This window comes from Somniosus microcephalus, unplaced genomic scaffold (genome assembly GCF_052327205.1).
Source record: "Somniosus microcephalus isolate GS21.2 unplaced genomic scaffold, FLI_Smic_1.0 unresolved_chr3, whole genome shotgun sequence".
NCBI classification, from domain to species: domain Eukaryota; kingdom Metazoa; phylum Chordata; class Chondrichthyes; order Squaliformes; family Somniosidae; genus Somniosus; species Somniosus microcephalus.
In genome coordinates, this window is record NW_028225181.1 from 18,712,527 (window position 1) to 18,775,527 (window position 63,001).

Below are 63,001 nucleotides of genomic sequence, written 5' to 3' on the forward strand. Positions count from 1 at the left end.
GCCGACATTAATCTTTGAGACGCCTTCACGCCAGGATGCGAAAGCCCACGTATGGCGTCGATAACTTTGCGGCGCCAGTGAACTGGAACGATCGGGCGGGGATCTCCCATGGAGACATCGCAGAGTAACGAGGTGCCTGCAGCGTGGAATTGCACATCGGCCGGTTGGAGGCTAGAGCTGTCGGTGCGATACGCCTGTGTTTCAGGGTTGGATGCCTGATCGGTAGCCATGAGGGTATAATCGATGCCCAGCTGGACCGCCCGTACGGTCGCGCGAGAAAGGCAATCAGCTACCAAGTTGTCCTTGCCAGCTACGTGTTGGACGTCTGTCGTGAATTCTGAAATGAAAGTTAGTTGTTGCTGCTGTCGAGCCGACCACGGTTCGGCGGTCTTGGCCATGGCGAAGGTCAGTGGTTTGTGATCTACAAACGCAATGAAGGGACGTCCTTCTAACAAAAAGCGGAAATGGCGGATAGCCAGGAACAGCGCCAGCAACTCCCGGTCGAAAGTGCTGTATTTGCGTTCATTGCGCCGGAGTTGGCGGCTGAAAAATGCCAGAGGTTGCCACGTCCCATTGACCCACTGTCCCTGCACAGCGCCTATGGCATACTCGGAAGCATCGGTGGTAAGGGCGATGGTGGCACCTGGCAGAGGGTGCACCAACATAGTTGCATTGGCTGGAGCGGTTTTTGTGTTGTCGAAAGCGTTGTCCATTTCGACCGTCCAGGCTATTGCATCCTTTCCGGCCTTGCCTTTGAGGGCCTCGTAGAGGGGCTGCATGAGTTGTGCTGCCTTGGTCACAAAGCGGTGGTAGAAATTCACCATGCCCAGGAATTCTTGAAGAGCCTTGGTGGACTGCAGCCTTGGGAATGCCGTAATTGCGTCGATCATTGACTGCTGCGGAATTGCGCCCTCCGAACTAATGCGGTGGCCCAAGAAGTCAATCTGTTGTAGGCCGAACTGACACTTGGCCGGGTTGATTATGAGGCCATGTTGGCTGAGGCGCCGAAAGAGGGTGCGGAGATGACAGACGTGTTCCTCTTTGGTAGAGCTGGCTATCAGGATGGCATCAAGGTAGACAAATAAAAACGGAAGATCCCGCAGGACCGAGTCCATTAGTCGCTGAAAAGCCTGTGCGGCGTTCTTGAGCCCAAATGGCATCCGTAGAAACTCGAACAGTCCAAAGGGAGTGATGACTACAGTTTTCTGGACGTCCTGCGGGTGTACGGGAACTTGGTGGTAGCCACGGACGAGGTCGACCTTGGAGAAGATTGCGTTTCCCACCAAATGGGCGGAGAAATCCTGTATATGTGGGATCGGGTACCGATCGGGAGTAGTGGCGTCATTAAGGCGTCGGTAGTCCCCACATGGCCACCATTCACCGCCGGGCTTCGGGACGATGTGGAGAGGCGAGGACCAGGGACTATTCGACCGGCGAATAATCCCCAGCCGTTCCATCATGTCAAACCCTGCCTTCGCAGCCGCGAGCTTGCCGGGTTTCAGGCGCCGGGCTCATGCGTAAACCGGAGAGCCAGTCATAGTAATGTAATGTTCGACACCATGCTTAGTGGCGGAGGAGGAGAAAGTGGGCTTGGTCAGCTCTGGGAATTCACCAATAGGCGAGTGAACTCGTCTGGCGAGGACAACGCGCAGGATACATTGTGCGATGTTGCAGAACTGTGGAAGCCAGGGATGGAGTGGAAGGTGGCCGCATTAACCAATTCACGATTTCGTACATCCACCAAGAGGCTTTTGGCGCATAAGAAATCCTCACCGAGGATGGCTTGCGAAACCTTGGCTGCAATAAATTCCCACTGAAACCGTTGCCCACCGAAGCACACCTGGACCCGCCGTTTGCCAAAGGTATGAATGGCCCCGCCATTAGCTGCCTCGAGGGAGAGGCCGCGCCTCCCAGACTGAATATCGAGTGCTGAGACAGGAAGGATGCTACACTGCGACCCGGTGTCACATAAAAAGCACTGGCCCGAGGGAATCTGTAATGTAGAGGAGTTTCCTGGAATTTCCAATCGCCATCGCGGCCGCGGAACGGCCCTCAGACTCGGTCCTCCTTTTCTGGAGTTGCTGCTGGTGTTGATGTCGGTTTTTTTTAGGCGCGAAACTGCAGGGTGGGCGGCAGCCTCTGGCTTTCGCGCCAAAACGGGCGTGGTAAAAGCCCAAGCCGGGGGCTGGAGGCGTCGGGGCGGCGTTCGCGGTGGCGCGGTGCCTCGTGGTGGCGCAGTGTTGCTGCATGACCGCATAAATCGTATCTGCTTCTGCAGCAAGTGCTGCGCAATCTGTGGCTTCCGATCTGGCGAGGGCAGCCTGAACCTGCTCGGGTATTGACTCAGGAATAACTCACGAAAGAGGAAACATTGTGGCTCTGAGCCAAGGAGCGTGAGCATCTGGCTCATTAACTCAGATGGCTTGGAATCACCAAGCCCGGGCAAAGCGAGTAGCCGGCGGGCACGCTCCGCCTTCGTGAGCCCGAAGACCTGTATTAACCGCGCTTTAAGAGTATTATACTTGCTGTCAACCGGGGGGTTTTCGAGCAGGCTGATGATCCGTGAGGCCGTGGAGCTGTCGAGTGTGGAGACCACGTAAAGGTAACGGGTCTGATCTGCGATGATGTTTCGGAGTTCGAATTGTACTTCTGCTTGTACGAACCAGGAGGCCGCCTGTTGTTCCCAAAACTGTGAAGCTTCAAAGCCGCGGAGTTCACTTCCATGTTTCGTTTCGCTTCACTTCTTCTGCGAAAATTGTTCATGAAAATTCGGGGTCACCACTGCAGGAATGGATAGATTCCTAACTAAAGGACTGAGGTCGAGTCAGTCTATCAAACAAACGATGTTTAATACTAATCAACAGAGTTTAACACGAAAACACAGGAGACCTGCATTACAGGTCTGTACTCTTTGCTGGCTCCACGAGGACTGGCTAGGGCGGCTCCCCAGCCTGACGTCATGACGTCATCACGTTTTCCCGCCGCTGGAGGATTACGTGATCAACGTGATGACGTCATCACGTTTGGTCTCATTCTTAAAGGGTCCGCGCTATGTACATGCAATGATATGAACAAAGATGCAGATTCATTCTGCAGCTAATAATTTGTTAAAGATAATTATGTACATTAGATCAGAGTCCCCTGGTTGCTCCCGCCACACCTTCTTGTTTTTGACACCAAAGTGGATAACCTCACATTTATCCACATTATATTGCATCTGCCATGCTTCTGCCCAATCACCCAACCTGTCCAAATCATCCAGGAGTTTCTCGGCAACCTCCTCACAGCACACACGCCCACTTTGTGTGGTCTGCAAACTTGGAGATATTACATCTAGTTCGCTCGTCCAGATCATTTATATATATATTGTGAATAGCTGGGGTCGAAGGACCGATCCCTGTGGTACCCCACTAGTCACTGCCTGCCACTCAGAAAACGACCCGTTTATTCCAACTCTTTGCTTTCTGTCTGCCAACCAGTTCTCTATCCAAGTCAATACCTTGCCCCCAATCCCATGTGCCTTAACTTTACACACTAATCTCTTATGCGGGACCTTATCGAAAGCTTTTTGAAAGTCCAAATACACCACATCCACTGGTTCTCCCTTATCTATTTTACCAGTTACATCCTCAAAAAATTCCAGTAGATTAGTCAAGCACGATTTACCTTTTGTAAATCCATGTTGACTTTGTCCGATCCCGTCACTGTTTTCCAAGTGCTCTGCTATTACATCTTTTATAATGGACTCTAGCATTTTCCCCACTACCGATGTCAGGCTTACCGGTCTGTAATTCCCTGTTTTCTCTCTACCACCTTTTTTGAACAGTGGGGTAACATTAGCTACCGTCCAATCCATGGGTACTGTTCCAGATTCCATCGAATGTTGGAAGATGACCAGCAATGCATCCACTATTTCTAGGGCCACTTCCTTAAGTACCCTAAGGATGTAGACCCTCTGACAGTGCAGCTCTCCCTCAGTGCTGCCCCACCGACAGTGCAGCACTCCCTCAGTGCTGCCCCACCGACAGTGCAGCGCTCCCCTCAGTACTGCCCCTCCGACAGTGTAGTGCTCCCTCAGTACTGCCCCTCCGACAGTGCAGTGCTCCCTCAGTAATGCCCCCGTGACAGTGCGGTGCTCCCACAGTACGGCCCCTCCAATAGTGCGGTGCTCCCTCAGTACCGCACCTCCGATAGTGGAGTGCTCCCTCAGTACTGCCCCTCCAATACTGCGGCGCTCCCTCAGTAAGTCCCCTCCGACAGTGTAGTGTTCCCTCAGCACTGCCCCTCTAACAGTGCGGTGCTCCCTTAGTACTGTCCCTCCGATAGTGCAGTGCTCCCTCAGTACGGCCCCTCCAATAGTGCAGCACTCGCTCAGTACAGCCCCTCCGACAGTGCAGCGCTCCCTCAGTACTGTCCCTCCGACAGTGCAGCACTCCCTCAGTACTGCCCCTCCGACAGTGCAGAACTCCCTCAGTACTGCCCCTCCGACAGTGCAGCGCTCCCTCAGTACTGCCCCTCCGACAGTGCAGCGCTCCCTCAGTACTGCCCCTCCGACAGTGCAGCGCTCCCTCAGTACTGCCCCTCCGACAGTGCAGCACTCCCTCAGTACTGGGCAACTTGGCAGTGTCGGCCTGGGATTATGGGGCTCAAGGTTTTGGAGTGGAGCTTGACCCCACGACCTTCTGACTCAGTGACAAGATGGCTACCAACTGAGCCACTCCCCTCCCCCACTTCCCCTCCCCTCCCCCACTCCCCCTCCCCCCCACTCCCCCTCACCTCCCCCACTCCTGCTCCCCTCCGCCACTCCCCCTCCCCTCCCCCAACTCCCTCTCCCCTCCCCCACTCCCCCTCCCCTCTGCCACTCCCCCTCCCCTCCCCCACTCCCTCTCCCCTCCCCCACTCCCCCTCCCCTCCGCCACTCCCCCTCCCCTCCCCCACTCCCCCTCACCTCCCCCACTCCCCCTCCCCTCCCCCACTCACTCTCCCCTCCCCCACTCCCCATCACCTCCCCCACTCCTGCACCCCTCCCACACTCCCCCTCTCCTCTCCCTCGCCCCCTCCCACTTCCCCTCCCCCTCTCCTCCTCCACTCCCCCTCCCCTCCCACACTCCCCCTCACCTCCCCCACTCCCCCTCCCCTACCCCACGCCCCCTCCCCTCCCCCCCTCCCCCTCCCCCCACTCCCCCTCCCCTCGGACAAGGTCTAGTTTGCCTCCACTGGGAGAGCTCCCCCTGCATTTCCTTCTGTAGGAACAGGAGGAACCATAGAAACATAGAAGATAGGAGCAGGAGTCGGCCATTCGGCCCCTCCAGCCTGCTCCGCCATTCAATGAGATCATGACTGATCTTCTACCTCATCCCCACTTTCCTGCACTATCCCCATATCCCTTGATTCCCTTAATATTCACAAATCTATCGATCTCTGTCTTGAATATACTCAACGACTGAGCCTCCACAGCCTCTGGGGTAGAGAATTCCAAAGATTCCCCACCCTCTGAGTGAACAAGTGGTTCCTCATCTCAGTCCTAAATGGCCGACCCCTTATTCTGAGACTGTGACCCCTGGTTCTAGACTCCCCAGCCAGGGGAAACATCCTCTCTGCATCTACCTTGTCAAGTCCTGTAAGAATTTTGTCTGTTTCAATGAGATCACCTCTCATTCTTCTAAACTCTGGAGAATATAGGCCGAGTCTACTCAATCTCTCCTCATAGGGCAATCCCCCCATCCCAGGAACCAGTCTGGTGAACCTTCGTTGCACTCGCTCTATGGCAAGTATATCCTTCCTTAGGTAAGGAGACCAAAGCTGTCCACAATACTCCAGGTGTGGTCTCACCAGGGCCCTGTATAATTGCAGTCATGGGATGTGGGCGTCGCTGGCAAGGCCAGCATTTATTGCCCATCCCTAATTGCCCTTGAGAAGGTGGTGGTGAGCCGCCTTCTTGAACCGCTGCAGTCCGTGTGGTGAAGGTACTCCCACAGTGCTGTTAGGGAGGGAGTTCCAGGATTTGGACCCAGCGACGATGAAGGAACGGACGATATATTTCCAAGTCAGGATGGTGTGTGACTCGGAGGGGAACTTGGAGGTGATGGTGTCCCCATGCACCTGCTGCCCTTGTCCTTCTAGGTGGTAGAGGTCGCGGGTCAGTTTGGCTCAGTCCGTAGAACTCGAGAGGCTGAAGGTTCACAGCGTTATTGGGGGAGGAGGGGAGAATTCCAAATTTCAACTACCCTTTGTGTAAAGAAGTGCCTCCTGATTTCACTCATTTTAAGTTGATGCTCTCTCATTCTGGACACCACGCGCCAGAGGAAATCGTTTCTTGGTAGCTACCCTAGCACATCCTTTCAACATCATAAACCAGATCAACCCTCGATCTAAACTCAAGGGAACCACAAGCCGAGTTGACATAGAAACATAGAAGATAGGAGCAGGAGTAGGCCATTCGGCCCCTCGAGCCTGCTCCGCCATTCAATGCGATCATGGCTGATCATCCAAATTCAGTACCCTGTCCCTGCCTTCTCCCCATACCCCTTGATCCCTTTAGCCTTAAGAAATATATCTAACTCCTTCTTGAATATATTTAATGAATTGGCCTCTACTGCCTTCTGTGGTAGAGAATTCCACAGGTTCACCACTCTCTGGGTGAAGAAATTCCTCCTCATCTCAGTCCTAAATGGCTTACCCCTTATCCTTAGACTGTGACCCCTGGTTCTGGACTCCCCGACCATCGGGAACATCCTTCCTGCATCTAGTCTGTCCAGTCCTGTCAGAATTTTATAAGTTTCAATGAGATCCCCTCTCAATCTTCTAAACTCCAGCGAGTATAAACCCAATCGACCCAATGTCTCCTCATACGTCATTCCTGCCATCCCAGGTATCAGCCTGGTGAATCTTCGCTGCACTCCCAGGGTGAACAAATTCCTCCCCATCAGTTGATACAGCTAAGGGGAGGAGAGAACATTGAGGGTGGGCGGGGGGTGAGAATGGAAAAGTCTAGACATGATATTTCTGTGCAGTTCTTTTATTGATTGACATGAGCTCGTACAGAGGAGTCTGATCTCCGGTGCGGAATTGCCGGCACCGTCTACCTTCCGATGGCTCGTTCCCGCGGCGAGACGGTCTCAGAACGACCCGATGGTGTCCCGGATCCAGGATACGTATTGGCAGACTCGGGTGTAGACCCCGGGGTGGCCCTTCTCGGCGCACCCGTAACCCCAGGAGACGACGCCCTGGAGCACCCCATTACACACCACCGGACCGCCGGAATCTCCCTGCCGGGGAAAAAACAACAACAACACCAAATCCATCACCAGTTCGGGAGTGTGGAGCCGGCCATCCAAGGGGCCCTCGACCGCCCCCCCCCCACCGTCCGACCGACCGATCTCGCCCGCCGTGTTCACTGCAAACATTCAAACTGGGTTAACACTGGCCGACCTCGCGTGGCATTGCTCGCCGCGTCTTCAACTTGCATTGATATAGCGCCCTAAAACGTCCCGAGACCCTCACAATGTTAATCAGGCCTAATTAGACACCGAGCCCACATCAGGAGATATTAGGACGGGCGACCAGAAGCTGGGTCAAAGGGGTCGGCTTTAAGGAGCCTCTTAAAGGAGAGGAGAGAGAGGCGGAGAGGTTTAGGGAGGGAATTCCAGAGCTCGGGGTCCAGGCGGCTGACGGCGCGGCCGCCAATGGTGGAGCGATGGAAATCGGGGGATGTTCAAGAGGCCAGAATTGGAGGAGCGCAGAGATCTGAGGATGAGTGACGGCTGACCTCCCGTGGCAGTGCTGATGGTTCAGAGGGTACTCGTTGTGTAACAGGAGTGTTACGCCCTGTGCGGCGCTGTATTGTCTGTTACTGAAAGGCGGCCCTGGGTCCATTGAGGGTCACCAAGTCTGGTCAGTACAGTTGCGCTCTGGCATGTGGTAACAGGACCCTCGGTCAGTCCTCCAGCTCTTGCCCCAACGTGTTGAGAAAGGATGGGTTTCCAGTTCAGTCGGTACGTCACTCTGGCCCACTCCACAGACATCGCCACCTACTTGTGGCACCAGGCGGCTGCACGAGAGTCATCAGTGGAGCCCCCTGGAGCAATCCGGGGCGCCTTGCAGCCTGCAGTGGTAGCACGGTGGCACGGTGGCATAGTGGTTAGCACTGTTGCCTCACAGCGCCAGGGACCCGGGTTCGAATCCGGCCTCGGGTGACTGTCTGTGTGGAGTTTGCACATTCTCCCCGTGTTTGCGTGGGTTTTCTCCGGGTGCTCCGGTTTCCTCCCACAGTCCAAAGATGTGCGGGTTAGGTTGATTGGCTATGATAAATTGACCCTTAGTGTTAGGGGGATTAAATACGTGGGGTTACGGGGAAAGGGTGGGATATGTGTTGGTGTAGGGGTTACAGGGATAGGGTGGGATATGTGTCAGTGCAGGCTCGATGGGCCGAAATGGCCTCTATCTGCGCTGTGGGGTTTCTGTGATTCTGTGATCAGGTGACACCGGAGGATTACACAGGATTACTTCAGATATACAGAACAGAAACAGGCCATTCGGCCCAACCAGTCCATGCCAGCATTTATGCTGCACTCGAGCCTCCTCCCATCTTTCCTCATCTCAATCTATCAGCGTAACCCTCCATTCCCTTCTCCCTCACATGCTTGTCTAGCCTCCCCTTAAATGCATCGATACTATTCGCTTCAACCACTCCCTGTGGTAGCGAGTTCCACATTCTCACCACTCTCTGGGTAAAGAAGTTTCTCCTGAATTCCCTATTGGATTTCTTGGTGACGATCTTACATACAAACATACGTACATACGAGTTAGGAGCAGGAGTCGGCCACTCGGCCCCTCGAGCCTGCTCCGCCATTCAATAAGATCATGGCTGCTCCGATTACTCCACATTCCCGCCTACCCCCCGATAACCTTTCACCCCCTTGCTTACCAAGAATCTATCTACCTCTGCCTTAAAAATATTCCAAGACTCCGCTTCCACTGCCCTCTGAGGAAGAGAGTTCCAAAGACTCACCACCATCTGTGAGAAAAAATGTCTCCTCATCTCTGTCTTAAATGGGCGACCCCTTATTTTTAAACAGTGACCCCTAGTTCTAGATTCTCCCACAAGAGGAAACATCCTCTCCACATCCACCCTGTCCAGACCCCTCAGGATCTTGTATGTTTCAATCAAGTCACCTCTTACTCTTCTAAACTCCAGCGGATACAAGCCTAGCCTGTCCAACCTTTCCTCATAAGACAACCCGCCCATTCCAGGTATTAGTCTAGTAAACCTTCTCTGAACTGCTTCCAACGCATTTACATCCATCCTTAAATAAGGAGACCAATACTGTACACAGTACTCCAGATGTGGTCTCACCAATGCCCTGTATAGCTGAAGCATAACCTCCCTACTTTTGTATTCAGTTCCCCTCGCAATAAACAATAACATTCGATTAGCTTTCCTAATTACTTGCTGTACCTGCATAGTAACCTTTTGCGATTCATGCACTAGGAAACATAGAAACATAGAAACATAGAAGATAGGAGCAGGAGTAGGCCATTTGGCCCCTCGAGCCTGCTCCGCCATTCAATGAGATCATGGCTGATCATCCAAATTCAGTACCCTGTCCCTGCCTTCTCCCCATATCCCTTGATCCCTTTAGCCTTAAGAAATACATCTAACTCTTTCTTGAATATATTTAATGAATTGACCTCTACTGCCCTCTGTGGTAGAGAATTCCACAGGTTCACCACTCTCTGGGTGAAGAAATTCCTCCTCATTTCAGTTCTAAATGGCCTACCCCTTATCCTTAGACTGTGACCCCTGGTTCTGGACTCCCCGACCATCGGGAACATCCTTCCTGCATCTAGTCTGTCCAGGCCTGACAGAATTTTATAAGTTTCGATGAGATCCCCTCTCAATCTTCTAAACTCCAGTGAGTATAAGCCCAATCGACACAATCTCTCCTCATATGTCATTCCTGCCATCCCAGGTATCAGCCTGGTGAATCTTCACTGCACTCCTTCCATGGCAAGAACGTCCTTCCTCAGGTAAGGCGACCAAAACTGCACACAATACTCAAGGTGCGGTCTCACCAAGGCCCTGTACAACTGTAGCAAGACATCCTTGTTCCTGTACTCGAACCCTCTTGCTACGAAGGCCAACATACCATTTGCCTTCTTAACCGCCTGCTGCACCTGCATGCTTACCTTCAGCGACTGGTGCACAAGAACACCCAGGTCTCTTTGCACTTCCCCTTCTCCCAATCTATTGCCATTCAAATAATAATCTGCCTTCCTGTTTTTGCCACCAAAGTGGATAACCTCACATTTATCCACATTATAGTGCATTTGCCATGTTTCTGCCCAATCACCCAATCTGTCCAAATCGTACTGGAGTTTCACGACATCCTCCTCACAGCATACCCTCCCACCCAGCTTTGTGTCGTCTGCAAATTTGGAGATATTACATCCAATTCCCTCGTCCAGATCATTAATATATATTGTGAACAGCTGGGGTCCTAGGACCGATCCCTGCGGTACCTCACTAGTCACTGCCTGCCACTCGGAAAACTACTCTTTGCTTTCTGTCCGCCAACCAGTTCTCTATCCAAGTCAATACCTTGCCCCCAATCCCATGTGTCTTAATTTTGCACGCTAATCTCTTATGTGGGACCTTATCGAAAACCTTCTGAAAGTCCAAATACACCACATCCACTGGTTCTCCCTTATCTATTTTAACAGTTACATCCTCAAAAAATTCCAGTAGATTAGTCAAGCATGATTTACCTTTTGTAAATCCATGTTGACTTTGTCCGATCCTGTCACTGCTTTCCAAGTGCTCTGCTATTGCATCTTTTATAATAGATTCTAGCATTTTCCCCACTACCGATGTCAGGCTTACCGGTCTATAATTCCCCGCTTCTTCTCTACCACCTTTTTTGAATAGTGGGGTAACATTAGCTACCCTCCAATCCATGGGTACTGTTCCAGAGTCTATCGAGTTCTGGAAGATGACCAGCAATGCATCTACTATTTCTAGGGCCACTTCCTTAAGTACCCTGGGATGTAGATTATCAGGCCCTGGGGATTTATTGGCCTTCAGTCCCATCAATTTTCCTAACACCATTTCCCTACAAATACTGATTTCTTTCAGTTCCACCCTTTCATCAGACCCTATGTTCCCCGGTATTTCTGGGAGGTTATTTGTGTCCTCCTTTGTGAAGACAGAACCAAAGTATGAATTTATTTGGTCTGCCATTTCTTTGTTTCCCATTATAAATTCCCTTGATTCTGACTGTAAGGGACCTACGCTTGACTTCACCAATCTTTTTCTTTTCACATATCTATAAAAGCTTTTACAGTCAGTTTTTATGTTCCCTACTAGCTTACTCTCATATTCTATTTTCCCATTCACAGAAATCACAGAAACCCCACAGTGCAGATAGAGGCCATTTCGGCCCATCGAGCCTGCACCGACACATATCCCACCCGATCCCCGTAACCCCTACACCAACACATATCCCACCCTATCCCCGTAACCCCACGTATTTAATCCCCCTAACACTAAGGGTCAATTTATCATGGCCAATCAACCTAACCCGCACATCTTTGGACTGTGGGAGGAAACCGGAGCACCCGGAGGAAACCCACGCAAACACGGGGAGAATGTGCAAACTCCACACAGACAGTCGCCCGAGGCCGGATTCGAACCCGTGTCCCTGGCGCTGTGAGACAACAGTGCTAACCACTATGCCACCGTGCTGCCTTTCTTAATTAATCCCTTTGTCCTCCTTTGTTGAATCCTAAACTGCTCCCAATCCTCAGGATTATTGCTTTTTCTGGCCAATTTATATGTCCTCTCCTTGGATCTTATGCTATCCCTAATTTCCCTTGTTAGCCACGGTTGAGTCACCTTTTTTGTTTTATTTTTATGCCAAACTGGGATGAACAAATTCTGTAGCTCATCCATTCGGTCTTTGAATGTTTGCCATTGCCTATCCACCGTCAACCCTTTGAGTGCCATTCCCCAATCAACCCTACCCAACTCGCTCCTCAGACCCAGATCCCTCTGCATCTCAGAGCTCTGCAATCTCTCACCATTTAGATAATATGCTTCTTTTTTATTCTTCTATTGACGGCCTCTAGTTTTGCTCTTCCCCACAAGTGGAAACATTCTCTCTGTATCCACTCTATCAAAACCTTTCATCATTTTATAGACCTCTATTCGGTCGCCCCTCAGCCTTCTTTTTTCAGGAGAAAAGAGACCCAGCCTGTCCATCCTTTCCTGATAGGTGTACCCTCGCATTTCTGGTATCATCTTCTCCGTACCCTCTCCAGTGCCTCTATGTCCTTTTTATAATATGGCGACCAGCACGGCACACAGTACTCCAAGTGCGGTCTAACCAAGATTCGATACGGGTTTAGCATAACTTCCCTACTTTTCAATTCTATCCCTCTAGAAATAAACCCTAGTTCTTGGTTTGCTTTTCTTGTGGCCTTGCTAAGCCGAGACGCAAGGGAGGCCATTCGGTCCATGGTCCCCATGCCGGCTCTTGAAACGGGCTATCCGATTGGCCCCGCTCTTGCTGCCCTTCCCCCGTGACGCGGGGCGACGGTTCAGCCTCTTGTCCCGCGCTGTTGAAGGATCGTACCTGACAAGAATCCTTCCCGCCTTCCAGGTAACCCACGCACATCATGTTGTCAGTGATCATCTCAGGGTAGGCGCCGTGGCAGTCGGCGTCACTGAGGATGGGGGCGTCCAGGCACTGCAGCTGATCCCCGCTCACCGCTAGATCAAAGGATAGGTCAGAGGTTAGAGGGCGGGGGGGAGCCAATTGACATCAAGGTAGGGTCAAAATATGAGCCATTCACGACCTCAGGACGTCTCAAAGCGCTTCACAGCCAATGAAGTACTTTTCAAAAAATGGTCACTGTTGTAATGTAGGAAATGCAGCAGCCAATTAGCACACAGCAAGACCCCGCTGACAGGAAAGTGATAAATTCCCAGATAATTTGTTATTTTGTGATGTTAGTTGAGGGCTATGAGTTGGCCCACGACACCGGGGAGAACCCCTCCAGCTGTTCCTTGAATTAGTGGCCATGCGATCTTTTATGTCCACCTGAGAGGGCATCATCCGAGAGAAGGTACCTCCGACAGTGCGGCACTCCCTCAGTACTGCCCCTCCGACAGTGCGGCACTCCCTCAGTACTGCCCCTCCGACAGTGCGGCACTCCCTCAGTACTGCCCCTCCGACAGTGCGGCACTCCCACAGTACTGCCACTCCGACAGTGCAGCGCTCCCTCAGTACTGCCCCTCCGACAGTGCAGCGCACCCTCAGTACTGCCCCTCCGACAGTGCGGCGCTCCCTCAGTACTGCCCCTCCGACAGTGCGGCACTCCCTCAGTACTGCCCCTCCGACAGTGCGGCACTCCCTCAGTACTGCCCCTCCGACAGTGCGGCACTCCCACAGTACTGCCACTCCGACAGTGCGGCGCACCCTCAGTACTGCCCCTCCGACAGTGCGGCACTCCCACAGTACTGCCCCTCCGACAGTGCGGTGCAGCCTCAGTACTGTCCCTCCGACACTGCAGCGCTCCCTCAGTACTGCCCCTCCGACAGTGCGGCACTCCCACAGTACTGCCCCTCCGACAGTGCGGCGCTCCCACAGTACTGCCACTCCGACAGTGCGGCGCACCCTCAGTACTGCCCCTCCGACAGTGCGGCACTCCCACAGTACTGCCCCTCCGACAGTGCGGTGCAGCCTCAGTACTGCCCCTCCGACAGTGCAGCGCTCCCTCAGTACTGCCCCTCCGACAGTGCGGCACTCCCACAGTACTGCCCCTCCGACAGTGCGGCGCTCCCACAGTACTGCCCCTCCGACAGTGCGGTACTCCCTCAGTACTGCCCCTCCGACAGTGCAGCGCACCCTCAGTACTGCCCCTCCGACAGTGCGGCGCTCCCTCAGTACTGCCCCTCCGACAGTGCGGCGCTCCCTCAGTACTGCCCCTCCGACAGTGCAGCGCTCCCTCAGTACTGCCCCTCCGACAGTGCGGCGCTCCCTCAGTACTGCCCCTCCGACAGTGCAGCACTCCCTCAGTACTGCCCCTCCGACAGTGCGGCGCTCCCACAGTACTGCCCCTCCGACAGTGCGGCGCTCCCTCAGTACTGCCCCTCCGACAGTGCGGCGCTCCCTCAGTACTGCCCCTCCGACAGTGCGGCACTCCCTCAGTACTGCCCCTCCGACAGTGCGGCGCTCCCACAGTACTGCCCCTCCGACAGTGCGGCGCGCCCTCAGTACTGCCCCTCCGACAGTGCGGCGCTCCCTCAGTACTGCCCCTCCAACAGTGCGGCGCTCCCTAAGTACTGCCCCTCCGACAGTGCAGCGCTCCCTCAGTACTGCCCCTCCGACAGTGCGGCGCTCCCTCAGTACTGCCCCTCTGACAGTGCGGCACTCCCACAGTACTGCCCCTCCGACAGTGCGGCGCACCCTCAGTACTGCCCCTCCGACAGTGCGGCGCACCCTCAGTACTGCCCCTCCGACAGTGCGGCACTCCCACAGTACTGCCCCTCCGACAGTGCGGTGCAGCCTCAGTACTGCCCCTCCGACAGTGCAGCGCTCCCTCAGTACTGCCCCTCCGACAGTGCGGCACTCCCACAGTACTGCCCCTCCGACAGTGCGGCGCTCCCACAGTACTGCCCCTCCGACAGTGCGGCACTCCCTCAGTACTGCCCCTCCGACAGTGCAGCGCACCCTCAGTACTGCCCCTCCGACAGTGCGGCGCTCCCTCAGTACTGCCCCTCCGACAGTGCGGCGCTCCCTCAGTACTGCCCCTCCAACAGTGCGGCGCTCCCTCAGTACTGCCCCTCCGACAGTGCAGCGCTCCCTCAGTACTGCCCCTCCGACAGTGCAGCACTCCCTCAGTACTGCCCCTCCGACAGTGCGGCGCTCCCACAGTACTGCCCCTCCGACAGTGCAGCACTCCCTCAGTACTGCCCCTCCGACAGTGCGGCGCTCCGACAGTACTGCCCCTCCGACAGTGCGGCGCACCCTCAGTACTGCCCCTCCGACAGTGCGGCGCTCCCTCAGTACTGCCCCTCCGACAGTGCGGCGCTCCCTCAGTACTGCCCCATCCGACAGTGCAGCGCTCCCTCAGTACTGCCCCTCCGACAGTGCGGCGCTCCCTCAGTACTGCCCCTCCGACAGTGCGGCGCTCCCTCAGTACTGCCCCTCTGACAGTGCGGCACTCCCACAGTACTGCCCCTCCGACAGTGCGGCGCTCCCTCAGTACTGCCCCTCCGACAGTGCGGCGCTCCCTCAGTACTGCCCCTCCGACAGTGCAGCACTCCCTCAGTACTGCCCCTCCGACAGTGCGGCGCTCCCACAGTACTGCCCCTCCGACAGTGCGGCGCACCCTCAGTACTGCCCCTCCGACAGTGCAGCGCACCCTCAGTACTGCCACTCCGACAGTGCAGCGCACCCTCCGTACTGCCCCTCCGACAGTGCAGCGCTCCCTCAGTACTGCCCCTCCGACAGTGCAGCACACCCTCAGTACTGCCCCTCCGACAGTGCGGCGCACCCTCAGTACTGCCCCTCCGACAGTGCAGCGCTCCCTCAGCACTGCCCCTCCGACAGTGCGGCGCTCCCACAGTACTGCCCCTCCGACAGTGCGGCGCTCCCTCAGTACTGCCCCTCCGACAGTGCGGCGCTCCCTCAGTACTGCCCCTCCGACAGTGCGGCGCTCCCACAGTACTGCCCCTCCGACAGTGCGGCGCTCCCTCAGTACTGCCCCTCCGACAGTGCGGCGCTCCCTCAGTACTGCCCCTCCGACAGTGCAGCGCTCCCTCAGTACTGCCCCTCTGACAGTGCAGCGCTCCCTCAGTACTGCCCCTCCGACAGTGCAGCGCTCCCTCAGTACTGCCCCTCCGACAGTGCGGCGCTCCCACAGTACTGCCCCTCCGACAGTGCAGCGCTCCCTCAGTACTGCCCCTCCGACAGTGCGGCGCTCCCACAGTACTGCCCCTCCGACAGTGCAGCGCTCCCTCAGTGCTGCCCCTCCGACAGTGTGGCGCTCCCTCAGTACTGCCCCTCCGACAGTGCAGCGCTCCCTCAGTACTGCCCCTCCGACAGTGCGGCACTCCCACAGTACTGCCCCTCCGACAGTGCGGTGCAGCCTCAGTACTGTCCCTCCGACACTGCAGCGCTCCCTCAGTACTGCCCCTCCGACAGTGCGGCACTCCCACAGTACTGCCCCTCCGACAGTGCGGTGCAGCCTCAGTACTGCCCCTCCGACAGTGCAGCGCTCCCTCAGTACTGCCCCTCCGACAGTGCGGCACTCCCACAGTACTGCCCCTCCGACAGTGCAGCGCTCCCTCAGTACTGCCCCTCCGACAGTGCGGCGCTCCCACAGTACTGCCCCTCCGACAGTGCAGCGCTCCCTCAGTACTGCCCCTCCGAAAGTGCAGCGCTCCCTCAGTACTGCCCCTCCGACAGTGCGACGCTCCCTCAGTACTGCCCCTCCAACAGTGCGGCGCTCCCACAGTACTGCCCCTCCGACAGTGCAGCGCTCCGTCAGTACTGCACTGGGATTGTCGGCCTGGAATTTTGTGCTCAATTCTCTGGAGTGGGACTCGAACCCCCAACCTTCTGACCCTGTGCCGAGAGAGTGCTACCCACTGAGCCCTGGCTGATATTCACCACTTCACTGAGCCAGCAACTGAAGGCTTTAGATTCTGGCCTCAGGGTCAGACGGTCGTGGGTTACTAAAGGCCCCGTGAAATTATAGTCAAGAGAGATTGACGACCCATCAAGCTCAGCTTGAGAGCCGTCGCATTTTTGAAGCTCGCCCTCCGCTCTCCGCCCTCCGCCCTCTGCTCTCCGCCCTCCGCCCTCCGCTCTCTGCCCTCCGCTCTCCGCCCTCCGCCCTCTGCTCTCCGCCCTCCACCCTCTGCTCTCTGCCCTCCGCCCTCCGCCCTCCGCTCTCTGCCCTCCGCCCTCTGCTCTCCGCCCTCCGCCCTCCACCCTCAGCTCTCTGCCCTCCGCCCTCTGCCCTCCGCCCTCCGCCCTCCGATCTCCACACTCTGCCCTCCGCCCTCCGCTCTCCGCCCTCCGCCCTCTGCTCTCCACCCTCCGCCCTCCGCCCTCTGCCCTCCGCTCTCCGCCCTCCGCTCTCTGCCCTCCGCCCTCTGCTCTCCGCCCTCCGCCCTCCACCCTCAGCTCTCTGCCCTCCGCCCTCTGCCCTCCGCCCTCCGCCCTCCGATCTCCACACTCTGCCCTCCGCCCTCTGCTCTCCGCCCTCCGCCCTCTGCTCTCCGCCCTCCGCTCTCTGCCCTCCACTCTCCGCCCTCCGCCCTCCGCTCTCTGCCCTCCGCCCTCCACCCTCAGCTCTCTGCCCTCCGCCCTCTGCCCTCCGCCCTCCGATCTCCACACTCTGCCCTCCGCCCTCTGCTCTCCGCCCTCAGCTCTCTGCCCTCCGCCCTCTGCCCTCCGCCCGCCGCCCTCCGATCTCCACACTCTGCCCTCCGCCCTCTGCTCTCCGCCCTCAGCTCTCTGCCCTCCGCCCTCTGCCCTCCGCCCTCCGCCCTCCGATCTCCACACTCTGCCCTCCGCCCTCTGCTCTCCGCCCTCCGCCCTCCGCTCTCTGCCATCCGCCCTCCGCTCTCCGTCCTCCGCCCTCTGCTCTCCGCCCTCCACCCTCAGCTCTCTGCCCTCCGCCCTCCGCCCTCCGCCCTCTGGCCTCCGCCCCCCGCTCTCTGCCCTCCGCCCTCCGCTCTCCGTCCTCCGCCCTCTGCTCTCCGCCCTCCACCCTCAGCTCTCTGCCCTCCGCTCTCCGCCCTCCGCCCTCCGCCCTCTGATCTCCACACTCCGCCCTCCGCCCTCTGCTCTCCGCCCTCTACCCTCCGCCCTCTGATCTCCACACTCTGCCCTCCGCTCTCCGTCCTCCACCCTCTGCTCTCCGCCCTGCACCCTCCGCCCTCCGCTCTCCGCCCTCTGTCCTCCGCCCTCCGCTCTCTGCCCTCCGCCCTCCGCTCTCCACACTCCGCCCTCCGCCCTCCAGCCCCGCTCGCCGCTCCCTATGTCCTTCTGACCAGCTCCTTTTCTGTCTCTTACCGCTATTCATGGTGTTTCCCCAGCCGGAGATCAGGCACATCTCCCCGGTGTAGGCACAGCCGGAGGGCAGGGCGATGGCTGCCACGTAGCGGTTCAGGGTGGCGGCTTTGGAGAGTTTGATCAGCATGATGTCGTTGTCCAGATTATAGCCGCTGTACCGGGGGTGTCTGATGACCTTCTCCGACTCGATGTACTGCTCAGTCCCGTCATCGGCTGAGATGTCATGCTCTCCGAGACGCACCTGGATACGTCTGGGAATAAGACACAGAATCTGATCAGAGGGCGAGTGCCGACCAGTGGCCCACCTTGCCTCCGACCAACGTCATCCGTCGATAGCTCGAGGCTGCACCTCGGCCCGCTGGGGGTTGGAGCGGCAGTGAAGGAGGTCCTCGCCTGTTGGCCACAAGGCGGTCAGAAAGGCCCATGACCACTCGGGAAGGTAGGAGGAGAATTAGGCCTGTCGGGCCTGCTCCTCCATTTAGTTGCCATGGCGACCATTGAGTCCCGGTTCCCAGCCCTTTCCTAATATCCCTTCCTACCTTAGCTCCCAAGTGGAGTCCATCTCACAACTCAGTACAGCAGGCAATTTGTGATCAGCGGTTTCTGGGGGGCAGTGCGTTTCGTTGCCCCTCCACTCCTTACGTGATAAGATTTTCCTGGATTCCCTGAACCTGCACAGGAGTCGACAAAATCGGGGGAGGCGCAAGAGGCCGGGATTGGAGGAGCGCAGGGATCTGGGAGGGTCGTAGGGGCTGGAGAAGGTTACAGTGATAGGGAGGGTTGTTGGGGCTGGAGGAGGTTACAGAGATAGGGAGGGTTGTAGGGGCTGGAGCAGGTTACAGAGATAGGGAGGCTCATAGGGGCTGGAGGAGGTTACAGAGATTGGGAGGGTTGTAGGGGCTGGAGCAGGTTACAGAGATTGGGAGGGTTGTAGGGGGCTGGAGGAGGTTACAGAGATAGGGAGGGTTGCAGGGGGCTGGAGCAGGTTACAGAGATAGGGAGGGTTGTAGGGGCTGGAGCAGGTTACAGAGATAGGGAGGGTTGAAGGGGCTGGAGGAGGTTACAGAGATAGGGAGGGTTGCAGGGGGCTGGAGCAGGTTACAGTGATAGGGAGGGTTGTAGGGGCTGGAGGAGGTTACAGTGATAGGGAGGGTTGTAGGGGCTGGAGGAGGTTACAGAGATAGGGAGGGATGTTGGGGCTGGAGAAGGTGACAGAGATAGGGAGGGTTGTAGTGGCTGGAGGATGTTACAGAGATAGGGAGGGTTGTCGGGGCTGGAGGAGGTTACAGAGATAGGGAGGCTCATAGGGGCTGGAGGAGGTAACAGAGATAGGGAGGGTTGTAGGGGGCTGGAGGAGGTTACAGAGATAGGGAGGGTTGTAGGGGCTGGAGGAGGTTACAGAGATAGGAAGGGTTGTCGGGGCTGGAGAAGGTTACAGTGACAGGGAGGGTTGTAGGGGCTGGAGGAGGTTACAGAGATAGGGAGGGTTGTTGGGGCTGGAGAAGGTTACAGAGATAGGGAGGGTTGTAGGGGCTGGAGGTGGTTACAGAGATAGGGAGGATTGTAGGGGCTGGAGCAGGTTACAGAGATAGGGAGGGTCGTAGGGGCTGGAGGGGGTTATAGAGATAGGGAGGGTTGTAGGGGCTGGAGGAGGTTACAGAGATAGGGAGGGTTTTTAGGGCTGGAGGGGGTTATACAGATAGTGAGGGTCGTAGGGGCTGGAGGATGTTACTGAGATAGGGAGGATTGTAGGGGCTGGAGGAGGTTACAGAGATAGGGAGGGTTGTAGGGGCTGGAGGAGGTTACAGAGATAGGGTGGGTTGTAGGGGCTGGAGGAGGTTACAGAGATAGGGAGGGTTGTAGGGGCAGGAGGAGGTTACAGAGATAGGGAGGGTTGTTGGGGCTGGAGGAGGTTATAGAGATAGGGAGGGTTGTAGGGGCTGGAGCAGGTTATAGAGATAGGGAGGGTTGTTGGGGCTGGAGGGGGTTATAGAGATAGGGAGGTTTGTAGGGGCTAGAGGAGGTTACAGAGATAGGGAGGGATGTAGGGGCTGGAGGAGGTTACAGTGATAGGGAGGTTCGTAGAGGCTGGAGGAGGTTACAGAGATAGGGAGGGTTGTAGGGGCTGGAGGAGGTTACAGAGATAGGGAGGATTGTAGGGGCTGGATGAGGTTACAGAGATAGGGAGGGTTGTAGGGGCTGGAGGAGGTTACAGAGATAGGGAGGGTTGTAGGGGCTGGAGGAGGTTACAGAGATAGGGAGGGTTGTAGGGGCTGGAGGAGGTTACAGAGATAGGGAGGGTTGTAGGGGCTGGAGGAGGTTACAGAGATAGGGAGGGTTGTAGGGGGCTGGAGGAGGTTACAGAGATAGGGAGGGGTGTAGGGCTGGAGGAGGTTACAGAGATAGGGAGGGTTGTAGGGGCTGGAGGAGGTTACAGAGATAGGGAGGGTTGTAGGGTCTGGAGGAGGTTACAGAGATAGGGAGGGTTGTAGGGGCTGGAGGAGGTTACAGAGATAGGGAGGGTCGTAGGGGCTGGAGGAGGTTACAGAGATAGGGAGGGTCGTAGGGGCTGGAGGAGGTTACAGAGATAGGGAGGGTTGTAGGGGCTGGAGGAGGTTACAGAGATAGGGAGGGTTGTAGGGGCTGGAGGAGGTTACAGAGATGGGGGGGCCGTCGGTGTAATGATATCAGCAAATAGTGATGTTATTTGCCTGTTTGATTATCATGTCTTACCAGCATGTTTGCCTGATTGATTGCTTGTGCCTGACCAGCAGAGGTCATCTGACAGACAAGCAGAGGAGTTTAGTTTCAGTTTCGTTCTAGATGCATCACGAGCATGATGTCTCTTGTAATGCTGTTATAACTGAGTTGAACATACTTTAGATAAAAACTCATTCTCTTTCATAAATGCCTCGTCATTGAACCCACAAAGAAATCAATACAGTAGGGGCTGGAGGAGGATACAGAGATAGGGAGGGTCGTGGGGCTGGAGGAGCTTACAGAGATAGGGAGGGTTGTAGGGGCTGGACGAGGTTACAGAGATAGGGAGGGTTGTAGGGGCTGGAGGAGGTTACAGAGATAGGGAGGATTGTAGGGGCTGGAGGAGGTTACAGAGATAGGGAGGGTTGTCGGGGCTGGAGGAGGTTACAGAGATAGGGAAGGTTGTAGGGGCTGGAGGAGGTTACAGAGATAGGGAGGGTTGAAGGGGCTGGAGGAGGTTACAGAGATAAGGAGGGTTGTAGGGACTGGAGGAGGTTACAGAGATAGGGAGGGTTGTTGGGGCTGGAGGATGTTACAGAGATAGGGAGGGTCATAGGGGCTGGAGGAGGTTACAGAGATAGGGAGGGTTGTTGGGGCTGGAGGAGGTTACAGAGATAGGGGGGGTTGTAGGGACTGGAGGAGGTTACAGAGATAGGGAGGGTTGTAGCGGCTGGAGGAGGTTACAGAGATAGGGAGGGTTGTAGGGGCTGGAGGAGGTTACAGAGATAGGGAGGGTTGTAGCGGCTGGAGGAGGTTACAGAGGTAGGGAGGGTTGTAGGGGCTGGAGGAGGTTACAGAGATAGGGAGGGTTGTCGGGGCTGGAGGAGTTTACCGAGATAGGGAGGGTTGTTGGGGCTGGAGGGGGTTAGAGATAGGGAGGGTTGTAGGGGCTGGAGGAGGTTACAGAGATAGGGAGGGTTGTAGGGGCTGGAGGAGGTTACAGAGATAGGGAGGGTTGTAGGGGCTGGAGGAGGTTACAGAGATAAGGAGGGTTGTAGGGACTGCAGGAGGTTACAGAGATAGGGAGGGTTGTAGGGGCTGGAGGAGTTTACAGAGATAGGGAGGGTTGTTGGGTCTGGAGGTGGTTATAGAGATAGGGAGTGTTGTAGGGGCTGGAGTAGGTTACAGAGATAGGGAGGGTTGTAGGGGCTGGAGGAGGTTACAGAGATAGGGAGGGTTGTAGGGGCTGGAGGAGGTTACAGAGATAGGGAGGGGTTGTAGGGGCTGGAGGAGGTTACAGAGATAGGGAGGGATGTTGGGGCTGGAGGAGGTTACAGAGATAAGGAGGGTTGTAGGGACTGGAGGAGGTTACAGAGATAGGGAGGGTTGTTGGGGCTGGAGAAGGTTACAGAGATAGGGAGGGTTGTAGGGGCTGGAGGTGGTTACAGAGATAGGGAGGATTGTAGGGGCTGGAGCAGGTTACAGAGATAGGGAGGGTCGTAGGGGCTGGAGGGGGTTATAGAGATAGGGAGGGTTGTAGGGGCTGGAGGAGGTTACAGAGATAGGGAGGGTTTTTAGGGCTGGAGGGGGTTATACAGATAGTGAGGGTCGTAGGGGCTGGAGGATGTTACTGAGATAGGGAGGATTGTAGGGGCTGGAGGAGGTTACAGAGATAGGGAGGGTTGTAGGGGCTGGAGGAGGTTACAGAGATAGGGTGGGTTGTAGGGGCTGGAGGAGGTTACAGAGATAGGGAGGGTTGTAGGGGCAGGAGGAGGTTACAGAGATAGGGAGGGTTGTTGGGGCTGGAGGAGGTTATAGAGATAGGGAGGGTTGTAGGGGCTGGAGCAGGTTATAGAGATAGGGAGGGTTGTTGGGGCTGGAGGGGGTTATAGAGATAGGGAGGTTTGTAGGGGCTGGAGGAGGTTACAGAGATAGGGAGGGATGTAGGGGCTGGAGGAGGTTACAGTGATAGGGAGGTTCGTAGAGGCTGGAGGAGGTTACAGAGATAGGGAGGGTTGTAGGGGCTGGAGGAGGTTACAGAGATAGGGAGGATTGTAGGGGCTGGATGAGGTTACAGAGATAGGGAGGGTTGTAGGGGCTGGAGGAGGTTACAGAGATAGGGAGGGTTGTAGGGGCTGGAGGAGGTTACAGAGATAGGGAGGGTTGTAGGGGCTGGAGGAGGTTACAGAGATAGGGAGGGTTGTAGGGGCTGGAGGAGGTTACAGAGATAGGGAGGGTTGTAGGGGGCTGGAGGAGGTTACAGAGATAGGGAGGGGTGTAGGGCTGGAGGAGGTTACAGAGATAGGGAGGGTTGTAGGGGCTGGAGGAGGTTACAGAGATAGGGAGGGTTGTAGGGTCTGGAGGAGGTTACAGAGATAGGGAGGGTTGTAGGGGCTGGAGGAGGTTACAGAGATAGGGAGGGTCGTAGGGGCTGGAGGAGGTTACAGAGATAGGGAGGGTCGTAGGGGCTGGAGGAGGTTACAGAGATAGGGAGGGTTGTAGGGGCTGGAGGAGGTTACAGAGATAGGGAGGGTTGTAGGGGCTGGAGGAGGTTACAGAGATGGGGGGGCAGTCGGTGTAATGATATCAGCAAATAGTGATGTTATTTGCCTGTTTGATTATCATGTCTTACCAGCATGTTTGCCTGATTGATTGCTTGTGCCTGACCAGCAGAGGTCATCTGACAGACAAGCAGAGGAGTTTAGTTTCAGTTTCGTTCTAGATGCATCACGAGCATGATGTCTCTTGTAATGCTGTTATAACTGAGTTGAACATACTTTAGATAAAAACTCATTCTCTTTCATAAATGCCTCGTCATTGAACCCACAAAGAAATCAATACAGTAGGGGCTGGAGGAGGATACAGAGATAGGGAGGGTCGTGGGGCTGGAGGAGCTTACAGAGATAGGGAGGGTTGTAGGGGCTGGACGAGGTTACAGAGATAGGGAGGGTTGTAGGGGCTGGAGGAGGTTACAGAGATAGGGAGGATTGTAGGGGCTGGAGGAGGTTACAGAGATAGGGAGGGTTGTCGGGGCTGGAGGAGGTTACAGAGATAGGGAAGGTTGTAGGGGCTGGAGGAGGTTACAGAGATAGGGAGGGTTGAAGGGGCTGGAGGAGGTTACAGAGATAAGGAGGGTTGTAGGGACTGGAGGAGGTTACAGAGATAGGGAGGGTTGTTGGGGCTGGAGGATGTTACAGAGATAGGGAGGGTCATAGGGGCTGGAGGAGGTTACAGAGATAGGGAGGGTTGTTGGGGCTGGAGGAGGTTACAGAGATAGGGGGGGTTGTAGGGACTGGAGGAGGTTACAGAGATAGGGAGGGTTGTAGCGGCTGGAGGAGGTTACAGAGATAGGGAGGGTTGTAGGGGCTGGAGGAGGTTACAGAGATAGGGAGGGTTGTAGCGGCTGGAGGAGGTTACAGAGGTAGGGAGGGTTGTAGGGGCTGGAGGAGGTTACAGAGATAGGGAGGGTTGTCGGGGCTGGAGGAGTTTACCGAGATAGGGAGGGTTGTTGGGGCTGGAGGGGGTTAGAGATAGGGAGGGTTGTAGGGGCTGGAGTAGGTTACAGAGATAGGGAGGGTTGTAGGGGCTGGAGGAGGTTACAGAGATAGGGAGGGTTGTAGGGGCTGGAGGAGGTTACAGAGATAGGGAGGGTTGTAGGGGCTGGAGGAGGTTACAGAGATAAGGAGGGTTGTAGGGACTGCAGGAGGTTACAGAGATAGGGAGGGTTGTAGGGGCTGGAGGAGTTTACAGAGATAGGGAGGGTTGTTGGGTCTGGAGGTGGTTATAGAGATAGGGAGTGTTGTAGGGGCTGGAGTAGGTTACAGAGATAGGGAGGGTTGTAGGGGCTGGAGGAGGTTACAGAGATAGGGAGGGTTGTAGGGGCTGGAGGAGGTTACAGAGATAGGGAGGGGTTGTAGGGGCTGGAGGAGGTTACAGAGATAGGGAGGGATGTTGGGGCTGGAGGAGGTTACAGAGATAAGGAGGGTTGTAGGGACTGGAGGAGGTTACAGAGATAGGGAGGGTTGTTGGGGCTGGAGAAGGTTACAGAGATAGGGAGGGTTGTAGGGGCTGGAGGTGGTTACAGAGATAGGGAGGATTGTAGGGGCTGGAGCAGGTTACAGAGATAGGGAGGGTCGTAGGGGCTGGAGGGGGTTATAGAGATAGGGAGGGTTGTAGGGGCTGGAGGAGGTTACAGAGATAGGGAGGGTTTTTAGGGCTGGAGGGGGTTATACAGATAGTGAGGGTCGTAGGGGCTGGAGGATGTTACTGAGATAGGGAGGATTGTAGGGGCTGGAGGAGGTTACAGAGATAGGGAGGGTTGTAGGGGCTGGAGGAGGTTACAGAGATAGGGTGGGTTGTAGGGGCTGGAGGAGGTTACAGAGATAGGGAGGGTTGTAGGGGCAGGAGGAGGTTACAGAGATAGGGAGGGTTGTTGGGGCTGGAGGAGGTTATAGAGATAGGGAGGGTTGTAGGGGCTGGAGCAGGTTATAGAGATAGGGAGGGTTGTTGGGGCTGGAGGGGGTTATAGAGATAGGGAGGTTTGTAGGGGCTGGAGGAGGTTACAGAGATAGGGAGGGATGTAGGGGCTGGAGGAGGTTACAGTGATAGGGAGGTTCGTAGAGGCTGGAGGAGGTTACAGAGATAGGGAGGGTTGTAGGGGCTGGAGGAGGTTACAGAGATAGGGAGGATTGTAGGGGCTGGATGAGGTTACAGAGATAGGGAGGGTTGTAGGGGCTGGAGGAGGTTACAGAGATAGGGAGGGTTGTAGGGGCTGGAGGAGGTTACAGAGATAGGGAGGGTTGTAGGGGCTGGAGGAGGTTACAGAGATAGGGAGGGTTGTAGGGGCTGGAGGAGGTTACAGAGATAGGGAGGGTTGTAGGGGGCTGGAGGAGGTTACAGAGATAGGGAGGGGTGTAGGGCTGGAGGAGGTTACAGAGATAGGGAGGGTTGTAGGGGCTGGAGGAGGTTACAGAGATAGGGAGGGTTGTAGGGTCTGGAGGAGGTTACAGAGATAGGGAGGGTTGTAGGGGCTGGAGGAGGTTACAGAGATAGGGAGGGTCGTAGGGGCTGGAGGAGGTTACAGAGATAGGGAGGGTCGTAGGGGCTGGAGGAGGTTACAGAGATAGGGAGGGTTGTAGGGGCTGGAGGAGGTTACAGAGATAGGGAGGGTTGTAGGGGCTGGAGGAGGTTACAGAGATGGGGGGGCAGTCGGTGTAATGATATCAGCAAATAGTGATGTTATTTGCCTGTTTGATTATCATGTCTTACCAGCATGTTTGCCTGATTGATTGCTTGTGCCTGACCAGCAGAGGTCATCTGACAGACAAGCAGAGGAGTTTAGTTTCAGTTTCGTTCTAGATGCATCACGAGCATGATGTCTCTTGTAATGTTGTTATAACTGAGTTGAACATACTTTAGATAAAAACTCATTCTCTTTCATAAATGCCTCGTCATTGAACCCACAAAGAAATCAATACAGTAGGGGCTGGAGGAGGATACAGAGATAGGGAGGGTCGTGGGGCTGGAGGAGCTTACAGAGATAGGGAGGGTTGTAGGGGCTGGACGAGGTTACAGAGATAGGGAGGGTTGTAGGGGCTGGAGGAGGTTACAGAGATAGGGAGGATTGTAGGGGCTGGAGGAGGTTACAGAGATAGGGAGGGTTGTAGGGGCAGGAGGAGGTTACAGAGATAGGGAGGGTTGTTGGGGCTGGAGGAGGTTATAGAGATAGGGAGGGTTGTAGGGGCTGGAGCAGGTTATAGAGATAGGGAGGGTTGTTGGGGCTGGAGGGGGTTATAGAGATAGGGAGGTTTGTAGGGGCTGGAGGAGGTTACAGAGATAGGGAGGGATGTAGGGGCTGGAGGAGGTTACAGTGATAGGGAGGTTCGTAGAGGCTGGAGGAGGTTACAGAGATAGGGAGGGTTGTAGGGGCTGGAGGAGGTTACAGAGATAGGGAGGATTGTAGGGGCTGGATGAGGTTACAGAGATAGGGAGGGTTGTAGGGGCTGGAGGAGGTTACAGAGATAGGGAGGGTTGTAGGGGCTGGAGGAGGTTACAGAGATAGGGAGGGTTGTAGGGGCTGGAGGAGGTTACAGAGATAGGGAGGGTTGTAGGGGCTGGAGGAGGTTACAGAGATAGGGAGGGTTGTAGGGGGCTGGAGGAGGTTACAGAGATAGGGAGGGGTGTAGGGCTGGAGGAGGTTACAGAGATAGGGAGGGTTGTAGGGGCTGGAGGAGGTTACAGAGATAGGGAGGGTTGTAGGGTCTGGAGGAGGTTACAGAGATAGGGAGGGTTGTAGGGGCTGGAGGAGGTTACAGAGATAGGGAGGGTCGTAGGGGCTGGAGGAGGTTACAGAGATAGGGAGGGTCGTAGGGGCTGGAGGAGGTTACAGAGATAGGGAGGGTTGTAGGGGCTGGAGGAGGTTACAGAGATAGGGAGGGTTGTAGGGGCTGGAGGAGGTTACAGAGATGGGGGGGCAGTCGGTGTAATGATATCAGCAAATAGTGATGTTATTTGCCTGTTTGATTATCATGTCTTACCAGCATGTTTGCCTGATTGATTGCTTGTGCCTGACCAGCAGAGGTCATCTGACAGACAAGCAGAGGAGTTTAGTTTCAGTTTCGTTCTAGATGCATCACGAGCATGATGTCTCTTGTAATGCTGTTATAACTGAGTTGAACATACTTTAGATAAAAACTCATTCTCTTTCATAAATGCCTCGTCATTGAACCCACAAAGAAATCAATACAGTAGGGGCTGGAGGAGGATACAGAGATAGGGAGGGTCGTGGGGCTGGAGGAGCTTACAGAGATAGGGAGGGTTGTAGGGGCTGGACGAGGTTACAGAGATAGGGAGGGTTGTAGGGGCTGGAGGAGGTTACAGAGATAGGGAGGATTGTAGGGGCTGGAGGAGGTTACAGAGATAGGGAGGGTTGTCGGGGCTGGAGGAGGTTACAGAGATAGGGAAGGTTGTAGGGGCTGGAGGAGGTTACAGAGATAGGGAGGGTTGAAGGGGCTGGAGGAGGTTACAGAGATGAGGGTTGTAGGGACTGGAGGAGGTTACAGAGATAGGGAGGGTTGTTGGGGCTGGAGGATGTTACAGAGATAGGGAGGGTCATAGGGGCTGGAGGAGGTTACAGAGATAGGGAGGGTTGTTGGGGCTGGAGGAGGTTACAGAGATAGGGGGGGTTGTAGGGACTGGAGGAGGTTACAGAGATAGGGAGGGTTGTAGCGGCTGGAGGAGGTTACAGAGATAGGGAGGGTTGTAGGGGCTGGAGGAGGTTACAGAGATAGGGAGGGTTGTAGCGGCTGGAGGAGGTTACAGAGGTAGGGAGGGTTGTAGGGGCTGGAGGAGGTTACAGAGATAGGGAGGGTTGTCGGGGCTGGAGGAGTTTACCGAGATAGGGAGGGTTGTTGGGGCTGGAGGGGGTTAGAGATAGGGAGGGTTGTAGGGGCTGGAGTAGGTTACAGAGATAGGGAGGGTTGTAGGGGCTGGAGGAGGTTACAGAGATAGGGAGGGTTGTAGGGGCTGGAGGAGGTTACAGAGATAGGGAGGGTTGTAGGGGCTGGAGGAGGTTACAGAGATAAGGAGGGTTGTAGGGACTGCAGGAGGTTACAGAGATAGGGAGGGTTGTAGGGGCTGGAGGAGTTTACAGAGATAGGGAGGGTTGTTGGGTCTGGAGGTGGTTATAGAGATAGGGAGTGTTGTAGGGGCTGGAGTAGGTTACAGAGATAGGGAGGGTTGTAGGGGCTGGAGGAGGTTACAGAGATAGGGAGGGTTGTAGGGGCTGGAGGAGGTTACAGAGATAGGGAGGGGTTGTAGGGGCTGGAGGAGGTTACAGAGATAGGGAGGGATGTTGGGGCTGGAGGAGGTTACAGAGATAAGGAGGGTTGTAGGGACTGGAGGAGGTTACAGAGATAGGGAGGGTTGTTGGGGCTGGAGGAGGTTACAGAGATAAGGAGGGTCGTAGGGACTGCAGGAGGTTACAGAGATAGGGAGGGTTGTTGGGGCTGGAGGAGGTTACAGAGATAGGGAGGGTTTTAGGGGCTGGAGGAGGTTACAGAGATAGGGAGGGTTGTAGGGACTGCAGGAGGTTACAGAGATAGGGAGGGTTGTTGGGGCTGGAGGAGGTTACAGAGATAGGGAGGGTTGTAGGGACTGCAGGAGGTTACAGAGATAGGGAGGGTTGCAGGGGGCTGGAGCAGGTTACAGTGATAGGGAGGGTTGTAGGGGCTGGAGGAGGTTACAGTGATAGGGAGGGTTGTAGGGGCTGGAGGAGGTTACAGAGATAGGGAGGGTTGTTGGGGCTGGAGAAGGTGACAGAGATAGGGAGGGTTGTAGTGGCTGGAGGATGTTACAGAGATAGGGAGGGTTGTCGGGGCTGGAGGAGGTTACAGAGATAGGGAGGCTCATAGGGGCTGGAGGAGGTTACAGAGATAGGGAGGGTTGTAGGGGGCTGGAGGAGGTTACAGAGATAGGGAGGGTTGTAGGGGCTGGAGGAGGTTACAGAGATAGGAAGGGTTGTAGGGGCTGGAGAAGGTTACAGTGATAGGGAGGGTTGTAGGGGCTGGAGGAGGTTACAGAGATAGGGAGGGTTGTTGGGGCTGGAGAAGGTTACAGAGATAGGGAGGGTTGTAGGGGCTGGAGGTGGTTACAGAGATAGGGAGGATTGTAGGGGCTGGAGCAGGTTACAGAGATAGGGAGGGTCGTAGGGGCTGGAGGGGGTTATAGAGATAGGGAGGGTTGTAGGGGCTGGAGGAGGTTACAGAGATAGGGAGGGTTTTTAGGGCTGGAGGGGGTTATACAGATAGTGAGGGTCGTAGGGGCTGGAGGATGTTACTGAGATAGGGAGGATTGTAGGGGCTGGAGGAGGTTACAGAGATAGGGAGGGTTGTAGGGGCTGGAGGAGGTTACAGAGATAGGGTGGGTTGTAGGGGCTGGAGGAGGTTACAGTGATAGGGAGGGTTGTAGGGGCAGGAGGAGGTTACAGAGATAGGGAGGGTTGTTGGGGCTGGAGGAGGTTATAGAGATAGGGAGGGTTGTAGGGGCTGGAGCAGGTTATAGAGATAGGGAGGGTTGTTGGGGCTGGAGGGGGTTATAGAGATAGGGAGGTTTGTAGGGGCTGGAGGAGGTTACAGAGATAGGGAGGGATGTAGGGGCTGGAAGAGGTTACAGTGATAGGGAGGTTCGTAGAGGCTGGAGGAGGTTACAGAGATAGGGAGGGTTGTAGGGGCTGGAGGAGGTTACAGAGATAGGGAGGATTGTAGGGGCTGGATGAGGTTACAGAGATAGGGAGGGTTGTAGGGGCTGGAGGAGGTTACAGAGATAGGGAGGGTTGTAGGGGCTGGAGGAGGTTACAGAGATAGGGAGGGTTGTAGGGGCTGGAGGAGGTTACAGAGATAGGGAGGGTTTTAGGTGCTGGAGGAGGTTACAGAGATAGGGAGGGTTGTAGGGGGCTGGAGGAGGTTACAGAGATAGGGAGGGGTGTAGGGCTGGAGGAGGTTACAGAGATAGGGAGGGTTGTAGGGGCTGGAGGAGGTTACAGAGATAGGGAGGGTTGTAGGGTCTGGAGGAGGTTACAGAGATAGGGAGGGTTGTAGGGGCTGGAGGAGGTTACAGAGATAGGGAGGGTCGTAGGGGCTGGAGGAGGTTACAGAGATAGGGAGGGTCGTAGGGGCTGGAGGAGGTTACAGAGATAGGGAGGGTTGTAGGGGCTGGAGGAGGTTACAGAGATAGGGAGGGTTGTAGGGGCTGGAGGAGGTTACAGAGATGGGGGGCAGTCGGTGTAATGATATCAGCAAATAGTGATGTTATTTGCCTGTTTGATTATCATGTCTTACCAGCATGTTTGCCTGATTGATTGCTTGTGCCTGACCAGCAGAGGTCATCTGACAGACAAGCAGAGGAGTTTAGTTTCAGTTTCGTTCTAGATGCATCACGAGCATGATGTCTCTTGTAATGTTGTTATAACTGAGTTGAACATACTTTAGATAAAAACTCATTCTCTTTCATAAATGCCTCGTCATTGAACCCACAAAGAAATCAATACAGTAGGGGCTGGAGGAGGATACAGAGATAGGGAGGGTCGTGGGGCTGGAGGAGCTTACAGAGATAGGGAGGGTTGTAGGGGCTGGACGAGGTTACAGAGATAGGGAGGGTTGTAGGGGCTGGAGGAGGTTACAGAGATAGGGAGGATTGTAGGGGCTGGAGGAGGTTACAGAGATAGGGAGGGTTGTCGGGGCTGGAGGAGGTTACAGAGATAGGGAAGGTTGTAGGGGCTGGAGGAGGTTACAGAGATAGGGAGGGTTGAAGGGGCTGGAGGAGGTTACAGAGATAAGGAGAGTTGTAGGGACTGGAGGAGGTTACAGAGATAGGGAGGGTTGTTGGGGCTGGAGGATGTTACAGAGATAGGGAGGTTCATAGGGGCTGGAGGAGGTTACAGAGATAGGGAGGGTTGTTGGGGCTGGAGGAGGTTACAGAGATAGGGAGGGTTGTAGCGGCTGGAGGAGGTTACAGAGATAGGGAGGGTTGTAGGGGCTGGAGGAGGTTACAGAGATAGGGAGTGTTGTAGGGGCTGGAGTAGGTTACAGAGATAGGGAGGGTTGTAGGGGCTGGAGGAGGTTACAGAGATAGGGAGGGTTGTAGGGGCTGGAGGAGGTTACAGAGATAGGGAGGGGTTGTAGGGGCTGGATGAGGTTACAGAGATAGGGAGGGTTGTTGGGGCTGGAGGAGGTTACAGAGATAAGGAGGGTTGTAGGGACTGGAGGAGGTTACAGAGATAGGGAGGGTTGTTGGGGCTGGAGAAGGTTACAGAGATAAGGAGGGTCGTAGGGACTGCAGGAGGTTACAGAGATAGGGAGGGTTGTTGGGGCTGGAGGAGGTTACAGAGATAGGGAGGGTCGTAGGGGCTGGAGGAGGTTACAGAGATAGGGAGGGTTGTAGGGACTGCAGGAGGTTACAGAGATAGGGAGGGTTGTTGGGGCTGGAGGAGGTTACAGAGATAGGGAGGGTTGTAGGGACTGCAGGAGGTTACAGAGATAGGGAGGGTTGTAGGGACTGCAGGAGGTTACAGAGATAGGGAGGGTTGTAGGGACTGCAGGAGGTTACAGAGATAGGGAGGGTTGTAGGGACTGCAGGAGGTTACAGAGATAGGGAGGGTTGTCGAGGCTGGTGGGGGTTACAGAGATAGGGAGGATTGTAGGGGCTGGAGGAGGTTACAGAGATAGGGAGGATCGTAGGTGTAATGATATCAGCAAATAGTGATGGTATTTGCCTGTTTGATTATGATGCCTTACCAGCATGTTTGCATGTATTGATTACTTATGCCGGACCAGCAGAGGGCATGTGACAGAGACAAGCTGTTGAGTTTAGTTTCAGTTTCGTTCTAGATGGATTTCTAACATGATGTCTCCTGTAAATGCTGTTAACTGAGTTGAACAAACTTTAGCTAAAAAGTCATTCTCTTTCATAAATGTCTCGTCATTGAACCCACATACAAATCAATACAGTAGGGACTGGAGGGGGTTACAGAGATAGGGAGGGTTGTAGGGACTGCAGGAGGTTACAGAGATAGGGAGGGTTGTAGGGGCTGGAGGAGGTTACAGAGATAGGGAGGGTTGTAGGGGCTGGAGGAGGTTACAGAGATAGGGAGGGTTGTAGGGCCTGGAGCAGGTTACAGAGATAGGGAGGGTTGTAGGGGATGGAGGGGGTTACAGAGATAGGGAGGGTTGTAGGGGCTGGAGGAGGTTACAGAGATAGGGAGGGTTGTAGGGGCTAGGGGAGGTTACAGAGATAGGGAGGGTTGTTGGGGCTGGAGGAGGTTACAGGAATAAGGAGGGCTGTAGGGGCTGGAGGAGGTTACAGAGATAGGGAGGGTTATAGGGGCTGGAGGAGGTTACAGAGATAGGGAGGGTTGTAGGGGCTGGAGGAGGTTACAGAGAAAAGGAGGGATGTAGGGGCTGGAGGAGGTTACAGAGATAGGGAGCGTTGTTGGGGCTGGAGGAGGTTACAGAGATAGGGAGGGTTGTAGGGCTGGAGGTGGTTACAGAGATAGGGAGGGTTGTAGGGGCTGGAGGAGGTTACAGAGATAAGGAGGGATGTAGGGGGCTGTAGGAGGTTACAGAGATAGGGAGGGTCATAGGGGCTGGAGGAGGTTACAGAGATAGGGAGGGTTGTAGGAGCTGGAGGAGGTTACAGAGTTAGGGAGGGTTGTAGGGGATGGAGGAGGTTACAGAGATAGGGAGGGTCGTAGGGGCTGGAGGAGGTTACAGAGATAGGGAGGGTTGTAGCGGCTGGAGCAGGTTACAGAGATAGGGAGGTTCGTAGGGGCTGGAGCAGGTTACAGAGATAGAGAGGGTTGTAGGGGCTGGAGGAGGTTACAGAAATAGGGAGGGTTGTAGGGGATGGAGGAGGTTACAGAGATAGGGAGGGTTGTAGGGGCTGGAGCAGGTTACAGAGATAGGGAGGTTTGTAGGGGCTGGAGCAGGTTATAGAGATAGGGAGGGTTGTAGGGGCTGGAAGAGGTTACAGAGATAGGGAGGGTTGTAGGGGCTGGAGCAGGTTACAGAGATAGAGAGGGTTGTTGGGGCTGGAGGAGGTTACAGAGATAGGGAGGGTTGTAGCGGCTGGAGCAGGTTACAGAGATAGGGAGGTTCGTAGGGGCTGGAGCAGGTTACAGAGATAGAGAGGGTTGTAGGGGCTGGAGGAGGTTACAGAGATAGGGAGGGTTGTAGGGGATGGAGGAGGTTACAGTGATAGGGAGGGTTGTAGGGGCTGGAGGAGGTTATAGAGATAGGGAGGGTTGTAGAGGTTGGAGGAGGTTACAGAGATAGGGAGGGTTGTAGGGGCTGGAGGAGGTTACAGAGATAGGGAGGGTTGTAGGGGGCTGGAGGAGGTTACAGAGATAGGGAGGGTTGTAGGGGCTGGAGGAGGTTACAGAGATAGGGAGGGTCGTAGGGGCTGGAGGAGGTTACAGAGATAGGGAGGGTTGTAGGGGCTGGAGGAGGTTACAGAGATAGAGAGGGTTGTAGGGGCTGGAGGAGGTCACAGAGATAGGGAGGTTTGTAGGGGCTGGAGGAGGTTACAGAGATAGGGAGGGTTGTAGGGGCTGGAGCAGGTTAGAGAAAGGGAGGGTCATACGGGCTGGAGCAGGTTACAGAGATAAAGAGGGTTGTAGGGGCAGGAGGAGGTTACAGAGATAGGGAGGGTTGTAGGGGCTGGAGCAGGTTACAGAGATAGGGAGGGTTGTAGGGGCTGGAGGAGGTTACAGAGATAGGGAGGGTTGTCGGGGCTGGAGGAGGTTACAGAGATAAGGAGGGTTGTACGGACTGCAGGAGGTTACAGAGATAGGGAGGGTTGTAGGGGCTGGAGGAGTTTACAGAGATAGGGAGGGTTGTTGGGTCTGGAGGTGGTTATAGAGATAGGGAGTGTTGTAGGGGCTGGAGTAGGTTACAGAGATAGGGAGGGTTGTAGGGGCTGGAGGAGGTTACAGAGATAGGGAGGGTTGTAGGGGCTGGAGGAGGTTACAGAGATAGGGAGGGGTTGTAGGGGCTGGAGGAGGTTACAGAGATAGGGAGGGTTGTTGGGGCTGGAGGAGGTTACAGAGATAAGGAGGGTTGTAGGGACTGGAGGAGGTTACAGAGATAGGGAGGGTTGTTGGGGCTGGAGGAGGTTACAGAGATAAGGAGGGTCGTAGGGACTGCAGGAGGTTACAGAGATAGGGAGGGTTGTTGGGGCTGGAGGAGGTTACAGAGATAGGGAGGGTTGTAGGGACTGCAGGAGGTTACAGAGATAGGGAGGGTTGTTGGGGCTGGAGGAGGTTACAGAGATAGGGAGGGTTGTAGGGACTGCAGGAGGTTACAGAGATAGGGAGGGTTGTCGAGGCTGGTGGGGGTTACAGAGATAGGGAGGATTGTAGGGGCTGGAGGAGGTTACAGAGATAGGGAGGATCGTAGGTGTAATGATATCAGCAAATAGTGATGGTATTTGCCTGTTTGATTATGATGCCTTACCAGCATGTTTGCATGTATTGATTACTTATGCCTGACCAGCAGAGGGCATGTGACAGAGACAAGCTGTTGAGTTTAGTTTCAGTTTCGTTCTAGATGGATTTCTAACATGATGTCTCCTGTAAATGCTGTTAACTGAGTTGAACAAACTTTAGCTAAAAAGTCATTCTCTTTCATAAATGTCTCGTCATTGAACCCACATACAAATCAATACAGTAGGGACTGGAGGAGGTTACAGAGATAGGGAGGGTTGTAGGGACTGCAGGAGGTTACAGAGATAGGGAGGGTTGTAGGGGCTGGAGGAGGTTACAGAGATAGGGAGGGTTGTAGGGGCTGGAGGAGGTTACAGAGATAGGGAGGGTTGTAGGGGCTGGAGGAGGTTACAGAGATAGGGAGGGTTGTAGGGCCTGGAGCAGGTTACAGAGATAGGGAGGGTTGTAGGGGATGGAGGGGGTTACAGAGATAGGGAGGGTTGTAGGGGCTGGAGGAGGTTACAGAGATAGGGAGGGTTGTAGGGGCTAGGGGAGGTTACAGAGATAGGGAGGGTTGTTGGGGCTGGAGGAGGTTACAGGAATAAGGAGGGCTGTAGGGGCTGGAGGAGGTTACAGAGATAGGGAGGGTTATAGGGGCTGGAGGAGGTTACAGAGATAGGGAGGGTTGTAGGGGCTGGAGGAGGTTACAGAGATAAGGAGGGATGTAGGGGCTGGAGGAGGTTACAGAGATAGGGAGCGTTGTTGGGGCTGGAGGAGGTTACAGAGATAGGGAGGGTTGTAGGGCTGGAGGAGGTTACAGAGATAGGGAGGGTTGTAGGGGCTGGAGGAGGTTACAGAGATAAGGAGGGATGTAGGGGGCTGTAGGAGGTTACAGAGATAGGGAGGGTCATAGGGGCTGGAGGAGGTTACAGAGATAGGGAGGGTTGTAGGAGCTGGAGGAGGTTACAGAGTTAGGGAGGGTTGTAGGGGATGGAGGAGGTTACAGAGATAGGGAGGGTCGTAGGGGCTGGAGGAGGTTACAGAGATAGGGAGGGTTGTAGCGGCTGGAGCAGGTTACAGAGATAGGGAGGTTCGTAGGGGCTGGAGCAGGTTACAGAGATAGAGAGGGTTGTAGGGGCTGGAGGAGGTTACAGAAATAGGGAGGGTTGTAGGGGATGGAGGAGGTTACAGAGATAGGGAGGGTTGTAGGGGCTGGAGCAGGTTACAGAGATAGGGAGGTTTGTAGGGGCTGGAGCAGGTTATAGAGATAGGGAGGGTTGTAGGGGCTGGAAGAGGTTACAGAGATAGGGAGGGTTGTAGGGGCTGGAGCAGGTTACAGAGATAGAGAGGGTTGTTGGGGCTGGAGGAGGTTACAGAGATAGGGAGGGTTGTAGCGGCTGGAGCAGGTTACAGAGATAGGGAGGTTCGTAGGGGCTGGAGCAGGTTACAGAGATAGAGAGGGTTGTAGGGGCTGGAGGAGGTTACAGAGATAGGGAGGGTTGTAGGGGATGGAGGAGGTTACAGTGATAGGGAGGGTTGTAGGGGCTGGAGGAGGTTATAGAGATAGGGAGGGTTGTAGAGGTTGGAGGAGGTTACAGAGATAGGGAGGGTTGTAGGGGCTGGAGGAGGTGACAGAGATAGGGAGGGTTGTAGGGGGCTGGAGGAGGTTACAGAGATAGGGAGGGTTGTAGGGGCTGGAGGAGGTTACAGAGATAGGGAGGGTCGTAGGGGCTGGGGGAGGTTACAGAGATAGGGAGGGTTGTAGGGGCTGGAGGAGGTTACAGAGATAGAGAGGGTTGTAGGGGCTGGAGGAGGTCACAGAGATAGGGAGGGTCGTAGGGGCTGGAGGAGGTTACAGAGATAGGGAGGATTGTTGGAGCTGGAGGAGGTTACAGAGATAGGGAGGGTTGTAGGGGCTGGAGGAGGTTACAGAGATAGGGAGGGTTGTAGGGGCTGGAGGAGGTTACAGAGATAGGGAGGATTGTTGGAGCTGGAGGAGGTTACAGAGATAGGGAGGGTTGTAGGGGCTGGAGGAGGTTACAGAGATAGGGAGGGTTGTAGGGGCTGGAGGAGGTTACAGAGATAGGGAGGGTTGTAGGGGCTGGAGGAGGTTACAGAGATGGGGGGGCAGTCGGTGTAATGATATCAGCAAATAGTGATGTTATTTGCCTGTTTGATTATCATGTCTTACCAGCATGTTTGCCTGATTGATTGCTTGTGCCTGACCAGCAGAGGTCATCTGACAGACAAGCAGAGGAGTTTAGTTTCAGTTTCGTTCTAGATGCATCACGAGCATGATGTCTCTTGTAATGCTGTTATAACTGAGTTGAACATACTTCAGATAAAAACTCATTCTCTTTCATAAATGCCTCGTCATTGAACCCACAAAGAAATCAATACAGTAGGGGCTGGAGGAGGATACAGAGATAGGGAGGGTCGTGGGGCTGGAGGAGGTTACAGAGATAGGGAGGGTTGTAGGGGCTGGACGAGGTTACAGAGATAGGGAGGGTTGTAGGGGCTGGAGGAGGTTACAGAGATAGGGAGGGTTGTAGGGGCTGGACGAGGTTACAGAGATAGGGAGGGTCGTGGGGCTGGAGGAGGTTACAGAGATAGGGAGGGTTGTAGGGGCTGGAGGAGGTTACAGAGATAGGGAGGGTTGTCGGGGCTGGAGGAGGTTACAGAGATAGGGAAGGTTGTAGGGGCTGGAGGAGGTTACAGAGATAGGGAGGGTTGAAGGGGCTGGAGGAGGTTACAGAGATGAGGGTTGTAGGGACTGGAGGAGGTTACAGAGATAGGGAGGGTTGTTGGGGCTGGAGGATGTTACAGAGATAGGGAGGGTCATAGGGGCTGGAGGAGGTTACAGAGATAGGGAGGGTTGTAGGGGCTGGAGGAGGTTACAGAGATAGGGGGGGTTGTAGGGACTGGAGGAGGTTACAGAGATAGGGAGGGTTGTAGCGGCTGGAGGAGGTTACAGAGATAGGGAGGGTTGTAGGGGCTGGAGGAGGTTACAGAGATAGGGAGGGTTGTAGGGGCTGGAGGGGGTTAGAGATAGGGAGGGTTGTAGGGGCTGGAGTAGGTTACAGAGATAGGGAGGGTTGTAGGGGCTGGAGGAGGTTACAGAGATAGGGAGGGTTGTAGGGGCTGGAGGAGGTTACAGAGATAGGGAGGGTTGTAGGGGCTGGAGGAGGTTACAGAGATAGGGAGGGTTGTTGGGTCTGGAGGTGGTTATAGAGATAGGGAGTGTTGTAGGGGCTGGAGTAGGTTACAGAGATAGGGAGGGTTGTAGGGGCTGGAGGAGGTGACAGAGATAGGGAGGGTTGTAGGGGCTGGAGGAGGTTACAGAGATAGGGAGGGGTTGTAGGGGCTGGAGGAGGTTACAGAGATAGGGAGGGTTGTTGGGGCTGGAGGAGGTTACAGAGATAAGGAGGGTTGTAGGGACTGGAGGAGGTTACAGAGATAGGGAGGGTTGTTGGGGCTGGAGGAGGTTACAGAGATAAGGAGGGTCGTAGGGACTGCAGGAGGTTACAGAGATAGGGAGGGTTGTTGGGGCTGGAGGAGGTTACAGAGATAGGGAGGGTCGTAGGGGCTGGAGGAGGTTACAGAGATAGGGAGGGTTGTAGGGACTGCAGGAGGTTACAGAGATAGGGAGGGTTGTTGGGGCTGGAGGAGGTTACAGAGATAGGGAGGGTTGTAGGGACTGCAGGAGGTTACAGAGATAGGGAGGGTTGTAGGGACTGCAGGAGGTTACAGAGATAGGGAGGGTTGTAGGGACTTCTGGAGGTTACAGAGATAGGGAGGGTTGTAGGGACTGCAGGAGGTTACAGAGATAGGGAGGGTTGTCGAGGCTGGTGGGGGTTATAGAGATAGGGAGGGTTGTAGGGGCTGGAGGAGGTTACAGAGATAGGGAGGATCGTAGGTGTAATGATATCAGCAAATAGTGATGGTATTTGCCTGTTTGATTATGATGCCTTACCAGCATGTTTGCATGTATTGATTACTTATGCCTGACCAGCAGAGGGCATGTGACAGAGACAAGCTGTTGAGTTTAGTTTCAGTTTCGTTCTAGATGGATTTCTAACATGATGTCTCCTGTAAATGCTGTTAACTGAGTTGAACAATCTTTAGCTAAAAAGTCATTCTCTTTCATAAATGTCTCGTCATTGAACCCACATACAAATCAATACAGTAGGGACTGGAGGAGGTTACAGAGATAGGGAGGGTTGTAGGGACTGCAGGAGGTTACAGAGATAGGGAGGGTTGTAGGGGCTGGAGGAGGTTACAGAGATAGGGAGGGTTGTAGGGGCTGGAGGAGGTTACAGAGATAGGGAGGGTTGTAGGGCCTGGAGCAGGTTACAGAGATAGGGAGGGTTGTAGGGGATGGAGGGGGTTACAGAGATAGGGAGGGTTGTAGGGGCTGGAGGAGGTTACAGAGATAGGGAGGGTTGTAGGGGCTAGGGGAGGTTACAGAGATAGGGAGGGTTGTTGGGGCTGGAGGAGGTTACAGGAATAAGGAGGGCTGTAGGGGCTGGAGGAGGTTACAGAGATAGGGAGGGTTATAGGGGCTGGAGGAGGTTACAGAGATAGGGAGGGTTGTAGGGGCTGGAGGAGGTTACAGAGATAAGGAGGGATGTAGGGGCTGGAGGAGGTTACAGAGATAGGGAGCGTTGTTGGGGCTGGAGGAGGTTACAGAGATAGGGAGGGTTGTAGGGCTGGAGGAGGTTACAGAGATAGGGAGGGTTGTAGGGGCTGGAGGAGGTTACAGAGATAAGGAGGGATGTAGGGGGCTGTAGGAGGTTACAGAGATAGGGAGGGTCATAGGGGCTGGAGGAGGTTACAGAGATAGGGAGGGTTGTAGGAGCTGGAGGAGGTTACAGAGTTAGGGAGGGTTGTAGGGGATGGAGGAGGTTACAGAGATAGGGAGGGTCGTAGGGGCTGGAGGAGGTTACAGAGATAGGGAGGGTTGTAGCGGCTGGAGCAGGTTACAGAGATAGGGAGGTTCGTAGGGGCTGGAGCAGGTTACAGAGATAGAGAGGGTTGTAGGGGCTGGAGGAGGTTACAGAAATAGGGAGGGTTGTAGGGGATGGAGGAGGTTACAGAGATAGGGAGGGTTGTAGGGGCTGGAGCAGGTTACAGAGATAGGGAGGTTTGTAGGGGCTGGAGCAGGTTATAGAGATAGGGAGGGTTGTAGGGGCTGGAAGAGGTTACAGAGATAGGGAGGGTTGTAGGGGCTGGAGCAGGTTACAGAGATAGAGAGGGTTGTTGGGGCTGGAGGAGGTTACAGAGATAGGGAGGGTTGTAGCGGCTGGAGCAGGTTACAGAGATAGGGAGGTTCGTAGGGGCTGGAGCAGGTTACAGAGATAGAGAGGGTTGTAGGGGCTGGAGGAGGTTACAGAGATAGGGAGGGTTGTAGGGGATGGAGGAGGTTACAGTGATAGGGAGGGTTGTAGGGGCTGGAGGAGGTTATAGAGATAGGGAGGGTTGTAGAGGTTGGAGGAGGTTACAGAGATAGGGAGGGTTGTAGGGGCTGGAGGAGGTTACAGAGATAGGGAGGGTTGTAGGGGGCTGGAGGAGGTTACAGAGATAGGGAGGGTTGTAGGGGCTGGAGGAGGTTACAGAGATAGGGAGGGTCGTAGGGGCTGGGGGAGGTTACAGAGATAGGGAGGGTTGTAGGGGCTGGAGGAGGTTACAGAGATAGAGAGGGTTGTAGGGGCTGGAGGAGGTCACAGAGATAGGGAGGTTTGTAGGGGCTGGAGGAGGTTACAGAGATAGGGAGGGTTGTAGGGGCTGGAGCAGGTTAGAGAAAGGGAGGGTCATACGGGCTGGAGCAGGTTACAGAGATAAAGAGGGTTGTAGGGGCAGGAGGAGGTTACAGAGATAGGGAGGGTTGTAGGGGCTGGAGCAGGTTACAGAGATAGGGAGGGTTGTAGGGGCTGGAGGAGGTTACAGAGATAGGGAGGGTTGTCGGGGCTGGAGGAGGTTACAGAGATAAGGAGGGTTGTACGGACTGCAGCAGGTTACAGAGATAGGGAGGGTTGTAGGGGCTGCAGGAGTTTACAGAGATAGGGAGGGTTGTTGGGTCTGGAGGTGGTTATAGAGATAGGGAGTGTTGTAGGGGCTGGAGTAGGTTACAGAGATAGGGAGGGTTGTAGGGGCTGGAGGAGGTTACAGAGATAGGGAGGGTTGTAGGGGCTGGAGGAGGTTACAGAGATAGGGAGGGGTTGTAGGGGCTGGAGGAGGTTACAGAGATAGGGAGGGTTGTTGGGGCTGGAGGAGGTTACAGAGATAAGGAGGGTTGTAGGGACTGGAGGAGGTTACAGAGATAGGGAGGGTTGTTGGGGCTGGAGGAGGTTACAGAGATAAGGAGGGTCGTAGGGACTGCAGGAGCTTACAGAGATAGGGAGGGTTGTTGGGGCTGGAGGAGGTTACAGAGATAGGGAGGGTCGTAGGGGCTGGAGGAGGTTACAGAGATAGGGAGGGTTGTAGGGACTGCAGGAGGTTACAGAGAAAGGGAGGGTTGTTGGGGCTGGAGGAGGTTACAGAGATAGGGACGGTTGTAGGGACTGGAGGAGGTTACAGAGATAGGGAGGGGTTGTAGGGGCTGGAGGAGGATACAGAGATAGGGAGGGTTGTTGGGGCTGGAGGAGGTTACAGAGATAAGGAGGGTTGTAGGGACTGGAGGAGGTTACAGAGATAGGGAGGGTTGTTGGGGCTGGAGGAGGTTACAGAGATAAGGAGGGTCGTAGGGACTGCAGGAGGTTACAGAGATAGGGAGGGTTGTTGGGGCTGGAGGAGGTTACAGAGATAGGGAGGGTCGTAGGGGCTGGAGGAGGTTACAGAGATAGGGAGGTTTGTAGGGACTGCAGGAGGTTACAGAGATAGGGAGGGTTGTTGGGGCTGGAGGAGGTTACAGAGATAGGGAGGGTTGTAGGGACTGCAGGAGGTTACAGAGATAGGGAGGGTTGTAGGGACTGCAGGAGGTTACAGAGATAGGGAGGGTTGTAGGGACTTCTGGAGGTTACAGAGATAGGGAGGGTTGTAGGGACTGCAGGAGGTTACAGAGATAGGGAGGGTTGTCGAGGCTGGTGGGGGTTATAGAGATAGGGAGGGTTTTAGGGGCTGGAGGAGGTTACAGAGATAGGGAGGATCGTAGGTGTAATGATATCAGCAAATAGTGATGGTATTTGCCTGTTTGATTATGATGCCTTACCAGCATGTTTGCATGTATTGATTACTTATGCCTGACCAGCAGAGGGCATGTGACAGAGACAAGCTGTTGAGTTTAGTTTCAGTTTCGTTCTAGATGGATTTCTAACATGATGTCTCCTGTAAATGCTGTTAACTGAGTTGAACAAACTTTAGCTAAAAAGTCATTCTCTTTCATAAATGTCTCGTCATTGAACCCACATACAAATCAATACAGTAGGGACTGGAGGAGGTTACAGAGATAGGGAGGGTTGTAGGGACTGCAGGAGGTTACAGAGATAGGGAGGGTTGTAGGGGCTGGAGGAGGTTACAGAGATAGGGAGGGTTGTAGGGGCTGGAGGAGGTTACAGAGATAGGGAGGGTTGTAGGGCCTGGAGCAGGTTACAGAGATAGGGAGGGTTGTAGGGGATGGAGGGGGTTACAGAGATAGGGAGGGTTGTAGGGGCTGGAGGAGGTTACAGAGATAGGGAGGGTTGTAGGGGCTAGGGGAGGTTACAGAGATAGGGAGGGTTGTTGGGGCTGGAGGAGGTTACAGGAATAAGGAGGGCTGTAGGGGCTGGAGGAGGTTACAGAGATAGGGAGGGTTATAGGGGCTGGAGGAGGTTACAGAGATAGGGAGGGTTGTAGGGGCTGGAGGAGGTTACAGAGATAAGGAGGGATGTAGGGGCTGGAGGAGGTTACAGAGATAGGGAGCGTTGTTGGGGCTGGAGGAGGTTACAGAGATAGGGAGGGTTGTAGGGCTGGAGGAGGTTACAGAGATAGGGAGGGTTGTAGGGGCTGGAGGAGGTTACAGAGATAAGGAGGGATGTAGGGGGCTGTAGGAGGTTACAGAGATAGGGAGGGTCATAGGGGCTGGAGGAGGTTACAGAGATAGGGAGGGTTGTAGGAGCTGGAGGAGGTTACAGAGTTAGGGAGGGTTGTAGGGGATGGAGGAGGTTACCGAGATAGGGAGGGTCGTAGGGGCTGGAGGAGGTTACAGAGATAGGGAGGGTTGTAGCGGCTGGAGCAGGTTACAGAGATAGGGAGGTTCGTAGGGGCTGGAGCAGGTTACAGAGATAGAGAGGGTTGTAGGGGCTGGAGGAGGTTACAGAAATAGGGAGGGTTGTAGGGGATGGAGGAGGTTACAGAGATAGGGAGGGTTGTAGGGGCTGGAGCAGGTTACAGAGATAGGGAGGTTTGTAGGGGCTGGAGCAGGTTATAGAGATAGGGAGGGTTGTAGGGGCTGGAAGAGGTTACAGAGATAGGGAGGGTTGTAGGGGCTGGAGCAGGTTACAGAGATAGAGAGGGTTGTTGGGGCTGGAGGAGGTTACAGAGATAGGGAGGGTTGTAGCGGCTGGAGCAGGTTACAGAGATAGGGAGGTTCGTAGGGGCTGGAGCAGGTTACAGAGATAGAGAGGGTTGTAGGGGCTGGAGGAGGTTACAGAGATAGGGAGGGTTGTAGGGGATGGAGGAGGTTACAGTGATAGGGAGGGTTGTAGGGGCTGGAGGAGGTTATAGAGATAGGGAGGGTTGTAGAGGTTGGAGGAGGTTACAGAGATAGGGAGGGTTGTAGGGGCTGGAGGAGGTTACAGAGATAGGGAGGGTTGTAGGGGGCTGGAGGAGGTTACAGAGATAGGGAGGGTTGTAGGGGCTGGAGGAGGTTACAGAGATAGGGAGGGTCGTAGGGGCTGGAGGAGGTTACAGAGATAGGGAGGGTTGTAGGGGCTGGAGGAGGTTACAGAGATAGAGAGGGTTGTAGGGGCTGGAGGAGGTCACAGAGATAGGGAGGTTTGTAGGGGCTGGAGGAGGTTACAGAGATAGGGAGGGTTGTAGGGGCTGGAGCAGGTTAGAGAAAGGGAGGGTCATACGGGCTGGAGCAGGTTACAGAGATAAAGAGGGTTGTAGGGGCAGGAGGAGGTTACAGAGATAGGGAGGGTTGTAGGGGCTGGAGCAGGTTACAGAGATAGGGAGGGTTGTAGGGGCTGGAGGAGGTTACAGAGATAGGGAGGGTTGTCGGGGCTGGAGGAGGTTACAGAGATAAGGAGGGTTGTACGGACTGCAGCAGGTTACAGAGATAGGGAGGGTTGTAGGGGCTGGAGGAGTTTACAGAGATAGGGAGGGTTGTTGGGTCTGGAGGTGGTTATAGAGATAGGGAGTGTTGTAGGGGCTGGAGTAGGTTACAGAGGTAGGGAGGGTTGTAGGGGCTGGAGGAGGTTACAGAGATAGGGAGGGTTGTAGGGGCTGGAGGAGGTTACAGAGATAGGGAGGGGTTGTAGGGGCTGGAGGAGGTTACAGAGATAGGGAGGGTTGTTGGGGCTGGAGGAGGTTACAGAGATAAGGAGGGTTGTAGGGACTGGAGGAGGTTACAGAGATAGGGAGGGTTGTTGGGGCTGGAGGAGGTTACAGAGATAAGGAGGGTCGTAGGGACTGCAGGAGGTTACAGAGATAGGGAGGGTTGTTGGGGCTGGAGGAGGTTACAGAGATAGGGAGGGTCGTAGGGGCTGGAGGAGGTTACAGAGATAGGGAGGGTTGTAGGGACTGCAGGAGGTTACAGAGATAGGGAGGGTTGTTGGGGCTGGAGGAGGTTACAGAGATAGGGAGGGTTGTAGGGACTGCAGGAGGTTACAGAGATAGGGAGGGTTGTCGAGGCTGGTGGGGGTTATAGAGATAGGGAGGATTGTAGGGGCTGGAGGAGGTTACAGAGATAGGGAGGATCGTAGGTGTAATGATATCAGCAAATAGTGATGGTATTTGCCTGTTTGATTATGATGCCTTACCAGCATGTTTGCATGTATTGATTACTTATGCCTGACCAGCAGAGGGCATGTGACAGAGACAAGCTGTTGAGTTTAGTTTCAGTTTCGTTCTAGATGGATTTCTAACATGATGTCTCCTGTAAATGCTGTTAACTGAGTTGAACAAACTTTAGCTAAAAAGTCATTCTCTTTCATAAATGTCTCGTCATTGAACCCACATACAAATCAATACAATAGGGACTGGAGGAGGTTACAGAGATAGGGAGGGTTGTAGGGACTGCAGGAGGTTACAGAGATAGGGAGGGTTGTAGGGGCTGGAGGAGGTTACAGAGATAGGGAGGGTTGTAGGGGCTGGAGGAGGTTACAGAGATAGGGAGGGTTGTAGGGGCTGGAGGAGGTTACAGAGATAGGGAGGGTTGTAGGGCCTGGAGCAGGTTACAGAGATAGGGAGGGTTGTAGGGGATGGAGGGGGTTACAGAGATAGGGAGGGTTGTAGGGGCTGGAGGAGGTTACAGAGATAGGGAGGGTTGTAGGGGCTAGGGGAGGTTACAGAGATAGGGAGGGTTGTTGGGGCTGGAGGAGGTTACAGGAATAAGGAGGGCTGTAGAGGCTGGAGGAGGTTACAGAGATAGGCAGGGTTATAGGGGCTGGAGGAGGTTACAGAGATAGGGAGGGTTGTAGGGGCTGGAGGAGGTTACAGAGATAAGGAGGGATGTAGGGGCTGGAGGAGGTTACAGAGATAGGGAGCGTTGTAGGGGCTGGAGGAGGTTACAGAGATAGGGAGGGTTGTAGGGCTGGAGGAGGTTACAGAGATAGGGAGGGTTGTAGGGGCTGGAGGAGGTTACAGAGATAAGGAGGGATGTAGGGGGCTGTAGGAGGTTACAGAGATAGGGAGGGTCATAGGGGCTGGAGGAGGTTACAGAGATAGGGAGGGTTGTAGGAGCTGGAGGAGGTTACAGAGATAGGGAGGGTTGTAGGGGATGGAGGAGGTTACAAAGATAGGCAGGGTCGTAGGGGCTGGAGGAGGTTACAGAGATAGGGAGGGTTGTAGGGGCTGGAGGAGGTTACAGAGATAGGGAGGGTTGTAGGGGATGGAGGAGGTTACAGAGATAGGGAGGTTCGTAGGGGCTGGAGCAGGTTACAGAGATAGAGAGGGTTGTAGGGGCTGGAGGAGGTTACAGAGATAGGGAGGGTTGTAGGGGATGGAGGAGGTTACAGAGATAGGGAGGGTTGTAGGGGCTGGAGCAGGTTACAGAGATAGGGAGGTTTGTAGGGGCTGGAGCAGGTTATAGAGATAGGGAGGGTTGTAGGGGCTGGAAGAGGTTACAGAGATAGGGAGGGTTGTAGGGGCTGGAGCAGGTTACAGAGATAGAGAGGGTTGTTGGGGCTGGAGGAGGTTACAGAGATAGGGAGGGTTGTAGCGGCTGGAGCAGGTTACAGAGATAGGGAGGTTCGTAGGGGCTGGAGCAGGTTACAGAGATCGAGAGGGTTGTAGGGGCTGGAGGAGGTTACAGAGATAGGGAGGGTTGTAGGGGATGGAGGAGGTTACAGTGATAGGGAGGGTTGTAGGGGCTGGAGGAGGTTATAGAGATAGGGAGGGTTGTAGAGGTTGGAGGAGGTTACAGAGTTAGGGAGGGTTGTAGGGGCTGGAGGAGGTTACAGAGATAGGGAGGGTTGTAGGGGGCTGGAGGAGGTTACAGAGATAGGGAGGGTTGTAGGGGCTGGAGGAGGTTACAGAGATAGGGAGGGTCGTAGGGGCTGGAGGAGGTTACAGAGATAGGGAGGGTTGTAGGGGCTGGAGGAGGTTACAGAGATAGAGAGGGTTGTCGGGGCTGGAGGAGGTCACAGAGATAGGGAGGTTTGTAGGGGCTGGAGGAGGTTACAGAGATAGGGAGGGTCGTAGGGGCTGGAGCAGGTTAGAGAAAGGGAGGGTCATACGGGCTGGAGCAGGTTACAGAGATAAAGAGGGTTGTAGGGGCAGGAGGAGGTTACAGAGATAGGGAGGGTTGTAGGGGCTGGAGCAGGTTACAGAGATAGGGAGGGTCGTAGGGGCTGGAGCAGGTTACAGAGATAGAGAGGGTTGTAGGGGCTGGACGAGGTTACAGAGCTAGGGAGGGTTGTAGGGGCTGGAGGAGGTTACAGAGATAGGGAGGTTTGTAGGGGCTGGGGGGGTTATAGAGATAGGGAGGATTGTAGGGGCTGGAGCAGGTTACAGAGATAGGGAGGGTTGTAGGGGCTGGAGCAGGTTACAGAGATAGAGAGGGTTGTAGGGGCTGGAGGAGGTTACAGAGATAGGGAGGGTTGTAGGGGCTGGAGCAGGTTACAGAGATAGGGAGGGTTGTAGGGGATGGAGGAGGTTACAGAGATAGGGAGGGTTGTAGGGGCTGGAGGAGGTTACAGAGATAGGGAGGGTTGTAGGGGGCTGGAGGAGGTTACAGAGATAGGGAGGGTTGTAGGGGCTGGAGGATGTTACAGAGATAGGGAGGGTTCTAGAAGTTGGAGGAGGTTACAGAGATAGGGAGGGTTGTAGGGGGTGGAGGAGGTTACAGAGATAGGGAGGGTTGTGGGGGCTGGAGGAGGTTACAGAGATAGGGAGGGTTGTAGGGGCTGGAGGAGGTTACAGAGATAGGGAGGGTCGTAGGGGCTGGAGGAGGTTACAGAGATAGGGAGGGTTGTAGGGGCTGGAGGAGGTTGCAGAGATAGGGTGGGTCGTAGGGGCTGGAGCAGGTTACAGAGATAGGGAGGGTTGTAGGGGCTGGAGGAGGTTACAGAGATAGGGAGGGTTGTAGGGGCTGGAGGAGGGTACAGAGATAGGGAGGATTGGAGGGGCTGGAGGAGGTTACAGAGATAGGAAGGGTTGTAGGGGCTGGAGGAGGTTGCAGAGATAGGGAGGGTTGTAGGGGCTGGAGGAGGTTACAGAGATAGGGAGGGTTGTAGGGGCTGGAGGAGGTAATAGAGATAGGGAGGGTTGCAGTGGGCTGGAGGAGGTTACAGAGATAGGGAGGGTTGTAGGGGCTCGAGGGGGTTATAGAGATAGGGAGGGTTGTAGGGGCTGGAGGAGGTTACAGAGATAGGGAGGGTTGTAGGGGCTCGAGGGGGTTATAGAGATAGGGAGGGTTGTAGGGGCTGGAGGAGGTTACAGAGATAGGGAGGATTGTAGGGGCTGGAGGAGGTTACAGAGATAGGGAGGGTTGTAGTGGGCTGGAGGAGGTTACAGAGATAGGGTGGGTCGTAGGGGCTGGAGCAGGTTACAGAGATAGGGAGGGTTGTAGGGGCTGGAGGAGGTTACAGAGATAGGGAGGGTTGTCGGGGCTGGAGGAGGTTACAGAGATAGGGAGGATTGGAGGGGCTGGAGGAGGTTACAGAGATAGGAAGGGTTGTAGGGGCTGGAGGAGGTTGCAGAGATAGGGAGGGTTGTCGGGGCTGGAGGAGGTTACAGAGATAGGGAGGGTTGTAGGGGCTGGAGGAGGTTACAGAGATAGGGAGGGTTGTAGGGGCTGGAGGAGATTACAGAGCTAGGGAGGGTTGTAGGGGGCTGGAGGAGGTTACAGAGATAGGGAGGGTTGTAGGGGCTGGAGGAGGTTACAGAGATAGGGAGTGTTCTACAAGTTGGAGGAGGTTACAGAGATAGGGAGGGTGGTAGGGGGTGGAGGAGGTTACAGAGATAGGGAGGGTTGTAGGGGGCTGGAGGAGGTTACAGAGATAGGGAGGGTTGTAGGGGCTGGAGGAGGTTACAGAGATAGGGTGGGTCGTAGGGGCTGGAGGAGGTTACAGAGATAGGGAGGGTTGTAGGGGCTGGAGGAGGTTACAGAGATAGGGAGGGTTGTAGGGGCTGGAGGAGGTTACAGAGATAGGGTGGGTCGTAGGGGCTGGAGCAGGTTACAGAGATAGGGAGGGTTGTAGGGGCTGGAGGAGGTTACAGAGATAGGGAGGGTTGTAGGGGCTGGAGCAGGTTACAGAGATAGGGAGGGTTGTAGGGGATGGAGGAGGTTACAGAGATAGGGAGGGTTGTAGGGGCTGGAGGAGGTTACAGAGATAGGGAGGGTTGTAGGGGCTGGAGGAGGTTACAGAGATAGGGTGGGTCGTAGGGGCTGGAGCAGGTTACAGAGATAGGGAGGGTTGTAGGGGCTGGAGGAGGTTACAGAGATAGGGAGGGTTGTAGGGGCTGGAGCAGGTTACAGAGATAGGGAGGGTTGTAGGGGATGGAGGAGGTTACAGAGATAGGGAGGGTTGTAGGGGCTGGAGGAGGTTACAGAGATAGGGAGGGTTGTAGGGGGCTGGAGGAGGTTACAGAGATAGGGAGGGTTGTAGGGGCTGGAGGAGGTTACAGAGATAGGGAGGGTTCTAGAAGTTGGAGGAGGTTACAGAGATAGGGATGGTTGTAGGGGGTGGAGGAGGTTACAGAGATAGGGAGGGTTGTAGAGGGCTGGAGGAGGTTACAGAGATAGGGAGGGTTGTAGGGGCTGGAGGAGGTTACAGAGATAGGGAGGGTCGTAGGGGCTGGAGGAGGTTACCGAGATAGGGAGGGTTGTAGGGGCTGGAGGAGGTTACAGAGATAGGGAGGGTTGTAGGGGCTGGAGGAGGTTACAGAGATAGGGTGGGTCGTAGGGGCTGGAGCAGGTTACAGAGATAGGGAGGGTTGTAGGGGCTGGAGGAGGTTACAGAGATAGCGAGGATTGTAGGGGCTGGAGGAGGTTACAGAGATAGGGAGGGTTGTATGGGTTGGAGGAGGTTACAGAGATAGGGAGGGTTGTAGGGGCTGGAGGAGGTTACAGAGATAGGGAGGGTTGTAGGGGATGGAGCTGGTTACAGAGATAGGGAGGTTTGTAGGGGCTGGAGGAGGTTACAGAGATAGGGAGGGTTGTAGTGGCTGGAGGAGGTTACAGTGATAGGGAGGGTTGTAGGGGCTGGAGGAGGTTACAGAGATAGGGAGGGTTGTAGGGGCTGGAGGAGGTTACAGAGATAGGGAGTGTTGTAGCGGCTGGAGGAGGTTACAGTGATAGGGAGGGTTGTAGGGGCTGGAGCAGGTTACAGAGATATGGAGGGTTGTCGGGGCTGGAGGAGGTTACAGAGAGAGGGAGGGTTGTCGGGGATGGAGGAGGTTACAGATATAGGGAGGGTTGTAGGGGCTGGAGCAGGTTACAGAGATAGGGAGGGTTGTAGGGGATGGAGGAGGTTACAGAGATAGGGAGGATTGTAGAGGCTGGAGCAGGTTACAGAGATAGGGAGGGTTGTAGGGGATGGAGGAGGTTACAGAGATAGGGAGGGTTGTAGAGTCTGTTGGAGGTTGCAGAGATAGGGAGGGTTGTAGGGGCTGGAGCAGGTTACAGAGATAGGGAGGGTCGTAGGGGCTGGAGGAGGTTACAGATATAGGGAGGGTTGTAGGGGCTGGAGCAGGTTACAGAGATAGGGAGGGTTGTAGGGGATGGAGGAGGTTACAGAGATAGGGAAGGTTGTAGAGGCTGTTGGAGGTTACAGAGATAGGGAGGGTTGTAGGGGCTGGAGCAGGTTACAGAGATAGGGAGGGTTGTAGGGGATGGAGGAGGTTACAGAGATAGGGAGGGTTGTAGGGGCTGGAGGAGGTTACAGAGATAGGGAGGTTTGTAGGGGGCTGGAGGAGGTTACAGAGATAGGGAGGGTTGTAGGGGCTGGAGGAGGTTACAGAGATAGGGAGGGTTCTAGAAGTTGGAGGAGGTTACAGAGATAGGGATGGTTGTAGGGGGTGGAGGAGGTTACAGAGATAGGGAGGGTTGTAGAGGGCTGGAGGAGGTTACAGAGATAGGGAGGGTTGTAGGGGCTGGAGGAGGTTACAGAGATAGGGAGGGTCGTAGGGGCTGGAGGAGGTTACCGAGATAGGGAGGGTTGTAGGGGCTGGAGGAGGTTACAGAGATAGGGTGGGTTGTAGGGGCTGGAGGAGGTTACAGAGATAGGGTGGGTCGTAGGGGCTGGAGCAGGTTACAGAGATAGGGAGGGTTGTAGGGGCTGGAGGAGGTTACAGAGATAGCGAGGATTGTAGGGGCTGGAGGAGGTTACAGAGATAGGGAGGGTTGTATGGGTTGGAGGAGGTTACAGAGATAGGGAGGGTTGTAGGGGCTGGAAGAGGTTACAGAGATAGGGAGGGTTGTAGGGGATGGAGCTGGTTACAGAGATAGGGAGGTTTGTAGGGGCTGGAGGAGGTTACAGAGATAGGGAGGGTTGTAGTGGCTGGAGGAGGTTACAGTGATAGGGAGGGTTGTAGGGGCTGGAGGAGGTTACAGAGATAGGGAGGGTTGTAGGGGCTGGAGGAGGTTACAGAGATAGGGAGTGTTGTAGCGGCTGGAGGAGGTTACAGTGATAGGGAGGGTTGTAGGGGCTGGAGCAGGTTACAGAGATATGGAGGGTTGTCGGGGCTGGAGGAGGTTACAGAGAGAGGGAGGGTTGTCGGGGATGGAGGAGGTTACAGATATAGGGAGGGTTGTAGGGGCTGGAGCAGGTTACAGAGATAGGGAGGGTTGTAGGGGATGGAGGAGGTTCCAGAGATAGGGAGGATTGTAGAGGCTGGAGCAGGTTACAGAGATAGGGAGGGTTGTAGGGGATGGAGGAGGTTACAGAGATAGGGAGGGTTGTAGAGTCTGTTGGAGGTTGCAGAGATAGGGAGGGTTGTAGGGGCTGGAGCAGGTTACAGAGATAGGGAGGGTCGTAGGGGCTGGAGGAGGTTACAGATATAGGGAGGGTTGTAGGGGCTGGAGCAGGTTACAGAGATAGGGAGGGTTGTAGGGGATGGAGGAGGTTACAGAGATAGGGAAGGTTGTAGAGGCTGTTGGAGGTTGCAGAGATAGGGAGGGTTGTAGGGGCTGGAGCAGGTTACAGAGATAGGGAGGGTCGTAAGGGCTGGAGGAGGTTACAGAGATAGGGAGGTGGGGTTGAGGAGGTTACAGAGATAGGGAGGTGGGGTTGAGGAGGCCGCGGAGGGATTTGAACACGAGGATGAGAATTTTGAAATCGAGGTGTTGCCGGACCGAGAGCCAGTGTAGGTCAGCGAGCGACAGGGGGATGATGGACGAACGGGACTGGGTGCGAGTCAGGACACGGTGCAGCAGGAGTTTCGGAGGAGCTCAAGTTGATGCAGGGCGGAAGGCCGGAGGTCCCCAGGAGAGCGTCGGAATAGTCCGAGTCTGGGGGTGACCACGGCAGGGGTGAGGGTTTCAGCAGCGGATGAGCTGAGGCAAGGGTTGGAATCGGGCGATGTTATGGAGGTGGAAATAGGCGGTCTTGATGATGGAGAGGATACTTGGGGACGGAAACTCAACTCGGGGTCAAATAGGATACCGAGCTTGAGAGCACAGGGCCGAGTGGCCTCCTTCTGTGCCGTGAATTTCTATCATTCTGTAATTCAGTAACAGTCTGGTTCATCCTCAGAGAGGGACCAGGGGGGGCAATGGAGTCGGTGGCTCGGGAGCGAAGACAATGACCTCAGTCTTCCTGATATTTCACTGTAGGAAATTTCTGCTCGTCCACACACACGGACAATCCTGGGAAACTCCAGCGCACAATCGGTGGAGATGGAGAAGTAACCGTTCGGTTGGAAGAGCAATCTCTTCCTTGACCCCTTTGAAGCTCTTTCTATTCCTGGTTCTAGATACTTGCCTTTGGTAGCACTGAGCGGCGGACACCACCCAGTCGGGATGGATCAGGGACCCCGCACAGAAGTGGTAGCCCACGTTCAGAGAGACGATCCAGGGAGTGCCGTGCTTGGGGCACTCGTAGCCACCGACGATCTTGTCGTCATCGTCAGGGGCAGCGGCTGTGGGGGTCGAGAGGAGAAGAAACAGGGTTAAGCCTCGGTGGGGGGGGGGGGCAGCAAAGGGGCCGGCGGCAGTGAGTCCTCGAGAAGAGGAGGAGCAGAAAGAGGGAGAGGGGAGCCGAGAGGGCGAAGGGAAAGGAAGGAACTCGTCAACTGTTACCGGCAAAGCCCAGGAACGCTGCAAGCAGAAGGGTCTTCATCATCGCTTCGAATTTTGTAACTGCAGGTGGCAGAAAGCTGGGAGGTTTTATAGGCAGCGCGGAGCCTGTTGTCAGAGAATAACACGACCTCAAGACCCATTAGTTATCACAAAGGGGCTAAGTCCTTGGGAGCAGCAAGAGCAGGTGTGTGTTTCTCAGCCACATTCCCTGGGTGGTGGATCACGCTTCAGTCAGGCGTAGCACAGGTGTGTGTTTCTCAGTCACCTTCCCTGGGCGGTGGATCACGCTTCAGTCAGGCGTAGCACAGGTGTGTGTTTCTCAGTCACCTTCCCTGGGCGGTGGATCACGCTTCAGTCAGGCGTAGCACAGGTGTGTGTTTCTCAGTCACCTTCCCTGGGCGGTGGATCACGCTTCAGTCAGGCGTAGCACAGGTGTGCAGATCCCCCAGTCCGTGCAGTTCGGGTACGAGCCAGTTAACCAACTGCAGAGTTTCAGAACCTGCGGTCCTTTCTCTAGAAAAGGGAAAACTGACGGAGACCTGATAGAGATCCTTCAGATGAAGTTAAGGGAGCCACAGGGGAGATGTCTCCACTTGTGGAGGGCGACCAGAACTAGGGGCCACCAATATAAGACAGTCACGGATAAGTTTAAAGCCCATGGGATCCGGGGCAAAGTGTCAAGTTGGATTCAAAACTGGCTCGGAGACAGGAAGCAGAGGGTCATGGTCGATGGGTGTTTGTGTGACTGGAAGGCTGTTCCCAGTGGGGTTCCGCAGGGCTCAGTACTGGGTCCCTTGCATTTTGTGGTGTATATCAATGATTTGGACTTGAATATAGGGGGTATGATTAAGAAATTTGCAGATGATACTAAAATCGGCTGTGTGGTTGATACTGAAGAAGGAAGCTCTGTAGGGGGTGGCGGGTGGCGCGTGCGCCCAGTCAGTTATGCCTCTGACTGCCTGTGAGCGGTTCGAATCGCTCCCACACCCCTGGGTTCTAGACACCGGACTTAGGTACAGGTGGCGATACAGAAAACTCGAGTAGACAGGTGGTTTGGTGTAAGAAAACCAAGATTTTATTAAGACAGAAGCGAAAACACAGTCTCATGAGAAATTACTGGTAGAAAAATTACAGGCATATAACAATAACTATATACTTATACAGGGAATGGGGAACACACGGCACATCGAGGGAAAAACAACTACTTTAACAATCCCCTTATCCTTATCCCACCCCTATACCTAACTAGATTAAGCTATGAGGGGCCGGGAATTCATGCTCACCAATCCAAAGCAAAGCCTGTTGTTTTAGCAATTGCGAGTTTTGAGGTCCGGCCTCCTGTCCTTTGGGGTACTCCGCCGCCACGTGATCTCAGGGCGCGGTGCTGGAGCTGCTGCTGCGACACACCTTTCTTCTCCTCAGCTACCGTCGTCGTCTCGTCGCGATGGGTTCTCTTCTTCTTCTCCCTCGGGCGGTCGTCGGCGGTAACGTTGTGTCACCGAGACGGTTGGCAGTTTTCACTGCTTAGATTTTACTACCCAAGCGTCAAATGCCGGTATATTCGTTATGGCGTGGACACCTGCTTTTAACGCCAGCTCATTCGCAGTGTTTAGCTAGCCAACTTAGTCTCACTGTCCATATATTTTCTTCCCCCAAGCACCAGCTTATAACTAGGCCCTCGGTCTTAATTAATGCGTCTTCTGCTGCCCTTCTCGGCTCTTGTCGGGTCTTTACCTTTTTCTTCGTCTCGCCTCATTTTGCCTCGTTTCGCCTCGTCTCGCCCTTTTGTGGCCCGTGTGTCCTGTATGACTTTGGACTCGGGTCTCGTCCTCCACCCGCGATTGGTATGAATGTCCTTGGTTGCGAAATCAATGCGGGGAGCGAGAAGAGAACCCGCCACGAGGCCAGGGCACGAGTACGAGCGGCGGCAGCCCAAGACCAGACAAGAGGTCAGAGTCAAGAGAAGAGAGCAAGCGAGCCGTTGCTACTAAGGGCCTACGGTTATGCTCCTTTCGATGGCCCTTAATCTGCGTGCCAAATCAGGTCAGTCCATTGTTTGATTTTTGGCGGGCTGTTTTAAATGATTATACCAATCTAAACAAACTAGCTTTAGATGGCCGTTTATCGCACCCGATGGCCCGATGTCCGGGCTATATTGTCATTAATGCATTTGAATCGGCCTGTGCAGCCTTGATGGCTTCCATAAGCTGTTTCCGATTATTTTTGCGGACAAACTAATGGCCTTGTGCTTAGGCCTAACTGGGTTGATCTGTTCCAATCTGACGAAATGCATATTCAGTGTTTGCCTAGCTGTCTGGTTTTTCAAACACAATGCATTTTAAGTTTCGGTTTCCCAAAGCAGCCAGTTCTGTGCTGCAGAGTGTAAAATCTTACAGGCTTTTGGTCACGAGGTGCGGACGCCATCTTTTGGGTACCCTTTTTAAATTGTCCATAAATAACCTTGGGGAAATGTGGGAATTTTGCAAATCTTACAGCTGCAGACTGCAGGAAGATATCAATCAATTGGTCAGGAGGGCAGAACTGTGGCAAATGGAATTCAATCCGGAGAAGCGTGAGGTAATGCATTTGAGGAGGGCTAACAAGGAAAGGGAATACACATTAAATGGTAGGACACTGAGTAGTGTAGAGGAACAAAGGAGACCTTGGAGTGCATGTCCACAGATCCCTGAAGGTAGCAGGCCAGGTAGATAAGGTGGTTAAGAAGGCATACGGAATGCTTGCCTTTATTAGCCGTGGCATAGAATACAAGAGCAGGGGGGTTATGCTTCAACTGAATAAAACACTAGTTAGGCCTCAGCTAGAGTACTGCGTGCAGTTCTGGTCACCACATTACAGGAAAGATGCGATTGCACTAGAGGGGGTACAGAGTCAAGATGGCGGCCGTGGCGGTCCGGTGCTGAGAGCGCCCTCCCAGCTTCGGGCGGCCAGCTCTCGCCACTCGCTCCCGCAACCGGAGCGAGGTGCTCGGCGAGTCGGGCAGAGGCAGCACAGCGCGGTGAGCAGCAGCCACGCCGACCCGCTGGAGCACATCGGCCGGCAGCTCCTCGGCGGGAAGGAATTCCGACTGGGAGGAGGGGAGCCGAGCATGGCGGCCAGAGGCCGAACCGTGAGAGGGAGAAGCAAGCCCCGGGCCGTCGGACCGCGGAGCGTGGAGCCGGCGGACGGCGAGGAGGAGGCCGCGGCGACTGGAGCATTCACATCCCGACGATGTGTTCGGCGAGTCGGGCGGAGGCAGCGCAGCGCAACGAGCAGCAGCCACGACGACCCGCCGCAGCACGTCGGCCGGCAGCTCCATGGCAGGAAACTCGCAGTCCAACTGGGAGGAGGGGAGCCGGGCATGGCGGCCAGAGGTCGGATCGTGAGCGGGAGAAGCAGGCCACCACACGTGGAGCCGGCAACAGTGAGGAGGAGGCCGTGGTGACGAGGAGAACAGAGCGGCTGAGGGACATCGTGCTCCCACTGCCACGGGAAGCCATTGTATTGACTCTCTGAACGCGGCGCTGTATGTATAGCTGACGTGTCCCGACGGGGAACAAGCATTCCATTGTACTTGTACTGGTTACATATGGCAAATCAAATTGAACTGAAAAGGAGATTTACGAGGATGTTGCCGGGAGTAGAGAATCTTAGTGCAACGAGACCTGGGTGTCCTTGTGCACCAGTCGCTGAAGGTAAGCATGCAGGTGCAGCAGGCGGTTAAGAAAGCAAATGGTATGTTGGCCTTCGTAGCGAGAGGGTTTGAGTACAGGAGCAAGGATGTCTTGCTACAGTTGTACAGGGCCTTGGTGAGGCCGCACCTTGAGTATTGTGTGCAGTTTTGGTCACCTTATCTGAGGAAGGACGTTCTTGCCATGGAGGGAGTGCAGCGAAGATTCACCAGACTGATACCTGGGATGGCAGGAATGATGTATGAGGAGAGATTGTGTCGATTGGGCATTTACTCACTGGAGTTTAGAAGATTGAGAGGGGATCTCATCGAAACCTATAAAATTCTGTCAGGTCTGAACAGACTAGATGCTGGAAGGATGTTCCCGATGGTCGGGGAGTCCAGAACCAGGGGTCACAGTCTAAGGATAAGGGGTAGGACATTTAGGACTGAAATGAGGAGGAATTTCTTCACCCAGAGAGTGGTGAACCTGTGGAATTCTCTACCACAGAAGGCAGTTGAGGCCAATTCATTAAATATATTCAAGAAGGAGTTGGATATATTTCTCAAGGCTAAGGGGATCAAGGGGTATGGGGAGAAAGCAGGGACCGGGTACTGAATTTGGATGATCAGCCATGATCTCATTGAATGGCGGAGCAGGCTCGAGGGGCCGAATGGCCTACTCCTGCTCCTATCTTCTATGTCTCTATGAAGAAAGACTGGATAGGCTGGGTCTGTTTTCCTTGGAACCGAGGAGGCTGAGGGGAGACCTTATTGAGGTGAATAAAATTATGAGGGGCCTAGATAGAGTGGCTAGAAAGGGCCTATTCTATCACTGATGGGTGAGACTAGAACTAGGGGGCATAATCTAAGAATAAGGGGCTGCCCTTTCAAAACTGAGATGAGGAGAAACTTCTTCACTCAGAGGGTAGTAAATCTATGGAATTTGCTACCTCAGAGAGCTGTGGAAGCTGCGACATTAAATAAATTTAAAACGGAGATAGACAGTTTCCTAGCTGATAAGGGAATTAGGGGTTACGGGGAGAGGGCAGGGAAGTGGAGGTGAGTCTAGGTTCGGATCAGCCATGATCCTATTGAATGGCGGAGCAGGCCCGAGGGGCTGTATGGCCTACTCCTGCTCCTACTTCTTATGTTCTTAGTAGAGGGGTCAAAAACCAGGGGGCACAGATTTAAAATAATTGGGGGAAGGTTTAGAGGGGATTTCAGGGGAAATGTCTTCACCCAGAGGGTTGTGGGGGTCTGGCACTCACTGCCTGAAAGGGTGGTAGAGGCAGGAACCCTAACCACATTTAAAAGGTACTTGGATATGCACTTGGGGTGCTGTAACCTGCAGGGCTACGGACCGAGAGCTGGGAAGTGGGATTGGGCTGGACAACCCTTTGTTGGCCGGCCCGGACACGATGGGCCGAAATGGCCTCCTTCCGTGCTGTAACTTTCTGTGATTCTATGAAATCCAATAGGGAATTCCGGAGTAACTTCTTCACCCAGAGAGTGGTGAGAATGGGGAACTCGCTACCACAGGGAGTGGTTGAGGCGAAGAGCAGAGATACATTTAAGGGGAAGCTGGATAAACACACGAGGGAGAAAGGAACAGAAGGATATGATGCTAGGGTCTGGTGAAGAGAGGTGGGAGGAGGCTGGTGTGGAGCATAAACACCGGCACGGACCAGTGGGGCCGAATGGCCTGTTTCTGTGCTGCAAACTTCAGTGGAAGAATTCTCTTAATTAACAGGCTCGAGGGGCTGAATGGGCCTCCTCCTGTTCCTGTGTAACAGGCTCAAGGAGCTGAGTGGGCCTCCCCCTGTTCCTGTGTAACAGGCTCGAGGGGCTGAATGGGCCTCCCCCTGTTCCTGTGTAACAGGCTCGAGGGGTTGAATGGGCCTCCCCCTGTTCCTGTGGTTACAGGATCGAGGAGCTGAATGGGCCTCCCCCTGTTCCTGTGTAACAGGCTCGAGGGGCTGAATGGGCCTCCTCCTGTTCCTGTGTAACAGGCTCGAGGGGCTGAATGGCCTCCTCCTGTTCCTGTGTAACAGGCTCGAGGGGGCTGAATGGGCCTCCTCCTGTTCCTGTGTAACAAGCTCGAGGGGCTGAATGGGCCTCCCCCTGTTCCTGTGTAACAGGCTCGAGGGGCTGAATGGGCCTCCTCCTGTTCCTGTGTAACAAGCTCGAGGGGCTGAATGGGCCTCCTCCTGTTCCTGTGTAACAGGCTCGAGGGGCTGAATGGGCCTCCTCCTGTTCCTGTGTAACAGGCTCGAGGGGCTGAATGGGCCTCCCCCTGTTCCTGTGTAACAGGCTCGAGGGGCTGAATGGGCCTCCTCCTGTTCCTGTGTAACAGGCTCGAGGTGCTGAATGGGCCTCCTCCTGTTCCTGTGTAACAGGCTCGAGGGGCTGAATGGGCCTCCTCCTGTTCCTGTGTAACAGGATCGAGGAGCTGAATGGGCCTCCCCCTGTTCCTGTGTAACAGGCTCGAGGGGCTGAATGGGCCTCCTCCTGTTCCTGTGTAACAGGCTCGAGGGGCTGAGTGGGCCTCCTCCTGTTCCTGTGTAACAGGCTCGAGGGGCTGAGTGGGCCTCCCCCTGTTCCTGTGGTTACAGGATCGAGGAGCTGAATGGGCCTCCCCCTGTTACTGTGTAACAGGCTCGAGGGACTGAATGGGCCTCCTCCTGTTCCTAGGTTACAGGGTCGAGGAGGCTGAATGGGCCTCATCCTGTTCCTGTGTAACAAGCTCAAGGGGCTGAATGGGCCTCCTCCTGTTCCTGTGTAACAGGCTCGAGGGGCTGAATGGGCCTCCTCCTGTTCCTGTGTAACAGGATCGAGGGGCTGACTGGGTCTCCTCCTGTTCCTGTGTAACAGGCTCGAGGAGGCTGAATGGGCCTCCTCCTGTTCCTGTGTAACAAGCTCGAGGGGCTGAATGGGCCTCCTCCTGTTCCTGTGTAACAGGCTCGAGGGGCTGAATGGGCCTCCCCCTGTTCCTGTGTAACAGGCTCGAGGAGGCTGAATGGGCCTCCTCCTGTTCCTGTGTAACAGGCTCGAGGGGCTGAATGGGCCTCCTCCTGTTCCTGTGTAACAGGCTCGAGGGGCTGAATGGGCCTCCTCCTGTTCCTGTGTAACAGACCCGAGGGGCTGAATGGGCCTCCTCCTGTTCCTGTGTAACAGGCTCGAGGGGCTGAATGGGCCTCCCCCTGTTCCTGTGTAACAGGCTCGAGGGGCTGAATGGGCCTCCCCCTGTTCCTGTGGTTACAGGATCGAGGAGCTGAATGGGCCTCCCCCTGTTCCTGTGTAACAAGCTCGAGGGGCTGAATGGGCCTCCTCCTGTTCCTGTGTAACAGGCTCGAGGGGCTGAATGGCCTCCTCCTGTTCCTGTGTAACAGGCTCGAGGGGGCTGAATGGGCCTCCTCCTGTTACTGTGTAACAGGCTCGAGGGGCTGAATGGGCCTCCTCCTGTTACTGTGTAACAGGCTCGAGGGGCTGAATGGGCCTCCTCCTGTTCCTGTGTAACAGGCTCGAGGGGCTGAATGGCCTCATCCAGTTCCTGTGTAACAGGCTCGAGGGGCTGAATGGGCCTCCCCCTGTTCCTGTGTAACAAGCTCGAGGAGGCTGAATGGGCCTCCTGCTGTTCCTGTGTAACAGGCTCGAGGGGCTGAATGGGCTCCCCCTCTTCCTGTGTAACAGGCTCGAGGAGGCTGAATGGGCCTCCCCCTGTTCCTGTGTAACAGGCTCGAGGGGCTGAATGGGCCTCCCCCTGTTCCTGTGTAACAAGCTCGAGGGGCTGAATGGGCCTCCTCCTGTTCCTGTGTAACAGGCTCGAGGGGCTGAATGGGCCTCCTCCTGTTCCTGTGTAACAGACCCGAGGGGCTGAATGGGCCTCCTCCTGTTCCTGTGTAACAGGCTCGAGGGGCTGAATGGGCCTCCCCCTGTTCCTGTGGTTACAGGATCGAGGAGCTGAATGGGCCTCCCCCTGTTCCTGTGTAACAAGCTCGAGGGGCTGAATGGGCCTCCTCCTGTTCCTGTGTAACAGGCTCGAGGGGCTGAATGGCCTCCTCCTGTTCCTGTGTAACAGGCTCGAGGGGGCTGAATGGGCCTCCTCCTGTTACTGTGTAACAGGCTCGAGGGGCTGAATGGGCCTCCTCCTGTTACTGTGTAACAGGCTCGAGGGGCTGAATGGGCCTCCTCCTGTTCCTGTGTAACAGGCTCGAGGGGCTGAATGGCCTCATCCAGTTCCTGTGTAACAGGCTCGAGGGGCTGAATGGGCCTCCCCCTGTTCCTGTGTAACAAGCTCGAGGAGGCTGAATGGGCCTCCTGCTGTTCCTGTGTAACAGGCTCGAGGGGCTGAATGGGCTCCCCCTCTTCCTGTGTAACAGGCTCGAGGAGGCTGAATGGGCCTCCCCCTGTTCCTGTGTAACAGGCTCGAGGAGGCTGAATGGGCCTCCTCCTGTTCCTATGTAACAGGCTCGAGGGGCTGAATGGGCCTTCCCCTGTTCCTGTGTAACAGGCTCCAGGGGCTGAATGGGCCTCCCCCTGTTCCTGTGTAACAGGCTCGAGGAGGCTGAATGGGCCTCCTCCTGTTCCTGTGTAACAGGCTCGAGGGGCTGAATGGGCCTCCTCCTGTTCCTGTGTAACAGGCTCGAGGGGCTGAATGGGCCTCCTCCTGTTCCTGTGTAACAGGCTCGAGACGCTGAATGGGCCTCCTCCTGTTCCTGTGTAACAGGCTCGAGGGGCTGAATGGGCCTCCTCCTGTTCCTGTGTAACAGACTCGAGACGCTGAATGGGCCTCCTCCTGTTCCTGTGTAACAGGCTCGAGGGGCTGAATGGGCCTCCTCCTGTTCCTGTGTAACAGGCTCGAGGGGCTGAATGGGCCTCCTCCTGTTCCTGTGTAACAGGCTCGAGGGGCTGAAAGGGCCTCCTCCTGTTCCTGTTGTAACAGGCTCGAGGGGCTGAATGGGCCTCCTCCTGTTCCTATGTTACAGGCTCGAGTGGCTGAATGGCCCTCCTCCTGTTCCTGTGTAACAAGCTCGAGGGGCTGAATGCGCCTCCCCCTGTTCCTGTGTAACAGGCTCGAGGGGCTGAATGGGCCTCCTCCTGTTCCTATGTTACAGGCTCGAGTGGCTGAATGGCCCTCCTCCTGTTCCTGTGTAACAAGCTCGAGGGGCTGAATGCGCCTCCCCCTGTTCCTGTGTAACAGGCTCGAGGGGGCTGAATGGGCCTCCTCCTGTTCCTGTGTAACAAGCTCGAGGGGCTGAATGGGCCTCCCCCTGTTCCTGTGTAACAGGCTCGAGGGGCTGAATGGGCCTCCCCTCTTCCTGTGGTAACAGGATCGAGGAGCTAAATGGGCCTCCCCCTGTTCCTGTGTAACAAGCTCGAGGGGCTGAATGGGCCTCCCCCTGTTCCTGTTGTAACAGGCTCGAGGGGCTGAATGGGCCTCCTCCTGTTCCTATGTAACAGGCTCGAGTGGCTGAATGGGCCTCCTCCTGTTCCTGTGTAACAAGCTCGAGGGGCTGAATGCGCCTCCCCCACCTCGCACAGTCCCCCCTCCCCCCCTCGCACAGTCCCCCCTCCCCCCTCGCACAGTCCCCCCTCCCCCCTCGCACAGTCCCCCCTCCCCCCTCGCACAGTCCCCCCTCCCCCCCTCGCACAGTCCCCCCTCCCCCCCTCGCACAGTACCCCCCTCCCCCCTCGCACAGTCCCCCCTCGCCCCTCGCACAGTCCCCCCTCCCCCCTCGCATAGTCCCCCTCCCCCCTCGCACAGTCCCCCCTCCCCCCTTCGCACAGTCCCCCCTCCCCCCTCGCACAGTCCCCCCTCCCCCTCGCACAGTACCCCCTCCCCCCTCGCACAGTCCCCCCTCCCCCCTTCGCACAGTCCCCCCTCCCCCCTCGCACAGTCCCCCCTCGCCCCTCGCACAGTCCCCCCTCCCCCCTCCCCCCTCGCACAGTCCCCCCTCGCCCCTCGCACAGTCCCCCCTCCCCCCTCGCACAGTCCCCCCTCCCCCCTCGCACAGTCCCCCTCGCCCCTCGCACAGTCCCCCCTCCCCCGCGCACAGTCCCCCCTCCCCCTCGCACAGTCGCCCCTCCACCCTCGCACAGACCCCCCTCCCCCCCTCGCACAGTCCCCCCTCCCCCTCGCACAGTCCCCCCTCCCCCCTCGCACAGTCGCCCCTCCCCCCTCGCACAGACCCCCCTCCCCCCCTCGCACAGTCCCCCCGCCCCCCTCGCACAGTCCCCCCTCCCCCCTCGCACAGTCCCCCCCCTCGCACAGTCCCCCCTCCCCCCTCGCACAGTCCCCCCCCTCGCACAGTCCCCCCTCCCCCCTCGCACAGTCCCCCCTCCCCCCCTCGCACAGTCCCCCCTCCCCCCTCGCACAGTTCCCCCTCCCCCCTCGCACAGTCCCCCCTCCCCCCCTCGCACAGTCCCCCCTCCCTCCCTCGCACAGTCCCCCCTCCCCCTCGCACAGTCCCCCCTCGCCCCTCGCACAGTCCCCCCTCCCCCCTCGCACAGTCCCCACCCCCTCGCACAGTCCCCCCTCCCCCCTCGCACAGTCCCCCCTCCCCCCCGTCGCACAGTCCCCCCTCCCCCCTCGCACAGTCCCCCCTCCCCCTCGCACAGTCCTCGCTCCCCCCTCGCACAGTCCCCCCTCCCCCCTCGCACAGTCCCCCCTCCCCCCCTCGCACAGT

General features: G+C 55.5%; 1 protein-coding gene across 1 annotated transcript; it reads right to left on the reverse strand.

The window, feature by feature from the left end:
- Positions 1-7,118: 7,118 nt before the first annotated feature.
- LOC147091269 (trypsin-like) lies at positions 7,119-52,685 on the reverse strand. Its single transcript, XM_085976496.1, has 5 exons — positions 52,646-52,685; positions 52,329-52,485; positions 18,093-18,340; positions 12,633-12,769; positions 7,119-7,268 (listed from the first exon to the last, which is right to left on the reverse strand). Exons 1-5 carry the CDS (start codon positions 52,683-52,685, stop codon positions 7,119-7,121), a joined length of 732 nt encoding a protein of 243 aa, XP_085832622.1.
- Positions 52,686-63,001: the final 10,316 nt, after the last annotated feature.

Coding starts and splice junctions, on each gene's coding strand:
- LOC147091269 (XM_085976496.1), bottom strand. CDS start 52,685: ATGAAGACCCTTCTGCTTGCAGCGTTCCTGGGCTTTGCCG. Junction 52,486..52,645: donor AGCGTTCCTGGGCTTTGCCG/GTAACAGTTGAC, acceptor CGACCCCCACAG/CCGCTGCCCCTGACGATGAC. Junction 12,770..18,092: donor CTGGGGAAACACCATGAATA/GCGGTAAGAGAC, acceptor CCTTTGATCTAG/CGGTGAGCGGGGATCAGCTG.